This window comes from Hetaerina americana, unplaced genomic scaffold (assembly GCF_022747635.1).
Source record: "Hetaerina americana unplaced genomic scaffold, ioHetAmer1.1.p SCAF_11, whole genome shotgun sequence".
In the NCBI taxonomy this organism is placed as follows: domain Eukaryota; kingdom Metazoa; phylum Arthropoda; class Insecta; order Odonata; family Calopterygidae; genus Hetaerina; species Hetaerina americana.
In genome coordinates this window covers 37,924,366-37,996,454 of record NW_027286181.1, presented here as the reverse complement: position 1 = coordinate 37,996,454, position 72,089 = coordinate 37,924,366, and positions in this window count along the sequence as shown.

Genomic DNA, 72,089 nt, shown 5'->3' with positions numbered 1-72,089 from the left:
TGTATTACATCATCTTCAGGTAAGATGATGTAATATACAGACCTGAAGATGATGCAATAAATCGAAACCGGGTCGTGCTATTAAAAGTATACAGTGTCAAATTGATACTGTCTTTTCTTTATTATAGTTTTGACTCTTTCTTTCGTCAAAATCAGAAAATAATTTATAAAACACACCGCTGAATGCATCATAGTTAGCAACCTCTAAAATTTCGGCTGTTATGCACCCATTCAATATGGTTAATGTAAATTACGTTATCATTCATACTCAGGACAACCATTTTCATTAGAATCCCTGAAGAAATGTATTCCCCTTAAAATTGAGGTTGATGATTTTAGTCGACCAGCGTTAAAGGGAAGGGCTTTTAGCGTTCAGTGCGTCGTTGAGCAAAGGCCAACCTTCCAAATGTACCTTCCCTTGAAAAGGTGTTGTAAATTTAAATAAATAGAATTTCAGTGATATAAGTGTGTATATTCGGCATAAATTATAGAGCTCAATGTTAGGTGGGCATAAAATTATGCAGCTGTAAATAAGAAAGCCGAAAGATATCCAAGGGTATAAAACGTTTATTGTGAATATTTTTTAGGTACAACATTCTATATCGTTCATTAATTTACAGCATATTGGAATAGAGAAAAAATTTCAGGTGGAAAAGTTACACATTAACTGGCAAATAAACATTATTAGACAGGTAAAAAGATGCCAAGGGTATTTTTTCTTCAATTATTACTGCTGGAATCAAAGCGACTATTTTAAGAAGATGGCTCAATATGTATCGAAATACCTCTAGAATAATGATTCAATATATCTTGCATCAATTCATATTCTTATAAACTGCCATCTATTTATTCGTCTCCTAATTTTAGTCAGTTGAAATCCTGAAACCCGGAGAGACATAAAGACAATTCAATTTATAAAGAATCCGATTTATTAATATAAATTGGAACGGAGCAGAGTTGTGGAAAAATTTTACTATGGAGCTTATGTATATTCAGATTGTATACCCATTTACAGAAAATAACAGATAAGTTGTGAAGGATAATAAATCTAGACGTTTAAAAATATTTGAAATTGTCAAACAGATGCTCCCGCTGTGTTAATACGGGTGTGAATTTGATGAATTTCAGGGTCCCGAATGCAGAATACTTTTCATATATTTACTGACCGTGTAGTTTACATATTTATTCCACGTAATTTATTTGAATGTAAATTTATTCCTGATGAGGGAGTTTATTTGAGTAGAGCCAGTTGGTCGAAAACTTATTGTAGCTTAGGGCTTTCGAGAAACTAAAATCATTTCTAGATTCAGTCAGATAGAATTTCTGAAATCTAATAAAATTTTATTTCTTAAAAAGCGCATATTCTAATGTTTATTACAGGTCTCAACCATTTTGAAACCTATATTTGGAAGATATTATCTAACATATTTTTAATCAGCATTTATTTTGGTTACCCGATGATGTCTGCCATATTGGCTCAATGCAACTCATGATGTTGTTAGACCTTTTGTTATTGCTTCATATCACTTGGCGTAAAATGATTTTCTGTGAGGGAATGATGAAAAAAGCATAAGAAAAATTATAGTTTCCGAGGCACAGCAAGGGTTTGAGTTGTCATATTCAGAACATTAAATGAACACTAGCTAAAATGATCTCTGGCATTCTACATTTGACGCGGACTCAATCCAGTGCCGGAGGACGGTGTGGCCACCTGAGAATAAAATTTAGAGGCGAATTCTATTGAAATAAATCGCATTTGCGGAACGATGGGTAACGACTATGGGTAATGCCTGTAAACAATATACAAATACTCCGTACTTAATGCTACCCTATATGCTCAGAATCTGTAGCCAAGCCTATGGCATATCATCACTCCTCGTGCTTCCCTATATCAATACCGACCCTCGTTTATAAATTGTGTGGTGGGCCTCCATCCAAGATTAAATCCCAAATTCCTTCATATGTTTAGCTCACCACCTCTCTCGACAAATCTGATGCCAAATTATCCTGTTAAAACTTATTTATTTTAAATGGTTGATACAGTCAAACATTTATAATGAAATTTTTAACTAGAAAACACATTATGATTGATAGTTGGATACAATTAATTCATCTGCTCTCACACTGAAATCTATTATACGCGTATAAAACGTAAAAGGGGCATCGGTAATTAATGTGTTTGGTTTCTTCAACACTTATTTGATTTCCTTAGGAAACTCAGCAGTGACCTTAATTTTAAAATTTGTATCGAAACGCTGAACAATTTCAAATATTGAAACTTACCCTGTACTCGTCAGTTTGAATAATCCATTTTGTAGTATTTATGTGTAATAGCATTTAATTTCGTACATGTTTTCAGACATATTGAATATTTAAAATAACGTTATACAATAAGACTTTAGATGGGTGAGCACCTATCTTTCAAGCGAATTCTACGACGTCATCTAAAGACTTTTTTCCAATCTTTGTCCATAGAGTATGGAACTAATGCTTTTACGAGTTAAATAGCTGAGTTATGTGACGTGAGGTGGTGTTGGGCCAGGTTCACCTCTCGTGTTTCCACCAAGTTAAGTAGGTGGCTGAGTTAAGACCTCTTCTTCGGTAGACCAAGAGAATCCAGAATATTCCTTCCTTCGAGTGTGGACCCCATACTGTGCGTGCTTAATCGAAAGAAATATCGCTGAAGAACTTTATGGACTTCGTTGAGGATCAGAAAATGTGCTGGTTTGATGGTTAAGTCTTAGGAATATCATCGCCGTTAGAGCATCTATAAAAGCAATTATTTTTACTAAAACAGCTTCTGTACTTACCATCGAATATCTGATTGGTGTATAATGCGTAAAGTAAACGTAAAGATCGCCTCCTTACGTGTAAATTACGAGGGTTTCCTTTAAATAGATGTGCAGCGTTTTTCTTTCAGCTTGTAACGAAAATCAATTTGATCCATTTTTTATATTAGGATAGCTACGAAGAGTATGAAGAAATACTTAGCCTCTCTGACATGTTTTAATATTATTCTCCTCATTAATGCACTCTGCAACATGTAGTACTTCTTTTGAAAAGTCTATAAGAAAACACGGGATCATTATCCTGAGGAGCAGCAGGACATCACATCGTCATTTTCGCTTTTATTGACTCTCTAACAGACGTGATGGAACATGTTCGACGGCAATATTTCCGAGGTCAAGTAGGAATGGACGATATCCATCCTTATAAATCCATATCGATGATTTTAATTCGAAAATAGTTTAATAATTATCGATCGCATTTTTCCTATTCTCAGTAATTTCGTTATATGTTATCGATATTTCATTTCATAGGCAAGGCTTTCAAAATTTTTAAATGCACATGCAGTCATTTTATTAAAATAAATCAAAAGAGAGATGGTACTTTTTTCCACACTTTATTTTACAAGTCGACCGGTTTCGTCGCATAGGCGACATCATCACCTGATGATGTCGCCTATGCGACGAAACCGGTCGACTTGTAAAATAAAGTGTGGAAAAAAGTACCATCTCTCTTTTGATTTATTAGAATGGATTTCCACAAAGTGAAGCCTGAAACCATCGAGTTTAGTCATTTTATTGCTTATGATTCCTTCACAGGCTTTAAGTTATGATTATATCACACTGCAAATTTCATGCGGCATATATGAGTGAAAACCACATATGATATTCATTTTGGAATTAAGGACTTGTCAGGCTTCTCATTGTTTATTTAGGACGTTGGACATGTTTCACCAGACTATAACATATTTTTGAACAATTTAGGGAGGTTAGTGTTGACAGTCGATATAGACTGGAGAGGAGTTTGGGAAATGAATGGGAAAGTGCAAAAAGATAAGGAGAGGGTACGGAGGTGGGCTACCAGACCTCTAGGGCTCTTTACAAAGAACAAAAGATAGTATCCCAACGGGTACAAGTAAGATAAGAGCGATAGGTTTCGGAAATCGTATTGTTTCGTATACTTTCATTTGAATCCTGAGAATTTTTAGAATTTCCATTGATATCCAGAACGTCCATTTTAAGACCTTTGTTCCATTTGTGTAGTACACGAAATGTAATGGCAATAATGCGCGCGATTTTATTCTGAGAGGAAGCTTGGGCATCACAGTGTAACTGACAAGAGTGTTATCCCAGCTGTAATGCAGAACCATTCGCTCGCTGCTATGTGAAATCCTGACTTGACCTTTCAAATTTTGCTTGTATTCAATATCATCAACCTCCCATTTCAAATGATGCTTGACTGGTGTTGACTGGAAAGTGTCCTTTTCCCCGAGGCGTCCCAAAATGTCGCGAATTCCACGTTTTTCTCCCAACTCTCTCATTCACTTTTCTCTTCCCCCTAAAGATTTACATCTTCCATCTCCTCTCGCATCATGAATTCCGCACATTTACCCTCGTGATTTCCATCCTTCACTCACGGGCTTTGATAAAATATTTGAAACCTGAGTTTGGAAGTAAAGAGTTGCGTAGACATGCACTAACTCTCTTTTTATTCTGAAATGAAGTTCCACAACCCTTATCCTGACGATATTTCGAAAAAAATATTATCATCTCTAAATCTAACCAGTTAATTTCATTCCTACCTCAAACTCGTCTCATAGTCCTATTGTATTTTCTTGATTGAATAATTTTACAACCCTGGCAATGGATAACGGCCGACCCTCATCTCTACAGTGTATGCTGATCTTTCCGATTCTTCATCTGGTAACTTAATTTTTGTGTGTTTAGATGCGTATCTGCAGTTCTCGAATAAAGCACTTATAGGGTCCAATATAAAAGTAATGAGCATGCTGTTGAAAAAATAGATTTATTGATCGTACTTGTATAAATCCATAACATTCTTTAAAATACTCTCCCCCTGCCTCAATTCACTTTCGGAGACGTGCCTGCCACGCCTAGAAGGTATCCTCAAACTCCTCGATGGGTATGTTTCTCAGGAACGATGTAACATGCTTTTGGATGTTTTCCACAGCATCCCAATACTTTCCTTTCAGTTCTCTCTTCAGTCAGGGAAACAAAAAAAAGTCGCACGGAGCCAAGTCGAGACTGTAAGGGGGCTTGAGGTGCTCCGGGCCAGGAAGTTGGGAATAATGAAGGACGTGTGGCTAGGGACATGTGGCGTGTGGCTGGGCGCTCCATCGCGCTGTGTTACAAAGTTGAAAAACATTTCACGCAGAGGCTCGTCTCTCTGCTCAGGCTGCTCGGAGCAAACTGGCGACCGGTAAGGTTGGAAGGGCAGACCCTCCATCACGTTTCCCAACCGGTTTTATCGCACTGACATGGATAGTCGCGTCACAATAAAATCATACGCATTAGTTTCATGATGGACCATGTATTCCTCCATCCCACGCCTATCTACTGCAATGTATTCGGTAACGATGTCAATTTACTCCGCAGAATGCCTCCAATAAACACACCCGATAAAAAAATATCGTATTGACGAGTAAGAGCGTGAAATTATTAAATTCAACAGCAATTGGCAATTAAAGCTCATCTTTGACAGTGGTGTTTCTCTCAATCGGTCTCCATTTTCCGTATTTTACATCCCACCTTGACCCGGTGGGTTTGTCTCTCTTCTCTTCCTATCTAATTACTCGAAACTTTTGAATTTCACCCCCGGTCACCGTGTTACATGCCACATACTAACCCCATTATACTGTAAAAATTCCTCCAACTAATGTAAAATGTATTCCTTTATTATCTTTTTTATATGGCCCTGTTCAAATTTTGTAAACTGGTGATAAGAATAATTCAACAAACCCGTAGACGAATATCTCAAGTATCTCCGTAGATGACAGAAGACACTGCTTAACCACAATGAATTTTTACGACCTAGTTTTCGTTACATCTTAATATCATCAAGTAAAAAAAGCCATGTGGAAAAGTATTCTTCCATCATGAAGGATTTCCATCATGTTACGCCAGAAACTGTGTCATTTATCTCTGTAGACTTGGAAGTACGTTACAGGACGTCGTAGAAGTGGTGACAATAATATGCACATGAGAGTCGTCACTTCTTTTGAAAATACCAAGATTTGGAAGTTTGAATTTATAGTCACGCCCTTTGGTCTCAGTGGTAAAAATATAAAATGCTGTGTTCAACTGACAGAAGTCAAAAGTGAACAGGGATGTGGTCCGCCAAATGTTACGAAATGAATCTATGTTACATATTTTCTGGAAAAAAATACATATTTACATTTGTTGAATTTTAGGAAGACATAAATTAATCCACCGTAAACAATTAAATATCCGAAAATCCTTCTTTAAAATAAAATGCAGGCAGTGCTGCAATTACGGTGTCCATTTGTGTAATACTTTTAATAGACGATTAAAGTTTCCTCCACTGCCCTAAAGGATTTAATGCACTGAAGCGTAGAACAATGATTTTTTAATTTTTTTACCATAGCTGGAGAGTTATTCTTAATTCTTGTATTTAAGCCCATTTAAGATGGCATAAATGAACGCGCGTCACAGATGGTTTTTATCAGACATTTTGCAGGAATACTACTATTGATTTAGAATATTACCAATTGTGTCATTCGGATGGGGCCTATCGGGATAAATAGTTAATTTACTCTGATATTATGTTTACGCTCAATTTTGCAGTTTTCATGTATCATTTCATTGGAGATCATGAGCAGATTTTGGGGATCTCCATTAACGCCTGAGAACTGCCAAGTAGATCAATTCATTATTTAACATTGGGATCTCCATTGAATTATATAAAACACGACGTTCTGTGTCCGAGTTTCATGTTTAAGGTTCTTCCAGAGCTTTGTTCGGGCATTTATGAGGATTTTTTTCATTTCATGAGCAATCGCAGAACATTTGATGTAGCATTACGGTAACCTAAAATAGTATGAAATCTTTATCTTTAAAAATTTTGATATCCAGTTATGCGTGGGATAAATGTCTATTTCATGACGCAGTATCTGATATGCGTATTTGCTTTCTATCGTTACCACTTTCAGTGCTACCAACTTTAAATTATTTTGTTCATACATTTTTAACTGTATTTTTATTTGTGATAGCTGGAATTTAAGACAGAATTATTATCCTTATAATATTTATTTCTGGTTATTTGTAAAAAGATGTCAATTAAGATTTATAGGTCGAAGCTACTGATAACGTGTCAAACTGAGAACAGCAGCACTTTAAAAGATAAATAAAATTTACTATAAAATATTAAATGCTGTACTTTCGTGCATCATAGAAATCATTTAAAAATTTCCGGAGATTTTGAAAATATTCACCTATTCAGTCCCTTCAATTTTAAAAATAGCATAATATATATGTTGCCATTAATTTCGCCATTAATGTCATGTTGCCATTAATGTCGAACTAGGTACCACATTAGCATGGATGGTTGCATAATAACCTGATTTCTACTTTGAAAGCTAGAAAATAATTACCATAATGCCATGAAATACTGCCTCTGCTTCTCTATTAGGATATATCCGTGTGTGATTGAGGACGGGTTTTTCTAGCCATTCACCAGTTTCGGGCCTCAAAAGAAAATTAAAAAATTGAGGAAACTCATATATATATAAGTATACTATATACCTGCTCTTTCATCCATGCCTTTAAAGCATAAAATATCACTAAGTGCAACGTTAAGGATGAAATATCGATCTAAAATATATAGAAAACGTTGAAATCGTAGGTACTTGTTATATGTATATTTATCAACGGCTAGCTCGTTAAATGTAATTTATTCTTTTACACAATAATTTTCACTTTGAGAGCCTGTGAATAACTGCTTGTATTCACACTTTGGCATGACACGTTTGTCTTAGGGGCAAGTGTGTTCGTGAACGTGTTTTGAAGCCAATCAACTTTTCAGCGCCTCGGCGTAGAAAATGACGCCGGCATACGGAAACCAAGTTCCATTCCCCCATGTAAATTATTCAGGAATATGACTACTCTGAAATGTGACAGATGCTGCATTGTTTTGGATATTGTTTTTTTGTTATTTTATGAAGCATAAATCAGATCGACCGAAAGCTAATCTACATGAAGAACTTTTAATTACACGATTTGTATTACATTGCAAAAATAATTATTTCCTTTCCCGCAGGGAAATCAATGACGCGTTGAGTTTATGATGAAACTTTTGCTAGCCTTGCAGCCAAGCAGTTGATTTATAAGAGAGACCTTGTTTGACGTGACGCATCATCCCCCTTGCGATTGATATTCTAAAATATTTCCTCTTATTATAAATTAATCCAATTCATTTGTGTATATGCATCTTCTAGTGTCAGCGCTTCGGTTCTTTGTGTTGTTTATTGGATTATTTTTCGTTGAAATCTTGCCGATCTTCTTTCCCAAAATGCGTACATCAACATTTTCGATTTTTTAAAAACATTTGTAGAAAATATATTATAAAAATTCATAGAATTATCTGAAATTTGTGCTTGTTATTAAGACTTCCTAAAAAGATTATGAACATTTTGTTCGGAACGTTGATACTGGCTAAAGATGTGTTTTAAATTGTCTTTTTTAGTACATATTCTGTTTGACTCAAATCAATGTGCAATTGATGGACACTGATTAAACCACTCGAAAGTCGTTCACGGGTTAAAAGCTCTTCATTTTCAATTCCCTGTGTGACACCAAAAGCTGCTTGGCTTGTGGTAAGAACTCAAATTTTAGATGATTACCCTTTGTTTGGAATTGTAAAGTAATCCCAATTACCCAGATCCTGGTCCGCTTTCTTTTTTTATGTCGCGCTCTTGTAAATTAATTTGTCACATTTAACTCTATCAAAAAAATATGCAAACAAATGAATCCAAAAAATCTCATTTAATTTTTTTTTCTCTGAGTCTTTATTGTCACCCACAAATAGGTCCACTATTTTTTTTCAAAATGAATTTATTTTCCATGAGCTGTGCTGATTCCAAATTTTTTATGCTACAAGGTGATGATGCAGTCGTTCTGTCGAAGGTATTCGTGGCGGTGTTGCTGATATTTATATATTCTAGGACTTCAGAGGAAAGAAAAGTTATTCACTTTGATTGGTGATTACTATGTGTTACTGTTTATTTACAGCCTTCAGCCTACACTGAAAATATATTCGGCGAATTGCTGTTGTCACTTCCCTTTTGGCCATTGTGCATCATATCTGTATCAACTGGCGTAGTCTCCATCGATTGCGTCGTGAATAGATGGTAAAAATATTGTATCTACGGAGTAATTTGTTATACAAGTATATTTTAATGTGCGTTCTGACAACAGAGAATATTTAGAATTTTCTCGAGAACTCCATGGTGCTTTTGTTCTGATTCTGTAGGCTTAAATATAATGTTTTCGGAACCATGAGTTCTCTATTAGTGAGCTTAAATTTTACGTGGCTCTGATATATTTCTACTCTTCCAAATTCTCTCGTAAACCTTCACGGGAGATCCCGTCCTGTTACCGGATACTTAGCCGGCGACGCTACTTTCCTCGTTTCCCATGCGTCAGGTGGGATTATCATTTAGGAGCGTGCGATTCGAAATTTCTTGGCCTTGAACGCCAAGCAACACGAATGTACTCCGAGGACCTTCTTTTTACTGAAGTCAAAGAGTATTTGCTCCCCATGCATCAAAACACTTTTTATGATGGCTCCTATCCAGCCGCGAAGGTAATAAAAGCACCAAAAATATACCGCACTCGACCTATTTTATGTCGCCCGCTCATTCCCGTCGCGACCTTGCCCTTTTCAGGGGCGGCCTTCCATTGAAATCCGCATGTGTCCTCTTTTTTACATCTTTCAAGAAATTCCATTTTTGTCGGCCTTAAAACGTCATTACGCGGAGATTCCTCGATTTAGATTGTGGGCGGGAGGCACACCGGGCAGGCGACCCTTCCTTCTCTCCGCCAGAGAGACCTTTCCTCCTCGCGGAGATTTATCTTTGACGGGCGACTTCCCTCACTCTTTTTTCATCGCTCGACATTTGAGAGAAATAGTTCCAAGGTTTATTTCCCATCCTGGCGTTCACTTTTTTTGTCCCTTCTTCATTATTACTTTCCGCTCTTAATCTGTTTTAATTTTATTATTCCTATGCATTATACTTCAACCGGATGAGAGGCTGAGTCCATGTACGCCTTACGCAGTGTCCCGAAGGTCTTCGCGAGATCGTAGGTCAGATGTCTATCCAGAGAAGCCGTGAAAAGATAAGAGGAAAAAGTCCTTAAGTTGGTAGTATCATTGAGTTGTAATGTATATATATTAATAGTACTCTTAGCTTCTCATTGTTCCTCTCTATGTGATAAGCGGTAGTTAAGCGGTCATAGGTAGGTCTTTGGGCCTGGCCTAAGTACGAAACGTTGTGGAAATAATGATCCCCACCTAATAGAAAAAGTACTGCTCTAAACGCGCTACCCTTATGGAATAAAATATATTGTTTTAATATCCTAATATTTGATACCTCCGCAATACCTTCTAGATGATTAGGTCCCTAGCACCCAATCTTTTCCTCTCTCTTTGTAATGTGATCATTATTTATGCGAAGAAAAATTGTGTCACGGAATACCGATCTTCTTATTTCCTCATTTTGTTAGTATTGCCTATCATACCAAATTGATGAGGGATTTATATCATTTCCACTTTGCCATAACTAAAAAGTCACCATTTTTTGGTGCCAATTGGGTTTTTTCATTGTCATATGCTGGACATAAGTACCATATTTTGGGCTAAATCTTATGATATCAAAAGTTTGAACTATTTTTGATTTCATTATTTTTTAATTCAATAAACTGCACTAGCGACAGCTTATTTTGGAACTGTGTATATAAATACGTCATTCTCTTTTGTGTCCTAAGGAAAAACAGAAAAATTATCAGCATAGACACGTTTACCACCCTCTAAAGCTTTCAAGTTCTGCTGAAAAATTGGAATAAACTGTAGAAGTTATAAACAATCAATATTTTTTATTGGATTCCATAAAGTAAATTCTATAATAGGACTCAAAGGAATTGGATGAACTCGTGTAGGACTCTTTTTTTCTTACTTTTTCCTTCATGTCAACAGTATCATGCGTGGGACTGCGTCACTTTGTGAATAAATAACAGAAATTATATCATAATAAATGCACAAGGCTAAGGTAACAATTCAAGGGATTCTTTATTAAAAAATAAGATATATGAATAGAAAATTGTCAATAGAAAAAAGTAAAATAAACATATTTGAATGTGAAACTCAGACTAGGCAACAGCTAAAACTAACAAACCCTGAATGGAGCACGCATGTTAAGATTAGAACGTCCAGAAGTAAGACATAACTCCCTAATATTCTCAGAGCCTGTCCTAAATAGATGAGCCTCAAAACATACGAGTACATATATTTACGCTTGGAAATATTATTTTCACAAAAAAAATGAAGGCTTTGTACCCCTGGAATTGCAGCCACTTTTTTCCTGGGCCTTGATGAAATAATTGCCGACTCACATACTTTTCTGTCACATGTAAATCTCTGAATCTGTAAATTACCTAAAAGACAAATTCAACCAAAACTTTAGCCGGCTGAATCTTTCAATCTCATTCTTGGTCAACAAATTCTTGTGAAACCTATCTTTTAAGGTTACCCGCGACTCCATTAGTCACCAATTTGCATCGAGAAGAGGCTAATTCTTCAAAGTGGTCTTTCTTGGTTTTCTGAAAAATTTTCCGCAATATTTTTCAGGAATTAATATTTTTTAATACTTATGACAGCCCATCATTCCGTACGGGTTGTATTTTGGATGAGAACCAGCCAATTTACAAAAATTATTAAAAAGGTAGCTAAGTACACACACAATATTGTTTTTTTTTATTTTTCGTAAGGAAGATAGTGAAGCTCAGACATTTTTCCATTTCCGTTTATTGAAAATAGTTATGATTTTTTTCTCCTTAAAAAAGCATAAATAAGTAAAAGAACAATTAAACGTGATCAAAGAGCAGTATTTATGTCGTTTTGATGTTCAAAGCTATCATTATCCTGAGTTATGAATCCTGGGATTGGTTTGAAGGACCTATCCAATTCTATTGCTTGCTTATTTTTGTTCATTAGTGCCCTTCCTCTTTAATTATTTACCTCTACGTTCCTGCATTTATAGTCTTCAGTAAGCTATCCTGCCTTAGGCTATGCCCATTTAGTTTTTCTCTTTCCTTGTGAATATTTTCTCTTCGCCAGCTCTTTGTAATACTTCATTTTTTTATTTTTCTAATCATTTTAAGTCGCAGTCAAAGATGTAAGGCATTTAAAATTTATCTGAAAGTATGCATATATTATGCTTTTTAAATAATATCAGTGGACCTTTGTCTTTTGTTGGTGAAATTTAAAGTTATTATTTAATTATTAATCATTCACATGCTATTTATTTAGTAAATAGGGTTTCGTTTACCAAATAAGATTTGGATAATGTTAACACAATCAGTTTTTCGATTGTTTTTTTAAGTTTAGTCTCCCGGATTGTTGTAGCATGCATATGGATGTTAAGCGATGCGTGTACTTTGGTATCAGGATGCATAAATTTCATGGAACGGTGAGTCTCAGAATCTACTAATTTGTTGAGTCTTGTACTTTCTTATCCCGTGTTTTTGTAATCATGTCACGTTTTGCGACCTTGCATGGCATATTTTCGTGAATCGTGCTGTTTTCCTCAATATTTTGAGGGATAGCAACTTCTTTACAAACTTTTCCTAGGTTAAATATAGAACATGACTAGAGAGCGTCAATAAAAAGTCTTGTGACTTTTTTATGGAATTAATTAAAAATATCTTTGTAAATGTTCATAAATGGGTTCAATTGATTCCCACAGGCGAAAGTTTTAAAAGTACATCATTTTGACCTCCATCGACCTTTTTTGAATGAATGGAAATTTTTTAAAACCTTTTCGAGATGACAGAAATTTATGACATAATTTGATTTTTCCTAATCTTCTTTTGGTACCACATTGCACAGATAACGTTAAAAATTAGTTGCATTTTGTTCTAAATGCCTGCGACGTAATGGAATATAAATATCCTCTCATTTTCATAAGGGGACTTGCAGAAAAAGTTGCTCACAGTTGAAGTACATTTTAAAAGTTGAAGTACAGTTATATGTGTACAGTGGGTGGAGAAATCTAGGGAACCCCTACTCTATGAAAACATACCGACAGACTTGGTGGTTATATCAATTAACTATAGGATTCTCGGCCAACTTGCTTAAGAATGTGAAGGACTCAATGTCGTATTTTGTGATAGCTTTTGCGATATTACCAACTAACCTCTCAATAATGTGCAAACCTTACTACATTTTGGAATTAACATTAACCAGGGGCTCACTTGGTTATGGACTGTTTTCTAAATTTGTAAATCTATTTGCAATTTACAGATCAAGGTAGATAAATATGATAATTTATCTCTGTTGTTGAATTTCATCTAAATATGTTGCTCTTCATTTGAAAACGAAGGACATTTGTTTTAAAGACCGAGGTCAAGCTGAGCGTCTGAAGGATATGTATTGATATACGATGATCACCTTCCCTCCTTTGAATTTGGCAAACAGCATCAAATTTTCCCCGTTTGGCGACTCGAAGATATTCCATTGAATTTCATCATCTTTCCCATGAAAAACCATCTTTAAATGTAATTTCGTTGTCGCCTTTGATGAAATCTAAATACCCAAGTGCCAAGCCGTGTTAGCGTAAGTCATGATTTTGATCTTTGCACGTTTTTTTTATGTTTTAGGTAGTACTAATAAAATATTTAAATTTCCCTTGTGAAGTAACCATGCTAAATTAACAATTAAAAGATAATAAAAATCACCGATGTTTTGTAATGAAAACAAATCCACATCATTGGCAGTAAGGGCAAAATGATTTAAAGACGGCACACTAAATATCGTTAAATCACGCTTGATGAATGGGCCTTAAAGTCTAAAGAGGACTTCCTTGTTAACTGTTTTCTGTTCATTCTTCTCGCTTTAGGATGTGACTTGAGACTCGTTAAACAATAATATGGTTACCAAGTTAATGGCAACTCAACTAAGCTCATCTACTCCGTACCCTCACGCCACTTTACTTATTGCAACTGCTTATCCTTATCTACATTTTCCTTCTGGGGCTCAAAACAGGACACGCAAAATCGGCATTTATGTATGTTTTCCATTTGATTCTTGTATGATTCCTTTCCTATTTGAATGAAAATGATAATTTTAATTTCATACCCAAATTTTCCACAAATATTCACCATAAAGCATAAAAGATTACGTATTAACGTGGCAATCAAGATGAATACGGTATACAGGATATTACTTTCTCTTCGGTGATCTCAATGAGGGGCGCTGTTTATAGAGATATCGATGTGTTGTGGCATTGTTTATAGGAACAAACAGATCGATCCCTACCTCTACTGAAGTGACATGCCTACAGAATAATCTACAATATTGGGTAGATTCATCAGATGGTAAACCGCTGCCAGATGCCGTTGATCCCAAGACAGGTTCAAGCAAACAATTGATCGTAGGCTTATTGGACATCGTTAAAACTAAAAATCGGGGATGAAATACAATTTAGTTTCTGTTTTTGCCATAGCATTATTATTCGCAGTTTTTCAGTACATTTTATTCTCAAATACCTCCTATGCGTGCTCGGCATTCCCTTGTACCATTTGCAGTATTTTGTTAGCGCTGTATGCTACACAACAATCGCGTTGCTAAGGTGACCGTTCATTCACTTGAGCTTCAAACAAATGATTTATTTTTTGGGTATTCATGAGCAACGAATAGAATCTTTGTCTCTACTGAAAGCCGCTGACATCTCATTTCATGTAAGAGAATGTTTTCCTCTTTATGCTGAATTAGAATTCCAGTGTAGCAGTTAATGCGTCGTGGGCTTGTTCGTTCCAAATGCGTTGCTACGGATGTGTCCCAAATGAAACTGGATTTAAGTATGGAACTAATAGAAATTAAATATCGCGTCGCGTATTTCTCGTTTCCACCGACCCGCATATTTTCGTTTCATTCTATAGAGGTAGTATTTGGGGTGCAATCGAATTTTGCGAGTCTGATGGACATGTGGAAATTTCTCCACCGCCAATTATGTGAACGTTTTGATGAAGATAAACTTTCAATATTCTGAATCAAAAATATTAAATGTATGCTAATATATAAAAATATACATATGCCAATATATTATAATATAATATACCTGTATGCCCATCTATTATTAATATATACCAGGGCATGGATCACTCATGGCACGTGGATAGAGTGCTACATCTTTGACACACGTAGTTTAGGTGGCTTCAAAAATGAATGATTTTACGTTCTGTGCCGTCTAAGGTTGAATCTAGTATCATCAATTGAAATCCAGTTGCTAATGACATATACTATTGTTTTTGAGATATATTGAATCCGGTGCCACGGACGGATAATGTTTGCTCAAAAACATGTTGACTTCTTTTGTCAGGTGACTTGAGATACATAAGACCCAAGATATTTATGGTTACTGGTTCATAAAGACTGTCTTTATGGGCGTACGGCGAAATTTCTACACGGCAACCCGTTCGTATACGAATTTTACCGGTTTTTCTTGAACGTTTCCTCCACACTGGCGAGTTTTTCAGCAGGAAATCTGATTTTGCACAACCGAGAACTTAATTTCGCAATATTTTCTTTGCCCCTGCAAGAGCCCCGCTAATACTCGTATAAGCCCTGGTGTAAAATAACTGATGCGACATCAATTTCCCGTACGTGTCGATTCAGGAATCGCGACTTGATAAGCAATATGGCGGGTAACACCTCGCAATCCACCACTAGAAGGGATTCCAACAAACCATACGCTGACCACTGCCGCTGCCAATCGTGCAGCGATGTCCGCCAGCGTCTCTCTGCCGCACCGGATCCTTCTCCACCTTTGGTGCCGACACAGCCTTTCTTGGCAGGCGACGACGACGGCCGCCGGTACCTCTCGCCAGCCGGTGACCTGTGGCGCGAAGAGGATGAACTCGACACGGACGACCAGGTGCAAGACTTGCTGGACGAGACGGAGGAAGAGGAGGAGTCGGAGGAGGAAGAGGAGCTAAGGTATGCGTAACAGCCTGCCTGCATTTCTCACTTGAAGACGTTCGTTTCCGCTCCGTCTTTCATGCATGCGAGCCTCGTGCATAAAGGAGTGGAGCTCAACCGAAGTGCTCCAAGCCCTGAGCCCCTTATCTGATCTGTTTTTTGAGAAATTAAGAGTAATCTCTGTTTAAATCTGACCCCCATTCATAAATTTCAAGGATCATGACTTGATAAACAATTTAGCCATACGTGACCTAAGCGAGGTTCAATAAACGTAGTCAAATGTACCCCTGCGGACCATCGAAGGGCAGAAAATTATAGCATGTATTTTTAAAAAATTGTTAAAACAAAAGATAATAACACAACCACTGATAGATGAAAGTAGGTGCTTGTTTTTTCCTCGCATTATCATATCAAAATCAAACGTAACTACTCGTACTTCTTCAAAATACTTTTTTTTTTCCTCACACCTACTATCACCTGATTCCGATGGGCATTATTGTGTGTATATGTACGTGTTCTTATGTATTTACGTAAATATGTATCTTTATTTATGTATAAGTGCATACTTTTACATAACACCCCCCCCCCCCCCACACGCCCTTGCGGAGGTGTTAGGTAGATGTAGAAACGCAGCCGAGGCAGGATTAAAGTTTGATTGTGAACAAACAAATATTTGTTTAACAAAGTGTTTAATTTTATATTAATTCGTCAAATATTAAAAACAATCATATTCTGTCATTGATCATGCTTTAACGGTTTTGGGATGGCGGACCTATTAAATGATTAACTTCAATTATTTAAGAGTACAAGGAAATTAACATCCTAATCATATCTTTCTCCGCAACGACTTTCCTTGGAAAAGATGAGTTGAGATGGGTGTATGTATGTTGGAGATCACTGCATCAACTTTTAAGGGCATTGAAATTAAAGATATTAATATATTTTAGCGCGTGCGAACAAGCATAATGTTCTCACCATTCAAAAGCCAGTTTTATAGCAGGATGCAACTGTGTCATATTTGAGGCAATTCTGAGCGCCACTTTGCCATGCGAGTAATATTTTGTGTATTTAAATACCTACTCGAAATAAAACTGGGATATCTTCAGGCGATTAAACGCAAATAATTTACTGATAAATTTCTTGTGTTTCATAGAGAAGCTGAGCCTAGTTGGTGGGGATGGTCAGGAAAGGAATTCCCTTCCTAAATATGAGATTCAAAGCACTATTGGAATTAGTAGTTGAAGGAGATTTTGTTGCAATTTGCTATTTTTAATTGCATTCATTATTATTTTATAAAATACACAATTTTTAATGGACCATCTTTTGCAGTAAATATGGCTATTTTTTTAATTTTTCGGTGGAGTACTTACCGCTGCTTTTATTTAGTCATAGTCTCTATATTTTTCGCTGGTGTTCCCAACGTATTTTAACTCAACCTTGGTCTTTCTAGAAGTTCGAAGAATGATATTTTCAAAGGTGTGTAAATTGTGCTTACCTTCCGCAAACGCGTTAGTTATTTCAGTTACCGAAAGTAAAATATCTTGGATTACTCCGAATCCTTATGCACTTAGTAAAAATAATCACGATGTTATCCCTATCGCATTGAGTCTGATATCCAAAATTGGCGTTTCTTCTCGTTTGTAAGCTCGCAAAGGAATTCCTGAGAAGAACTGCTACACATTGAAATAATTTTACTTATGTCCCATAATGAGAACCCTGAAGGAACGATCCGATTACTTCAGCGCTCTCGGTTCTGCCGCCGTCTAAACTGAAATTCTACTGCCTGGAATTATGTTGCGATAAAAACATCCTTGTGACTTAAATTGCTAAATCCAGGGTTCAATAAAAAGATATTTTAAGATCACTCCCTTTCCCTGTATCTTCATCTCAATGAGTCCAAGTTGTAGTATCCAGATAATTACGTTTTGGGGTTGTTCATAAGTGCATATCAAATGCATTTGGGTACAAGACCAGCAGCCGAGCGCTTCACCCTTTCTTACTAACCCAAAACGTACAGTCACTAGTGCCTGAAACTGATTAATTTTTTCTCGCTTAAATAAGTGAATTAAAATAAAATTAACCGAAAGGGGAATTTTTACAAAATGCCCATATATGGAGATAACTATTGTACGTCTAATAGACGATGAAACAGATTAAAAGAAGAGACAATAGAAAAAATATGAGAAACTATGAAAATGTAGTAGTCCTGAAGTATGGTTTAAATAAAATGAACCGACCAGATGATTATCAAAGAGGTCCTCCGAAGAGCGAATAAAGTGAACAGACTCAGGAAAAGATAGTGACGAAACGCGGTGGGAAACCAACCACCGGAAATAAGAACAACTGAGGAAGGCCAAATTGCGAGGAAGAGATGGAAGAGGTCAGAGCCATTAGAACGATGATGTATGAAGATTTTGGCAGGGAGCAGGCAACCTTTTGGGGCTGTTCTCAAGCTTGTCCTATGATACGATACCTGGGGTGATAGGAAATCCTCATTTGTTCCCAAAAACTGAAGAAAGAGTTTTCTTACACCAGAAGACGTAATACGGTTATCATTCCGCAGCCTAATTCCTATCTAACTATAACAGCCACTCAATTTTACTATCGCAGCTGATCTCAGCAGCAACTTGCCTTTCACCGAGCAGGTGTACCATTACCGCTTAATATTCTCAATGTTATCTTTGATTTTTACGCCGTATGGATGTGTATTTTATGGGTAAATCGAATTCCGATTTCATTTCTTTATACCACATATATGTGTATTTTATGGGTAAATCGACTTCCGATTTCATTTCTTTATACCACATATATAAAATATTTCATTCCCATAAATTTGAACTTCCCCATGTCTAGTTCTCGTAGATTATATCCACTTCCTGTGTGGAATTAGACCTGAAATGGTTACATTTACTTTTTCCAGTTTGCGCGTCGTTTTGGTTACGTAGAGTAGGTACTTGAGTAATTTTTTGAGCGGTCGCATGACGCGATTATTGGTCACATATATCGTCGTAGAAAGTGGAATTGCGTTAATTATATTGGTAGAATGGGGACCGAGGTTGGGTATCGGATTTGAGCACGTCTGAAACCGCTGTCCACTTATTCCATCCACATCCCATCGACTGTCTTATTCAATGGTACGCATACAAAATTTATGTCCATCGGGTAGCCAGCAGCGCAGCTAGTGGCGGCAACTCCAAGGACGTCGGTTCGGATCCCGCCTCGGGCAAGGACGTTGTGTTGTCATACATTGGTATGTATGCTATCTAGTTCACGGCGGCAATGACCAGAAGAATCAATTTATAAACCCAGTAAATTTAAAGTTTCGCTAATTGCTTCAGTTCACCGCGTGAAAAGTGAATTACGTAGTGTGATATTCCTATTTATTTTTCTTAGAAATCACGCAATAAGGAAAGTACAATTGCCATTAATATATTTTTAAAGGTTTCCTCTTATTTGAATCGATGAGTATCAAAATGTTCCGTTTCCATTTCATGAAGTATTGAGAGGCATACGAAACAGATGCACACAACGCAAGATAAGGAATGGGTAGTTCCAATCTTTGGAAATCCATTTAACCTCTTTCGTCATGAGTTTATGATTGCTAGGTTTAGTTAGTATTAACTTCTGTGAAATGGATTCGGTACATTTTGATTTGCAAAACTGAACCAGTAAGTTTGGAAAGTTCAAGTTCCTTGGCCTTTAGTTGATGGGAGTCCAGACACAATCCTTGTATAGAGTTAGCATTTTTCTCCTAACAGCTCATTCATTTGGCGTCATTTGATACTCATATCACATGGACAAGCCATAATGTGAAGTTAGAATGGCCTTGGTAGGTATGTGATTTGAAGCAAAAATTGGAGGAGGCATTTCCATTCCAAAACCTTTTTTTCAAGCTCAGAAATATTTTACACGCAACCACTCATTTCAGCACGTTTGGCATTTTGCTCTTCCCTTAAAGGAGGCTCGATCGTGACTGCAAGAGTAAATGTGTCACCTTAGTTCATATATTAATGGCGAGAGATGAAATTAATGCAGTCCCATTCGTACATATTTTGTAAACAGATTTGGTACAAAATTTCAGCACTTTCTTATCATTCGCCTTGACCGGGTTTGAACTCTAATCCCTCGATTTTCGGCCCTATTCTTTTATCTACTAAGTTACTGATGTTTCCCACTGCACGGTGAATTTGTAGGGGCTTTTAAGAAACAAAATATTATGACGAAATACCATGCATATAATGTCACAACCCAGTCAAAAAGAAATGGTATTGTTTATAATTTTTAAAACGCGGTCTAGAGTTTATTTCGGGCCAGTTTCAAGACGCCGATATTTGAAAATATGCGATTTCGGCTGTTTTTCCCACAGATTAATTAAAATCATTTAAATAAAGGCAAGTAGGTGCTGTTATGTAAACACAATTAGAACTAATATAATAATAATAATAAATTGGCTCTATTCGGGCAAGATGTAGACTGTAGCAGCCCCTTCTTCCATCTAACCCATCGTCAAATACATTCAATGAAAATATAATTACATTTCAGTGATAAATAATCTAAAATAGAACTAGATATTGACAATCTATTTACAATGAAAGTGCATGAGTACGAAGAGTGTAGAAAGATATGCAAAATTGTGGGGAAAACGTAAGGAATTAGGTTTTATCCTTGACGAAAAAATCCACTTCAGGAAAAAACCCACACATGAAGGACAGTGTGAGAAACCTGCGAAAACCAACAAATAGATAATGTTAATGATATACTTTACTAAATATAAAAAATAGAATAAAAATTAAGCAAAGGAGGAAAAATAAGAGAAGAAACACAAGGGGAACTGATATGCACAGATAAATGGGGAGAAAAATCAATTAAAATGAAATTACTGATTAATAATATAGAAGTAAAATATCAAAGAAAATAATACTAAAATGCAATTGAATGATAAATAATTTTAAAAATTTTTAGCTATAACCGATCAACAGAAGTGAGATTTTAACTGTAAGATTAATATGTGAAGAGGATATTCCTGGCGAATAATTGTGTGAATATAATATGACCGTGAGCTTCTGGAGTGTTTTACTTGCAATTCTGTTGCGATTTTAGGAGTGTCTTAAATAAGGTTCTTTTAAATGATGCAATTGAAGGAGCTTCCTTCGAGGCTAGACTGAGTTTGTTCCACTCGCGAATATACGTATAATTAAGCATATAAGTTTTTCGTGAGAACCACTTGTATTTCTGCACAATTAATCCATAATTCTTCTGAAAGTCTTCTATAAGACCTTGTAAAAAATCTTGAATTTTCTATATCAATTTCTGCGAAAACTAACTTGGTATGACTTTATTCGATCACCATCATTTGATGAAGTGCAGTTAGGACTACAAATACAGGAAATGTTATCAAAATGGATTACACATGACATCTTGAAGTGACCTCCTTCACTGGTGTTGCCGAGAGTTTAACTGTTTCAGCGGAAAGCAACGATTGTTATTCATTATTCAATATTTGCATTAGTGATGTTCGTTTACCTGATTCATTATTCAGATATGTTTACTTCGGTAATAATCATGACGCGTCTACATGTTTTTTACAAAAGTATAGTTCGATATAATTTAATTTTTCCCCACATAAGAGATAGCTATTAGCAATAAAAATGTACGGGTCCCTTCACAGCACAGAGAAACAGTGCAAAGCATCGTTCACATGTACTCGTATGTAAATTAATAAAATAGTAGTCGTGGATCACATATTTGATTGACGGCTGGGAAATAATTAACATTTCCAAAGACGCTAAATTAAGTTTAGTGCGTAATTAAAACAATTCGCATAATATTGATTGAAATAGGGTTAATAATTCTTGAATATGATTTATACTAATGAGTATCGCTTCTTATTATTGTCTCAAAATAAGGGCAAAACTTACTGGATTTAGCGTAAAATTCGCTTGAAAAATAAACAAATTTAAACTTTAGATTAGTGAATCCATTAGGTTCGTTTATGTTGAGGTTTCAATGAAATAGTTGTCTTGGAGTCCAGGTCTTGCCAAGTCCAGTTTTCTAACAAGTCACCTAATGAGATTAATTACAATCGACCAAGAAGACAGAGATTCCGATATAACTTGGTAGAATGCAGCCATATTTTTTAATATAATGCACAGGGCGGCATTCGGCGTTCGACACAGGACGAAATGCAGACGGAGAGGGGTGACGTACTGCAGAAAACCTGAAAGCTATCACTTCCAAATAAACCCTGTCTTTGGTCTGCACATTTCGTTCAATTAGGGTCGTTCCCAGCAACTATTCCCTCCTGGCCTTCGACCCAGCGGTGTCCCGACGTCCCATCGTGTGCCCCGTGAAGCCCTGCGCCCGCCATATAGCCGTTCACACTCTCGACTGGCACTTCCGATTCGAGCACCCGGAGGTGCCCAAGGTTGCCCTCTCGCCCGACTGCCCCTCCGCCACCTTTCCAGTCACTCCGCTCCATTGCCTATCGCCACTGACCACGGAATGTGCTGCCATCCTGCTGGTCTCGTGGAAGGACGAAGAAGACAAGATTCACCCGGACGCCTGGAAGCTGGTGCTGGCGTACACCGCTATGCCGGACGGCGGGTTCGCTGCGTGGGTGTTCGGAGCGCTGGAGGGCGATCAGGAGATCTCTGCCAGGATCGAAATGGTAAGGAGAGCATCACTCCAGCGCGACGGTTTTATTTATGACCGACGGTGCAGCAGATTTTACATGTCAGACATTAATAGAGCAAAATCTCACCGATTTTAAAAGATGTAATTATTTCGATAAAATATCATTTTTGAACGCCTAACATGTGAATTTAATTTTTATTGAGTTTTGATCCTTTTGAACATGTAAATCTTTAGGAAATGGCTCAAATTCTCCAAGTTATTAGTTATCTTCTTTCTCAAATGCCTACTTAAAACGATGACCTGCACGAGTCCTCACGCTATTGTTTCAATTAATTCATCCATCTCGATTCCATTTCTTTTCTGATACCTCGCCTTACTCGCATCACCCTAACACCTTCTCTCTAAGCATTTCGAAATGTTTTCCTGGGTCAAAACCTTTAGCCTGCGTTCTTCCAAGAAAGAGTTGCGGCTGTAGTACCTTTGAGTAATGCCTTTGTTGGTATAAGGCTCATTGCTAACTTAAAGAGGTATGGTTCTAATTTTGTCTTAATTGAATCACCTAGGGTAGATGCAATAGGTAAACCAGATTTAGTAATGGGCCGCCAATAATCTTTTCATTTCCTCCCCGAGCCCCAGAGAAGAGTTTAAGAGTCTATTTGGTTTTTGATTAGTACTGTGCGCCTCCGAGTTCAAGTCTAAGTAGAAAAATCTTGATCCCTCAGCCAATATATAACCCAAACGTCTTATTCTTGATCAGTTTTTTAATGTTAGACTAGCAAAGATTATGTGGTTCAGCTCTACGCTTAAGTCTTCAGGAGATACACTTGTCACGAAGTTTTAAGTTTCATTGAATGACGCTCTAAAAATCTCTCTTTGTTCAGTTATCCTTTTATTTTCAATGTGTCTTTATTGAGTGATTCATGCTTGTATACATTTCGTAACTAGCTTTCTCTCATTTCCTTATCCCCATTTCATGTTTGAAGTTTGAGTTTTTGTCCGAAAAGTGTACTTCGACATACGCTCGAAGGATATTTTTCCCATACTCACTACAGTCGTGTCTTTTTTGCACTTCGCTAAGCTTGTTGTGGATCAAAGTATGAGATAGTAGGGTGGGCTCAAAACCTGGGTTCTGTTTTCCTTTCCTTCATAGTCACCGCAGGGAACGAAATAGGCGGTCGAGATTAATGCAGCCGCTATTGGTCTTGTGCCATTGGGTCTGGTTCGACTCCCGGAAGTTTCGATTTCTCCACTCTCCTTCCTCTCTTTCTTATTTCTATGCCCTAATTAATTCCAGTCCTTTGGCGGTGAAGCTTCAGCTTACCCCCCCAGAGTTACGAAGTGCCGAAGGAAACAATGAGGTTTTCCCACTAGAGTTCTCAATTGTAAAATGACTGAAATTAGGACTTTAAGAATACATTTAAAGTATCATAAAATTTGCGATAGATTTCGTCATAGGAACTAAGTTAATCAAGTAGCATTTCTGATGTGGCCATGTAATTGAAAAATTACTTTGGCCGCCTTGGAAATAAATCTGCCCCTTTTATTGGACACGTTCAACCAACATAGCGGTATGAAGCGAACGGTAACTACGGCCGTATGAATATTATGAGAAGAGAAGACTCTACCCATAATCAACATAGAATTGTTTGGTACTCTAGAGCCATAATTTTAATTCGCACGCAAAATGCGAATAATTAACCCGTTGGTGGTACAAAATGAATTGGTTGGTGGTATAAAGAATTGAATGATAAAATGATATGCCGCTATATTAAACTCTCATTAAGTTGTGGCTTCTTCGTAACCATATTTCTGGAAGTGGGACTGTTTAAAAATAGACCTTTAACTTAATTTAAACATCCTTAGGTTTGTGGAATAACTCCATGAATAATTCGACGAGTCTTTGTATTTTAATCTAACGGTTACTCGGAAATGGAGGTGAATTTTCTAAATGCTTTGCTTAAGCGAACGTCAAGAAGGTAGCACTTACGGTCAAATGACTTCACTCGAGAAACTGCATGAACACACTGGATTAATAAGCTTTTCACTCCAGAATGGGGCATAGTTGCTTTGACTAAATAAGTGCTCATATCTGACGGATGACATTGTCAAAGTAAGACATTCAGCTGAGGGTCATTGAATATGAATACTTTTTGTCTGACGGTAAGAAATCCGTTTGCTCTGTCAAGTGAATGCACCAAGCGGCGAAATCGACTACCCTTCCCCTTCTTTTGCACATCTGGTTATGGTTACAAATTACCTTCAAATAATCGTCAAATCACTCCGCTCCGACGAATGAACAGATAAAAAAACATATCCTCTGAAAAAATACAAACTCGACCTACTAAGAACGGTTCCTTTCCTCGTGAAAAAGTAAAAGGGGCCAATCTGAATTATATTTGGCGAACCACTGTCCATGTTTTCGGAGAACAACTGTATTCCTTTATTTGAATTGGACAATCTTCATGACATTTCTAAAGAAAATGCAACAAGAAAAGGTGAGGCGAATTCTCGATAAATCATTGTTGGTATATACTGCACTGCTTGTCAGCCTAAGTTTTTGAAATGTTTCTCTTGGAAACGATGCCATAAAAACGGAGTGACATGGTAACCCGTTAATGCTTTTCCTCTTCCGTGAATCCGAATGCTTTCCATGATTTCCATTCGCAAAAGAAACCGGTCTGTGAAATGTTCTGATTGAAATTTGACGTAGTAGTTGGAATTTTATATGTGGAAAGTAATAAATATTTGTTGGTATTATTGTAATCATAAAAAATTGATTAATGCGTGTAGATTGATTATTCGTGTTCCATGTACACTTAAGAATAGTGGGTTGGTTTTCACCACTACCCATCACAAAAGGGATCCACTAGGTAAATATGATATTGCCTACGCTTTCTGCTCATGATCTACCATAATCTACTCGAGCATGGTCATCCTCTACGCTATTTTGGCTCAAATTCGATGTTGATAATTAAAAAATGAATGATTTCGTTGCAGTAACGTCGGCAGCGCATCTGTGAAGTGTCTCAAATTTCCTCGTGCCCTATTTGCTGAAATCGATATCATTCGCAATTAAAAGGACTCAAAAAATAACTCGGCGAACGAGTGTGTGGAAAGGTTGAATTTGTAAATGTCAATTTGATACATTTCCCCCACAAAATCATGACCCGAAAATGGTTTATTAGCTTTCAAAATTTGTTATCTCGTTGAACACAGGCGAATAAGCAGGTGAATACTGCTTGTTTTGTCTTTGAATTATGGGCATCGATTCTCGAGGAAGTATTTAATATTTACATGAACATCTATGTAACTAAACTTTAACTTGACACATTTAGATATTGGTATAACCAACATTTCGATCTTACTTATATTTATAAAGTCGTGTGCACAACGGTTTATCACTTTTTCCGGTTCTACATCAGTGTTTCCATGGAGACAATTTATTTACCGAATTCTTGATCGGCCCAAAAATGTTTTCTATACTGAGTTGCGTGTTTGTATGTGTGGGCGGTTGTGTGTCTTCTGGGAACTTATTCGACGACCTATTCGGGGTCTCCTTTTCGTCCTCGTGTCTCAGCCGGTGCCTACTTGGTCACCCCTAGGCATCTAACCCCTCGCTTTACCCCTCCGCCTCGTCCCCACCCGTTCAAAGGAGTGAAACTTGTGAAAATCTTTGAAAACGAGTCCGAAAACGACACGGGGGGGAGCTTCGCCCGCTGCCACCGCCCCTATTCCGTCCTTCCCTTCACCAACACACAAAACACACGAGAGCAACACGCTTCCCCCAGGGTGCCCCAGTTTTCACTCTCGATCCACTCTTACCCTTCCTCCTCCTGACCGAACCCCCTCCTCTCCTCCCCCCCCCCCACGCCCTTCTGCCACTCCGGCTCGGCGGCAGCACTTTTCCTTTCCCCGAGCACGATACCACGAGGCAGCTTTCACTCTCGTCGATCTCCGGTCCGGCGATCCAGTTATTACGTTTCCCACTCTCCCTACCGCTCTGCCCAACCTTCCGCACTTCCCACTCCTCCGCGTCCCCCGTCCCCCTTCTCCCTCGACCCCTCCCTTCTTCTCTAACCTCGCTTCACCACACCACCTCACACGCACTCGTTCTGCACCTCTTCCAAAAAAAAAGAAAAACACACTCACGAGACCGTGTTAATTTATGCTCCACGGGCGACGGTATGTATCATGGTTGACGAATTCGCAAAGTAATCCGATGGGAGGTAAAATTAAACGAGGATAAGGGAGTGAAGGAAGACAGGCAGGGAGTAAAGGCCCTTATTGACAGTCAAATTCCAGCTCCATGAGTCTAAAATTTCTGTTGTTTTTGGCGTAATGAACTCTTAAGAAACTTCCGGAGACGGAAGACGAATGTCAGCACGGCCCCGATGATCGTATTCTTCGTCCAAATTAAATAAATATTTAAGGCTAAGAATCCAAAAGGGGAGTAAAGGAGTAAATCTTGAATTGGGGAAGACTTGAGAGGGCTGACCACTGGATTGGAAAAGTAAAGAATTAAGGGTCCACTGCTTCTGCCCACAGTAGGCTGATGGCAGTCTCCGGCATTAAAGAATTATTTAACGATGGCTGGTGGTGGGAAGTGAATGGCTTTGCTCACTATGAAGTCCTTTCCTTCCAATTGTGGAAAATTGGATTGCGGAATTATTTTTGGAACATTAGGTGCAACACAAATTTTACTTTACAGAATGTAAACTATATTAGAATTACTAAGACATACATTAATTCTTTTTTATGGGATACAGAAATCTAATACGTATTTCATTAGTCTTTCTTATACTCTCTCTACCTAATTGAATGAATTACGTCGCTATTCATGTTTCTTATTTTGTGAGCCCAAATGGATAGTTTCTTTCAGCTTCACATTCGAAACAAAATACTCAAAGCTGTGATAATAGAAAGCTCGGAAAGTAATCCCACCGCAAACTAATTGACAAAAGTATTTTTACTTAGGAAAGGTTCAACTTTTGGATTAATTGATAACAGGGAAGTATATAAATAAAAATTGAAAAAGAATGGCATCAGCATTTTTTCATGATGAACTGATCTTTGCATTGGATCTTGTCATTAAAGTGCCTCACTCTGTTAGATATTTTAGTCCTTGAGTTCGTTCACTAAAAAAAATGTTTGTAGGGTAATTTTTACTGCAATTCATATACCATTTCGATTTGAGAAGTCATGAAGTTGCTCAATTTTATGTCTTCCTTACTAAAATAAAATTTCAATTTGCCATAAATTTCAAAAAAAAACTTTGTTTTTTTAAACATTCCTGGCCAATTTAATGAATTATCTTATTCATGAATATTAAATTTGGTAGTGAATGCCTAAATTGGGATTATCAAGAGACCCAAGTATGGTATTTCATTTAATTATTCGCAACTCTGGTGAAAAGATGAAGTTTCCGAAATTTTTCCAAAAATCATGTATTTTTTATTCCAAAATCAAATGCTATAGTTGTTTAAAAAGATAAGGTTTTTTATCCACTCAACGCTCACTCCCAACTCTCCCTCATCTTCCAAAACTGCCTAAAACTCATTTTTTTCTATAAAATGTCATCTTCCTCCATCATTATATCCATATTTTTTTTCACTTGAGCGAATAATGCTTTAAATATCTACAATGAACTACAACATGGCGCATAATATACTGTATCCATAATGAACTAATTCTTGATTACTTTATTCATTCTTGTTTTTCCCTACCCTCTTTGGACTTCCAAGATATTTTGTCCAATATTCTCAGTGGTTTCAATTAACCCAGTTGATTGGGTTGTAGGGATGGCTAGTGTATTAGTTTCCCATCCTGAAGGCCCAAGTTCAAATCCCAAGGAGAGGGCAAAACTGCTCACAGGAGTGCTGATTCCTACTTGAGGTGACATGTGGACAGAACTTTAAGAATAGTATCCCATCTCTTGTATGGACACAAAATTGTAAACTCAATATGATAATATGAATAACAATATTAATCACTCTAAGCTAACACCAATTGCATGAAACATTATCAATATTAACCCTACAGAACATGCAATTTATCAGGTACAATCCTGCTTAGCATGAGCAGTCATTGGAATTTTTTGTAAATATTAGTACACCATGCCTAGCAGGCTCAATACCAGTTCTGCAGGGTTAATACTCATTAAATTTTATGCAGTCAATGATATTTTAGTATTATTGACATTACTTTAAATTCAATCATCCTATTAGGAATGTAATTTCATAACTTTTGTACTCACCATGGGAAACTTATAGAATAAAGTAGGTTATCTTAAGCCTTAAACCTTTTTTAGAAAAAGATATATCATGTTAATTTTAGAGTTCCATACTTGACATTATTTTACATAAAATATTCATTTTTCGCAAATACTTTTCCTGGGCAATTTTTGGTAACCTCCTAAATGGCTTTGATGTCAACAGGGGATGGTTACAGTTTAAATTTCAAACTTCATTGGATTTCTTTAAAGTCAACCCTTTGGATCAATCTGCTCAGTTTTATCTCTTTCCAACCAAAAAATTAGAAATTTCAAAAAGTAAAAATCATTAGTTTTGACTAGGACTTGAACCAAGGTCGTACAATTTCCAACTGGGGGCTTTAACCAATTAAGCTACCAGGGATCCCTCTTATGATGTGCATTCTAGTGGTTTTAAAGAAAAAATATGCTATGATGAATCACTCAATATTCAACTTCACTGGTAATTGCAGTCTTGTGCATTGCCCCACAGTCCAAGGGGTTTAAAGTCAATGTTTAAACTCCCAGATTTTTGCTCTTATGAATTTAAAGGACTGTGGCAAATGATAGGGTGTAACCCGGGTGAATATTCTTGCATGTATGTACCTCCTTTCGTGTAATTAGCTTTCTTTCAGTGAATAATCAAACCAATATTTCTGTAGAGGTTTCATTGTTGTGATTGTGCATGCACAACTGGTGATCTAAACCCCACGTCACATGTTCTTGTGGTGGCTTGCAGGGTATTATGTAGATGAAGAACCTCTCCTGAAGTTCTCTGAATTTTTTATTCTAGCCCTTCTAAATCCCATCCCAAATTATTACTCTGAGCTTTCCCGAGAGCTTTCGCCTCTTCCCAAGTAGTTAATATGTATTATAATATACATATTAATTACTTGAAATTCTTGCTTCCCCTTACTCTTGTCATATTTGACACTATTGATTTAACACTTTGACACTATTTTTGGCAGCTTGGTTGAATTATTAATGCTGAAACAGTTAACATTCAAAATAATTGCTATTGAGCACATTAGTAATAGTGAAGGCATCTTGGATTAAAGTAATGGCACTTACTGATCAAAATAGGTAAGATATGCAAAGTTAACTAAAAATTTGGTTATCTGTAACCTTATCCTCCAGTTTCCCATCCTGCCCCCATTCACTAATGTTGACTAATAGCATTGAAATGATATAATGAGCACTTTATCCAGATTTTTTGCAGGCATACTATGAAAAAGCATATGTTGCTCAATAATTATTACATTTGAAGGAGTAAATTTTATAAATTTATATGCATAATGACACTGAACACATAACTTTTTAATTTTGAAAATATTTAATTGTCAAATGAACATTTCATTTCTTCAAAGTAAAAGAGCCAAAATAATAAGCCATTAATTACTAAATGCTGAATGAGCATTATTTATTAATAATATACATATGTCTACAGTTTAAAACACCCATTCGTATAAAATCATATGCACACTGGCCTTTCTATCCTACCAGTCTTTGGGGACTAAATGCAAATTTGATTTTCACCTGGAAGCTTTACCGCCAGTCTAATTGAGTTTATACTTCTTGATCTACTGATTTTATTTTACTCCCTCTCTTATATCATATAGTTTAAGAGGCCCTAGAATACAAATAATGATTCTCATTTCAGCATAGTCACTTGTTGAAAATTGTAAATTCTTACAAAGTTAAAATCAGATTTATTCATAAGTGTTCCACCTAGTTGTAGATTTGGAGTCCATTTATCAGGACTGTTTCAACCATATTAACACACGGTAGTAATTAAATAAATTTAACATTTTATCAGTTATTCAGCCAACTGATGCTAATATTTCCTATTGCCACTTGATATCCTTAGGGGTTAGGTGGTAGAAGAAACCCTATTGCCTCATTCGAGCCCCAAAATAAAGATGACTATCTATTTATCTATAACTATACGCCTTCCCTTTTGTTCCAATAGAGCCTTCTACCTTCTAGTTCCTTAAAAAATTTCCCTATTTTCCTGAATTTCCTCTTGAATCTGAAATTACACTTCATTAATACTTAAATATGATCTGAATATACATTGGTTCTTGGGAATTTGTGAATCAATCATTCTTTTCCTAACTCTGTGCCTAGCCATAACATAAGGTAACTGTTATCTTTCTGAATGCCCAGGCATTATCCATATGTATCTATGCCTATTCTGGTATTTGCTCTGTCTCCTGCAGAACTGTCCCTGTAGTCATTCCATGCTCCTAAACCATAGTCCCCTACTTTTCTACCATTTCTTCCTTTGCATACCGTTGCATTCCAACCCCCTACTTTCAAAGGTTTCTTTCCAGGAAAACCTGAAATCATCTCCTGTTTGATGGTTTATTCTATTTATTTTGGCCTCCCCATAGTTACTTGTGGGCATGTAGACCTCTTATAATGAATAAATTCATTGTTTTGGCTTTTATTTAAGCTACCAATATTCTTCTGGGTGCAGCATCTCTTAGCATGACAATGATGACCAAGGGGCCTTGTTCTCTGTGCATCAAAATGTTCAACAGGCTTCCCTTTAGTTTAAACAATGAGAAATTACTCTCTATTTTTTAAAAAAAATTGTGTATGTACTCAATTGGAAAATGATTTTAACGCGTGAATGACTACATCAATTCTGGTTAATATTGAATTTTATATTGTGCACATAATTATGCACGTAGGTGTAATTTTATTTTTATGGCTAGTAATTATTGAGTTACTGTACTTCTCAACATATCCTATATGAGTATATAATGTGTGATATTCTATACAATGCTATATTATGTATTTGTAAATGGGGTAAATAAATTATAATTATTATTTATATCATCTGATTTATGTTTATCATGCTTCTTTACCTTTTGTTGCAATGCTACTACAAAACATTGTTAACTCTCTGCTCCTCTGCTGTCCTCTATATATACTCTATTGCTATTACTCCAATATTCCCCAGTATCATTTCACCTCACCTTACACAGTCCTAAAATTTCCCTATTCCCTCTCTCCTTCTACTTCACATTCTCTTTTGCATCTTTTTCTCTGTTCATATTGTGGATTTTGTTTTGCAAGAATTCCATGTTAGAGAAGATCATAGATGGCTTGCCTCTGCCTCGACCATGCATCACATATTGTTCATTGAGCTGAGTTTCATAGCTGCCATGACTCATTCCTATACTTGTGTCCATCGTAATTCAAAGGGCATTGCATCATGATGGTTTCCCATTACCTTCTCAAGTGTGTTTTAAAATGAGTCATTCATTCAAAAGCTGCCCCAATGTGGTCAAATGTCTCAGCAGCCACCTCATTGAAGAACAGACACTGTGCAGACTACCTTTTGTCTCGCTCCTACCCTTTGATCTATCTGGCATGAGTGACCACCAAGAGTAATTATCCTATTAGCACAGATTCAAGAGTCATCAGAGCACACAAACCCTTCCACCAAGATAAGTTTGTAGTCCATGGGTAGGGCCCGAGCAAACATTATACGTATTTTTAATTTTCCTCTTACAATTAATGAAAGTTCTTACATCAGCTTATCAATTTATTTCTGCTCACATCCACAATGTTATTGAAGCATTATAAAAGCTAACTTTAATTGTATTCATTTACATAGAGAATTAAATTTAATTTCAACTATTAAGGATTTGGAGCATGTGATAATTATGGCCACTAATTTCAAAATTCATACTCACCTTCTATGAAATACAAAATGATTACCCCCTCTATTGCCCTAAGTAGTTTGATGATAATTTTATTGGTAGCAAACAGAGTTAAGAACTATTGCCAGTAATATGTTGTTGTTGCAGTGGTTTAAAATTGAGTGCCCAACAGTGATATTCAAATAATAAAGTAGAATATATATACTTGGCATTTACAATGCTTTATTAGGAAAAACAGGACATTTCTGTCAGCCAATGTTGACATTTCTGTTTGTAAACACTTCTTAATTAGTCCTTGATCTGAGAACCTCATTTTAAAATGTGCTTTGATTGACTAACTACTTCTGAGAAATAATTTAAAAATTTCCTAAGCTATAGTTAAAAGATCAATAATCTGGTCACCATGGAGTGTATTTGGTGTGTAGCTTTGTTTAAGTTGTTTCATTAATTGCGTGTCTGTAATTTTGGTAATACAAGCATTAATAAATGTAGAGAAATTACGGTATGGACCCTTGATTAGAGGAGAAAATGTAACTTCAATCAAAGTTTTGGAGTAGAGCATACAATCACATAGTCTATTGACTTTGTGTTTGAGAAAGGAGTGTAGATGGACCCTTGGTGACGTGAGGATACAAATAGAAAGATGGAAATAATAACAAAAAAGACAGGAATACAGAGAAGTAGCAACAGTGGTAATTCCTCCTGAGGTAGAGGGATTTGTGGAAGGAAATTAGAATGAGGTAGAAAAAGAGAATGGATTAAAAATTGAATAGTATAGCATGTAATCGAAGGAAGATTCTTGTCTGAATTTGGGAAGAGAGTCAGAATTTTGGATAAGAAGAACATTTATTAAAAAAATGAATAGTTGGCAGTATATTAGGGCAAAAGGTGTTTACATTGTGTGTGACTATTCCAGAAGAACAAAATTATAAATGTTAGTTTTTGAAGATCATGCAAAGTATACTTTAGGTGATAGACTAATTAAAATAAGAATCTCTCAACCAAGCAATGTTTATTGGGATAAAAAAACCAACTTATGGGGTTATTTCCATTTCTATTAGTCCACATGGATTTCCAGTGAATCCAGGTACATTGGTGATGGCAGAAGCATGGATGCATGTAATCTCTATTGCAAGGGAGGCAATGATGACCTCTCATCATACTTAATGCGATCCATTTCATACTTGGGACCAGTGGTGCCCCTGCGTGAGCCTCAAGAAGTGAATAACATTCTTGAACGTGGTGATTGTCTCTATCTGACCCCAGGATTGATGACTCTACTCACCTCAGCTCCCCAAGGAGCATTCATACAAGTAACCATTGAATTCTGAAACATGCATAGTGCACCCCTACAATCAAAATTGAAGGATAATTGCCAGCATTTTTAATCCAAAGATTGAAGAAAATTCAATTAAGGAGAAATGATTATCCAAATGTATCATGAAATTAAAAATGAGTAGATGGAGTACCCAGGTTCAATTTATTATCAACATATTAATAATTTCTTTTCTGAATTATAAATTATTTTGCTTAGCATGAAACTTTAATCATTGTACTCAGTAGTTTATTGTGTCATTTATAACAGCATTTTACATGAAATTGTGATTATGCCTCAAAAAAGAAGTTTTTGGTAAACATAAAATTACAGTCATTGTACGTGTTAATAAACTTAAAATTTGTGGAATTACGATAGTTTTATTTTTTACTCCCTCCCACAACCTTTACATTCAGGAAGGGCTAGTGCATTCTGATGGTCCCTAGAGCTGTACTCGCAGGTTAATGATAATAATGCCTGGTGGGGTCACCCATGCCAGGAGTGTGTAAAGCAGTAATAATGGCTGATAGTGGCAACTACTCCTGAGGTGGAGGAATTTGTGGAAGGAAAGTCAAAGGGTAGGGGCCAGATGAAATGTAATCTATTCAGTGTCTATTCCTAAGTGAGGTGACTTCAAAGGCATCTCATCCCTATGGGGCAACCATTTGAATGATCGTGTCACATTAAAAATAGTAATGAGGAAGAGAACAGGAAACCATCTCAATTGTTATCCTGTTTAATGATAATTGACCAAATTTAGATGAGCCCTGGCAACTATGGGATTTAACCTAATGGACTGAGAGTTGTCCCTGGTAGAGAAAGAGATACAGTTTCCTCGGTTATCATTTCCTGCAGTCCTTCACAGTGAAATCAATAACAGTAGTCATAGGGAATACCTAGAAGAGGATCAAAACAGTTGGAACAGAAACATGAAATGTTAGGACAGGAAAATTGGAAAATATAAAGGGGGAATGAAGGGAGGTAATATGGATATTTTAGGGCAGTGCAAGGTGAGATAGAATGATAGCAGAGATTTTTGAAGTGATAATTATAGAGTAATATACAGCAAAGGGACAGAGAGCCAGTAAAGGGTGACAGGAGCATTGGTAAAAAAGGTGGGGAGAAGCACAGTAAACATAAAGCAGGTGGATGATAGAATATCATCAGGAGAAGTTACAGTTGAAGCAGCAAACTTAGTCATTAATCAGGTCTACTTGCCAAATTGCAACCATAGGGAGGAATAAATCGATGATACATGTGATATATTAGAGGAAATAATTGCATGTGTTCTTGGAGGGAAATATTTGATGGTGATGTGAGATTGAAAAGTAAATGTGGAGATATTATAGTGAGGTAGGGATAATGGCATACGGACAAGAAATGACTGAGGGGAGAAACCATTGAGTTCTGCAGGAGATAGGGTTTAATCATAATGGACACTTGTACAAACAAAAGAGTAGGCATAGGTATATTTGGAAAATGCCCAGGGAGTCTGATAGATAACAGCTACACCATGGTTAGGCACAGATCCAGGGACAGCATTATTGATTTACACAATTTCTCTAGAGCATATGAATATTCACATCGTATCTAAGTATTAATGAGTATAACATCGGACTCAAGAGAATAAAACAGGGAATATGGTTGAGATAATTGGGGTATTCATAAGGACAAAGAGACAGGTACAGCAGAAGAAAAATGGAAATATTTCAAGAGAGAAATATTAAAAGCAGCAAATGAAACTAAAGGAACAGTTAATTGGAGACGGACAAGGAAATTATTACAGGCAAGATGGTAAGGAAGATAGATGAGAAAAGAAATGAAAGAATGTGAAACAGAATTAGGAAGAATAAAGTACAAAAAGAAAACTAATAAACTGAAACAAGTGTCTAAAGGAATGAAATAAGTGTGGTGGAAGATGCAGTAAGGGTAAATGGAGATTTTTCAAAGGAACTGTGCAATGGGTGTGTTTTACTGAAAGATTTAAGAACCATCAGGAAGAAAGAAGAGGGAAATTTGGCACACCATTACAAATATGGTGGGGAGATTATTAATTGAACCAAGAAAGATTCAGGAGGGATGAAAATAATACATAGAGGATCCATATGTTAAGGATAATAAGCTAGTAAGTTTAGATATAGAAAGAGGATATGACATAGATGGGGATAGCTTGGTCCCGGTCATACTTGATTATGAAATAGACAGCATTAAGAAATTTGAACTTCCGAAATGATCATGGGGATAGATGCCAGTGGAATGGTTTAACGGTTAAAAAAAACAGCTAGAAGAATTTTTAGTGGTTATTTTGTTTTATTTTTGAGGGAGGTATTCCTTGAGAAAACTTTGTTTCATCAGGGTTTGGTTTCATCTCAAAAAAGGGAAAGGTGGCCAGATATGAGAACTATGGAACAATTTTTTATTTTGCATGCAGTCAAAATGTCAGGATCATTGATAAGAAAATGGAGAGGAGGGAAAATGATTACTTAAGGTATGATAAATTCGGATTCAGAAAGAGGGGAGGCACCTGTGATGCCTTTCTGAGGAAGATTGAGATTGCTAATAAACAAACAAAAATAAGATAACTAATAGATAAGATCATAAAATACAATCAGGATGTGTATGCTTCACTTGTAGATATCAAGAAGACATTTGATAGATGAAACTGGGTAAAACTATAGAATGTATTTATTCCAGAAAATAGATTTGATTGGAGGGATAGGTGACTTTCCTGCAACTTGTACATCTCTCAGACTAAAAAGAGACATTTCAGGCATGATATGGTGGAATATTATTTTGTGGAAAATCGCCAATTTTTAATCAATCTCTCAAACTGCTTAGATGTGAACAGAGGATGGAGAGTCACAATTGGCAGTGTGGGAAGATATAGAAGTAGATAGTAAGACAGGAGTGTCAATTATGACCCATGCTTTTGGATGTATTTGTGAAGGAAATGGTAAATGAGGCATGGAAATAATTGGAGATGGAAATTCAAGTCAGAGGACTTGAATCTCAGTCTCAGATCTCAGTTGGTTTACTAATGATCAAACTTTGGTTAGCCAGTCAGCCCAGGGTTTACAATTATTGCTAAGTGTATTAGAAAATGAGTGTAATAGGTATGGGTTGAGATACAAAGTAAAGATTATGAAGTTGTTGAGAAAGGGGAGGGCTATGTAAAAAATTAAAATCTACTAGGGCAGGTGCAACACTTAATCTAACTTGGCAGTGTTTTGGATAATAATGGTCAAAGTAGCAGGAACACTAAGAGAATAATTGTGTTATGAAGTAACTTTCACAGGTGGGATGAAATTTATGACAGGAACTTTGAATGATGATGTTCAGAAAAAACTCATTAGAACTTTAGTATGATCATAATTTTGTAGTGCAGAAACGTGATCATTTAATGATGATAGGTATACATTTCAGACTTTTTGACATGGTGTGGAGAAGGATTGAAAAGGTGAATAGACAGAAAGGAAAACAAATGCAGAAGTACTAGGTATGATGGAGGAGTACAGAGGATTGTTGATGGAAATTAAAAGGCAACAGGAAAGTTGGATCCTGAGCACTTTAAGTGATAAAGACTCTGATAGAGGGGAGAAGATTAGGGAAATATTGAAGGGGTAGCAAAAGGATAGGCATGTTGAACATAATGAAGGAAGGGTGTGGAATTGAAGAAGAATCTACTGTAGTGTTGGAGGTCATATATTTTTGTTAGTTGCGGCAAACAATTTGATGGTTGTTCAGGCTGTGTCCATTCAAAACCTACCTTTAGACTACCTAATAATAATCATCATTTCAAACTAATTATGTAGGTATAGCTAATGAATTATAGATTTTTTGAGCATATGGTGATCAAATAAGAACTTTCTGTTAGTTAAGTTGATACCCAGCTCATCAATCACAACCTAAAAAATATTATGACTCAAGTTTTGAGTGAAATTGTTATTTGATGCTCATAAGATGCTCATAAAAAATATATATACTATATGTATTTTTTTCTTTAAAAAATAGGCCTGAAAAAGAGCAATTTATAGATGTGTATAATGCAAAGGTTTTTTCTCTAGATACTTTACGTGTTCCATTAGAATAAATATCTATTTCTGTAGAGATTTTTTCTATTTTGTTTTTTTTTTAATTATGAATGTTAATTTAATGAAATAAATAATATTTAAGTACATTATAAATCAATACATTTTGTAATAACCAGTTGGTTCTAGAAAGGAATAGTGAGGGCTATAGGTAGGCACCAAATAGTAGTTGGTTGGTGAAGGCTGATTATAATAATTGTGACCACTCTGTGGTGTTGCCTGAGGGTGGAATAAAACTGGACCATATTGCAAGTCATTTTGAGTCTGATGCACCAATTCAGTTGGAGGTCTGGTATTTACAGCTGTTGGTGAAACCTGAAGTACAAAGGAGAGAGAATTATTAATCTCAGAGGGAGACAATTTTAAATATGCATAGGTTTAATTATTATATATCAAAAGTGAAAAATATTTTACTGAAAGTGAAGTTTTTGTAAGTGAATATTTACAAGTTTGTTAATACTAATCCTTTACTTTGATATTTTTATGCATTCATAAAAGTGAATCATTTTGACTTAAACTCTGTAAAATATGAGTGATTTGAAAATTTGCTATGAAACAGTATGTAGTTACATATTTCTACTTTTTTACATAAGGCATGGAAAATAAATGTCACGACTTTGAAATTTTACTAAAGTGAGGTTTATTACGATATTACTAGGCCCTTTAGCCACCACCTTTAGAAAACATTAGTGAAAAATTTGATATAAAGTACACTTTTGTACAAGAGAGAAGCCTGGTATCTGATTCAAGATGACAGACTTTTGAGATATGGACATCGAGAAAAATAGAAAAATTAGTATGGAAGGGAATATTATATCTCAGTTTTATCATAGCCATGAACCATCATCTTTTTTCATGGTGTTCTTTAAAATATTTTCATCAGGTATCATTTACATTAACAAGCACTTCCAGACAAACTTCAAAACTGATGTCTTTCTGATCATCAATCCTCAGACAGGACAAATTATGTATGTAATTCAATGTATCCAAAACTTTTCAGTCAATATTTGATCATAACATCCTTTGCTAATGCTCACTACTTGAGCAACTTCTTGGACAATTACAGAATGATTTTCATAAAAAATGGTGTAAATTCTGTTGCCATGGTCATCAACTCTTGCTGTGGAAGATCATCTAGGTCAAGGGTTTTCTATAACCAAAATCAGTCAGGAGCACTGGAATACACAGAATTTCCTGGTTTCTAGTTATAAACAAACACTACGAGTTTCTTGTCAATGTCTCCAGTGTAGTAACTAAAGCCGTCCATTATTTTAGGATGGTTTACCCAAGTCTTAGTTAAAGGGTTCTATGTATCACCACTCACTATATGATGAGTTTGGGTTACTAATAAGCTGTAACAATATTAAAATAATATGTCATGTATTTCATCTGAAAGATTTTTTAAAAGATATCATTAGTAATTAGGATAGGTGGTAAGGTGAGATAACTATTTTATAAAGAAGAAATATGCATAAATATTTTGTATTTACGTATTCATGGAAGATAACCATTTGTTGCAAATGTCGGGAGAATTTCAGCTAGGGTTTATGAGTATTCATAAAACAAGCAACACAATATCTTCAAGAAAGAAACAAACAGAAATTTATTGCTCATCACATGCTACTGTCATTGTTTCCATCGGTAAACTAAGCATTTCTTGCAAATTCGTGGCCTTTAATCTACCATATTTCCTGGTCCATAAGATGCACTTTTTATTGTTCTAAAATGTACTCTAAAATCAGCCTGTGGCTTTTGGGCTGATGGTATACTGGTATAACTTTGATCTATGAGACACAAGCCAATAAGGGACCAATTCATTATGCTACACCAATGGGAAGAATGAAACACCCATTGATTTGTATTGTTTGTGATCACTTGAAAAAGTCTTGGCAGGGAGTTAAAAGTGAGGCTATCATAATGTCTTTTTAAAGTTGTAAAATCATTGCGCTAGATGGAAATGAAGATGAAATTATGCATGAGGAAAGTGAAATTCCAGTGAAAATAACTGTGGAAATAATTCAACAGCAGTCATGAATTTCTGGGATTCTACAACACAGTGATATAGCTGCTAATTTACTAATGTAATTATTCCAATTTTGCCCATTAAGTGTTGACATTAAAATACTTTGATCTTTTTATATCTGTTCACATTATATTTTGTAAATTCTAACCCTAAAAATTGCGATGTGTCTTGTGCATCATGTGGGCCAGGAAATACGGTATGTTTTCCAGAAGATTTAGAATTTTTGTAAACTAATTTAGGAATTTCCATTTCCCTTTGCCTTTAAAATGGCTAGTTGTCTCGATTCATATCTGCCCTTAGGGCTTATGTGCCTAAATTGCAATATTGTCCTAAAGTGTTCTTGCAATTCTCTAACTTTTTTGGCCCACTTGCGATTACTCTTTTAGAAACTTTCTATGGTATAATTTTGTTGCAAAGTTGTGTTTAATTATGTTAATCTAAGAGTTTAAAAAACTATTCATACTGTTCCTTGATGTATTGTGGAACTCAAAAGTTATTTGAACATTCAAATTTCAGCACCTCTATGGGAAATTTTTATGATTCCATTCTTTGATTTTTGTTTTGTAGTGCATACCTTGGTGCTTTTGTAATAATGACGTGGTTCACCAAATCACAGATCTACAGTTCAAAATTTTATCAAAGAAATTCACATTAATTTCCTGCATTTATAAGAAAAGTTTATAGTTTTGAGATTATGTATATTGAGCTTCTTTATGGGGAATATTAGTGTGGCAGGTGATGGAACTCTCTGAAAGTTTTCACTCACTATTCGTCTGTAGTGATTGATTTCAATTCAACTCTGCTCATTTACCGGACTCTTAGAATTGTTCTGCATTATAATATTTACTTGCATAGTTATTGGTTTATTAGTCAAGCAATGCACTAAAGAATTAGTTACAAATAATTTTGTTTAGATTCTCCCATTTATTTTTATGAAATTTGTTGCAGTTCATTATTATTAACTCCAGCATTATTTTAACTCCTATCTTTAGCATCTGAAAAATTTCATCTTCAAAATTTTTTCCTGCTGGTGAATCTTTTGGATTTCTAGTATTTCATTCTTTGTCCAATCCTTTTACATTTTTTATTTTTACTATTATTTTTTACATTTTTATTTCACATTCACTAAAAGTTGTTTGAGTACTGCAAGCTCTTTAAATTTTTGATTTTGAACTTTTTCAAAATTTTGAACCCCATAGATACTTTTTCTTTTCATTGCATCTTCAGAAAAAAACACTTTCTGGCATTATTATCTGGGGTCCCTATAAGATAGTTGAAAATCAGGGGCAAATATTCTGCTGTGGATCAATGAATGAATTTTAATCATACCCCTCCAATTTGCTAAATTGTGGTTGCCATACATTTATAAATTCATTCTTAGGATACAAACGAAATATTTTTACCTTAGATTAAAAATGTTGTGTAAATGGATATCACATTGGCTTGCATTTCAGTGGAATTAATCTTGAAAATGTGCATCAGCTGTTTGTTCTTTTCAAAGGAGCACTCATCTTGAGAGTGCACTTTATTTCCAAAGGACCTTCTTTGCATTGCCTGAAGCATAGTTCATTCCAGTGAAAAAATATTTCTCCTTCAGCCTCAAGATTAAGAATAACGTTCAAGTAAACCTTATGTGTGAATGCTTCCTAATTTCTGGACTTGAAGGATGTACCATACACAATTCAATAATTCTGAATCTGTTATTTGTATATGTCTCTTACATTTTTCAACTTTCTTAAAGCTTTCCCCAAGCAAGTTGGTTAAATAGCAACAGTTCTCCTGAGAATATGTATAAATACTGAATGATTCATGACCATATTCAGTTGATTTACAGCAAGTATATCTTTGGTATTTTTACTTATTACCAAAAACCTCCCTATGTGCATGTTTTCTCAAATTTTGCCCTATGTGCATGTTTTCACGACTTTGATAGTGAATGTTGGACTTTGGACTGCTAGGCAGCTATGTTGCCCACTTAACTGAGCCAGTTATCTACCAGAACCAATGTCTTCACCCTGACAAATACCAGGATTAGCCACAATGATGGAACAGAGTGAAATATAAAGGCAAAGAACAAAGAGAGGGGCAAGAATCTATCATGAGAGAATGAAAAAAAGTTCAAGACAAAATTTAGCATCTGCCAGGAGGAAAAAAGAAAGCAATATTCAAATTACAAGTAAAGCATCAACAGAGAAAAAATCAGGAAGACTAATGGATATGAAAAACAAACTACCAATTAGGAGATCCAAATAACAGGCCCTCAGATGACTGTTTAAGATGTCAACAGTCTGCCAAATTCGATACACTCCAGATGTAGTATTAAGCCGTATGAACATTTTGTACGGTTTCTGAGGTATTAAACATGATTTTCCCTAGACATAAAGAACCTCTACCCAAAAACATTTTCTGTGTAAAGGAGAAAATGGCTGTCAAATTTATGAGAGGTATTTAGTTCTATTTCTCTGATTTTTTTGTTCACCACAATAAATTCATTCTCAGAGGATTTTTCATTTTCCAGTGGCATTAAAACTCTGACTTCAGCATGGTATAAGGATATGTCAAGAGCTATGCTGTTTACTAGTTGGATATAAAGTTACAGCTTCTCCAAAAGTGTTCTTTAAAATAAGACAAAGTAAATTGGCCATTGACAATTTTCCTCATCACCATCATTTCTGAATTGAGCTAATTAGTTCTGGACTTAATAGTGAAATTGGTAAAACCACTTGTTAATCCTGTGCCACAGATTTCAATACTTGTAATTCGCGGGTGGTTCTAAATCTCCTGGGCTTGATTGAATGGTTCATTGCCCAAATTTCTATTTCTTGATCATTGATTAGATACTATAGAACACCACTTTGAAAAATTATTCCTACCAAAGATTCTTTAATGATTAAATGATGATCTTTTATCGTAGGTTTGCCTACTCATTTGTGAAGAAAAGTAGTATAGTAGTAATTAAAATAAGTATATAAGTAAATACAGAAAGTAAAAAATTAGTGTAGTATTAAGTAAAGTATCAAGAGACTCAATGGGTTAGTGGGTGTATATACCACCCACCTATCTCTGACAACAGTTATAATTAACTATTTGGTAAAATGAAATGTATTATGGTTTATAATTTATTATTTTTCATCTTAAGTTAAATGTAGCTGAAATTAACAAGTTTTAATGTATCTTTAAGAAGTTCTAAATAAATATGCACTTCCAGCAGTATGCAGTACACTCCAATTTTATCATTTTGATGTTATAAACTTTAAGCATATGCCTCTGTGGGCGACCACTTAATTTTACTTATAATTAATCGAATCAAGACTTGAACCCCCAAGTAGTTACAACTATAAAATAAATTAACTATCGTAAATGCCGGACCACTTCCAACTGATCCTTGTAAGGGTCAATACAGCAGCAATGTGCATGCTCACCTCGTTGTAGGTGACTTTGTTGTATGCACTAACGAAGTTTCCGTCATCCTCCGGGTCGTCCGGCGGTATCTCGATGACGAACCCTCCAGGGATGACGATAGTGTTGGGTGGGGTCGCGGGAGGGGTAGGCGGGGAGTCTGGAATGGCCGCCACCACCGCGCTATCCCCGACTCCCAAGGCGTTCTCCTCGTCCGGGGATTCTGCAGGGGGTTGCTGGGATGGTCGCGGCGGGAGGTCGTAGTTTTCGTCCAACAGCTCCGTTTCCTGTTCTGGTTGCTCCAAGGCTTCTCCATCCGGCAGTCCTCCAGGACGCTGACTCTCGCCTTCAGAGGCGGCGACCAGCGGTGCGGTTGGAGCGGGAAATTGAGCGTTCGGTTTCTCGCTATTGACGATGTGAACCCTTCCGATGGAAATACGGCCACTCAGTTCAGATGCAGAAATTGATTTCAATTGGGTTATTGGGTCGTGATGAATTGCTGCTTCCCATTTTGCGGGGGAACCGAAATCCAAAACAACTTCGATCGTCAAATCAACCGGCGGCGTTAGAAATTTTGGCGCCTGAGCTTGACCTTAATTGCCAGTCATTTCACGTCTTTCCCTTTCTCTCTTAACCATCTGTCCGTGATTTTTAAGAATAGGCAGTGAAGTTACCCGTGGGCAAAACATTTAAAAAGAAAAGCCTCGTAAAACTTCAAAAGGAGAATGACCAGTTTATACATTTATTCGAATAACCTGTATATATACGACACACATTGATGCACTTTGAAATTCTGACCTTCATAGATTTAACGATTCTCTATTTCTCTTCGTTTATCAAGTTTTGAAAATCGTTTAGCATGCATGCTTCTATATGTTCGTACTAATCAATGGTTAAACTTTTAAATATGAACTAACTCTCAGTAATTAAGGTTTCGGCTGGGAAATTGAAAGATTTTACTCAGTTAGACAGCGCGTCACCACTATCATAAGTCAGATTGTATTTTGCGTAGTTTCATGTTTGCGTACTCACCTTCCTCTATTTATTATTCACCAAATAATTAATACTGAACCTGTATGCAACTTTCTGATATCAATGCTCCTTGCACTAAGTATGGTAAACTGTTCTTCAATTCTGCATAATTCTATTTCCTATCCCATATCCCTTTCCTACCCCTTCCTCGTTTGCTAAACGTTCTCCCCTCTATTACAGTCTTCAACATCCCACTGCCGATCAATAGACTTGTCATCAATTTTTCCCTGTCATCCCTTGTCATCCCCGCCTTCTTATGATTTCTCCCAACAATCACTTTTCCTCGCCCACCATACCTAGCACTTCCTCATTTGTTTTCTTTTCTATCCACTTCACCATCTCCATCCTTCTCCACACCCACATTTTAAAAGCCTCCAAACATCTACGTCTATCCTGCTTCATTTACCATGTTTCCACGCCGTACATTATTACGCTCCATATCAAAGTTTTAACGAGCCTTTTCTTAGCATGCTTATTCTACATAACTGTCATCAATTCTCTCCTTGTGAAAGTCTCTTTGCCTAGTATAATGTTTTGCCTATTTTCCCAAAAACTTTGACCATTTAGGTCCAAAACACTTCCGAGGTACGTGAACATATCCACCTGCTCTAGTTTTTGCCCTCCTATTTTAGTGTTAAGCTTAGCCTTTCTATTTCTGGAAAATAATGTTCTAACATTTCTGTAGAACTTTTATACAGAAAAGTGCCGATGGCTGTGACTGATAGCTTCCTGGACCATTAATGCCACGTTATTTATTCATTGTAAGAGTAATAAATCACTTACATTTCTTATCAAACGACACTAAAATAATTCCACGTAAATACTTCGCGTCAAGTTCAATGTTTCTAAACATGTCAAATCCTTTACAGAAAAATTTCTATATACATTTTTGAATTTTTCTATTTACTTTATCGAAATCACACGTATAATTTGCCTAGAATTTCAGAGTACTTTGAAAGAGGAGAAAAATTATTTCATCTAATTACATATCTAACTCAGATCCCCTGATTTCAACCTGCTAATGTCAAGTAGGAATACGTTTGTAGGATCAATTTTAATAATTGGCACCATTTTTCCTGCATTTTGAATGTATTTTAGCACATGAAAATGAATTGTTTTAGCGAAAAATTGTCCATCTAATTTACTCATAATATCAAGAGTCTGTGAGATTCCCAAAGGAGAATAGTATCAAACATCTAACGTAAATTTTGCCGTTTTCTTGAAAGAATTCTATTTGTTTTGGGCCATCAAAATGATTTTGAGTAGCAGTGCTTTCATTAAAGGTACGAGTGGTATTTCGCATTAAAACGAAATAACCACGTTCATCTTTTCTCAGTCAGTCCATCTCTTGTTTGATGCAAAAAATGTTTGATATATCAAGTGCACTGAAATCTAAAGAAGCATTGTTTAAGCCTACTAATTAGGTTTAAGTCTACCAATATGTTCTGTATGAAACATTCCATACCACTGTTTTAAGAAGCTTAATTTTGGATAAGAGCTGTACTGTTTGAAGGCATTCATGTTAATTAAATAGCATAACTAACATGAATAAATCGTCCTTGAATAGAAAGCTTTCATATTTTTTGGGTCATTAACTGGAATTGAATTCTCTCGTACTCTTGACGGATAAAAGTGATAATGTTAAATCTCCTTCGGTTTTATCTTCTCCCTCTTTTTAACAATGCAATCACACAATATCGCAAACTTGTATCTGCATATTTATATGATTTACCTGAATCCATTTTCATCGGCAATGTAATGGACTACTCTGACGTTTCCGTCCGGTTCCAGGAGACCGTAGGACCCGGTCACCGAGCCATTGGCGTGCCTCTCTTCGTCCCGGAATTGAGTGTTTCCTGTCTCTGGATCGTCGACATCGTAGCCGAAGGCGTAAGTACCATGGCCCTGTAGATGAAATAACCAAATCAGGTCAGGCATATAAAAACATTATGCCCCAATATTTACGTTCACTTTTTGGTGCCAGTACTCAGAAAGTGTTCGTGAAAAAGTGTGAAATGTGGATGGATTTGCAGTCAAAAATTTCCTAATGTTTCTCCGTCTTGAACTCGTTAAGTTCCGCAAATTATTACTATAAAACTGACATACGTTATTCAGAAAGTATTACAAATTTTCCAACCATTAATGATCATCATCATTATCTTCTACGGGCGAAGCTTTGTCGTTGCAGCCATTAGTCTATCTCCATTGCCGTTCTTTTCAGTTCATTATGGGTTGTTACTATCATAGTACTTTTTATATAATCTATAAATTTCATTCTTGGCCTTCCTCTTCCTTTTTTTCCTGTTATTTTCCCCGCCATTATATTTTCCAGGAAGTTATGTGTTAGAATATGTCCAAAAAATTTAATTTTCCTTTTCTCCATCTCTTTTAGTAAATTCCTTTCCTCTTTCATTTCTCTCGATACTTTTATATTGCTTTTCTTGTCCGTCCATCTTGTTCTTGTTATTCTTCTCCAAATCCACATTTCTATTGCTTCCAACCGAGCCTTTTCCCTCTTTCCCAATGTCCAAGTTTCGCATCCATATAGTAATGTACTCCAAATAAACGCTTTTTCAAAGGATTTTCCACTTTCCAATTTATTGTGTTTGTTTCCAAAAAGATTCTTTTTAAATTCCAAAGAAACTGCGGGAGATGCCGCAACAGTAACTTTTAACGGAGTCATCCGCTAATATGCATTTAAATGCATTAATCTCAGAGTGTAAAAATCATTCGCCTTGACCGGGATCCCGGTCAAGGCGAATGATTTTTACACTCTGAGAATATTGCATTGAGATAATTTTTATTTTTATATGCCATCTTTGCCAAGGCTATCCTTCTTTTCACTGCATAGGTACAGATGTTGTACCTTGTAATTACACTCCTAAGTTAGCATTATTATTAAGCTAGCGTTCCTACCAATGATACAATTATTAAATATATTAATTAAAAGTAAACCAATTTACAACAAAACAACTAATAACTTTCCAACTATTTATAAATAGCATGTTAATACTTTTCATTTGTTAATAATTACGTAAGAAAAATCGTTCAATTTAAGATGTGTCGCCATTATATTCACGTTACAAAGTACACTTTTTTTAACAATAATTAAAGTTAAAATTTACGGTAGATGTAAGATGATAACGAGAAACTGTGCATATGTTACCATTGCCTGTAGCCCTACTGCAGTTAAAAATCAAGAATCTCTTGGCGTTAGTCATTCACTCAAATGAATTTTATTCGTTTTCAGTATGTTTTAAATTGAATTCCTGAAACGTTTTTATAACTTTAGGTTGTTAATTATATGAAATTTTACAGGAAAATTTGAATAATATATTTTAAAGTCTAAAAATGAAAATTCATCTCTCAAAATTCTTTAATATGCACGTCCTCTACATTAGAAGTGATGTGGAAGAAGACCTTATATCAATCTCGACCTTGCTCCATTAAAAACGACGGAATATATTTTATTATTTTTCTTAGGTTTTAGGTTTAACAGCATCTTATAAATTTCTGCCATTCCTTGGAAATAATCCATGAGGTAATTCAGTAGAGGTACTTTAATTTGTGACTGAATGGTGCAGATTTTATTTAAATTTCGAGTCACAAAGGCATTTGCGATAGACTTCACAATAAGTATTTAGGTACTAATTTTCTAAACAGGCTGCAATTTTTAATGATGGTACGACTCTTTTAAATAACGGATGGATATCACTCTCCTCCCGCTCATGAATAATCCACATTTTTTTCTGAAGCCTCCGACCAAAATTTTTTTCAATATCACCTTTGAAAAATGAAAATAAGTTTACAATTCAGGTTTCTAAGACTTTTTGGTTTTCTGGAATCATGGATGCCGTAAAGGGCTCCGAGAGAAGTTCCCTATTTTAATGTCAGTCTCTGAGATACAATAAAAGATACTTAGGCGAAACCTCAGCTTAAGAAACCTGGAAAAAAATCAGGCGTAGTAAATTACTAAAATGACTGCATCGTATTGCCTAAATTTTAGGAAACAGAGTCAATAGAAAATACCCACAGGATTTTGTAGGATATTGGGTATTTGTAACAATGTAAATAAAAAATTCTGGAAGCGGCCCTGCATGAAGTGATGACTCCTAATTTTCTTAAGATTATGGCGCCATTCCACTTTGGTTTAAATGGTATATTTTAATAATTACTGAGTAATATTTTCGCAAAAAATGTGATCATCATCATGAAGTCTGGCTAACATGTCATCACTGGATGCCTGTTGCACGTAAATACTATGACGCGAACACATACATTTAAATTATTAATTCATTGTAAAGATAAATACAATACCAGTATCTATGATTTTTAGTATTAATTTCATATTGGTCGCAGGAGAAAACTATGGTGGGGGCATTTTCCCAGTAAACCTAGGTATAGAAAAGGAATTCAACGTAATAAGAATAACTTGGGTCCAGAGCACTTGATAGTGAGATAGAAAAATCACCGTGGGAAGTAAAAGAAGGCTGTCGAACTACTCCTAGGGATAATGACAAAGTGGAAGGGAGATCGTATTGTTTAAAATTGTATACAATGATCACGATTCAAAACCCCAAAAATCTCTCTGGCATGATTGAACCAATGAGTGACGAAAAAGTAAGGGAATAATTAAACGGTTGTGGTATATCAAAAATAGCGTATCAACAGGACCAGAAGGGATTCCAGGACGAGTAATGGTAGAGTTTGTTAAAGAAATTAGCGCCTTTTTATAAAGCATATTCAATAGTCCTTAGCCTAAAACAAATCGCCGCAAGACCGGAAAATAGCCCTCGTCACTCCAATTTGAAAGAATGAAAACGAGCAAGATCCCGGAAAATACCGATTTATATCATGAAAAGTCTTTACGATATCAGTCTTATCATACCCACAGACCTTTTAGATAGATTGAAATAGGTAGATAACGATGGCTTAGGTTCGAATCCTGGCGGAGGCAGAATTTTTCAGAGGCATCCTCCCCTACTTTGGTACCTTGAGGAAAGCGCTTAAATGGAGTATGATGGGAAGTTAACTGTGGAACCCTTGGTGCCTTTAATTAATTGTAGGCTAATGCCGACGCCGGGTTACTCTCCACTATTCCTTGAAAATCCTAACTTTACCAAATGGACCACCTGTAAATGACTCCTATTACTACCGTAAAGTTTATTGTATCCATTTCATCGATATTAGTCCTTGTCAGGATTGGGTGAAGTGATAAATATAAAAATGGGTAGTGATGTATTTATGGGAAAAACTATCGACCCATACAACTATTGCATTGCACCAGTCCTATGCTACGATTCAACTTCCTTAAGGCTCAGATAAAAGTGATATCACTACATCATCTTCTGTTAATTGTAAAAAAATTGCTATGATAAATAAGTAGCGTAACAAAAATATTAGAGGAGCTAGGATGGCAATCACTGATGGAGTGAAGGTTAAATTACAGATTAAATCTCTTGCATGAATTGGAAGCATGTCTCTTTACAATGATGTTGAAAACACGTTGTTAGACCATTCGTATTACGGTTGGAAATTTCAGGTTTATAAAAATAAGAGAGATTAAGTGCAGAACAGATAGATTTCAGATGTCATTTTTCCCACGAACAATATGGTATCAGAATGAAATGGACGTTTGTCCGACCGAGGCGGGGAGAAAAGGTGTTTTGGGTCAAGGTTAGTCTGGCGTGTAATCTCCCGCTGCCATACACCCCAAGCGATTTCTCGCAGGGTACTGAATAAAATTAAAACAATGTATTCGGAGAAGCTACCCTAGAGACTTCATCGTAGCTGTACTAGAGAAATCTAGCGTCATCGAAAGATTAGCAGGGAAAAAATTCGGTTTAAAGAGAAGGAAGGTGTTATTTCGAGTTGGTTGGACCTCATGTTTAATAAGCGATGAAAATTGGGGCTTAGGACATGGCCCCAATTTTTATCTGCCCATTCCGTATTAAAATCAGGGGGCATCTTGAGTGGGGAGCCCTGGAAGCATGAATAAAATGGAGACATAGACGGAATAATTCTGGTCCCGCATTACATGAGTCGGCGAGGCCAAAGCGAAAATATTATGGGACGTTGGCTGCCGAGCTGACCGATACAAGCAATCCTTTTTTCCTCGCATAATCTGTAATCACTACAGTAGAGGCCATTTACAATGGCAATTTGGACTACCATAAATATAAAATGACAGGGATTGCCAGCAATCACCAATTACTCTGATGGTTGGTGAACGAAAACCACCTTCCCGTCTCTCTCCCTCGGATTGCAGAGTAAGATGTGGGTGCATGTATCTGGTCTTCCAAAAAATTGAGAGATTATATTGGAGCAATTTTGAGATATTGATATGGAAAATGTTGATGAAATGGAGAAGGATGGACATGAAGTCCAACGAAGATTCGGCAGACATGGAAAAGTGGACTTCGTCTAGGGAATTTCAGAAAAATAATCATAAAAAATGGATTGAGGACACATTGTTGTTTTAAGAAATTTAGTAGATCGCACTAGAAGGGAGAATGTTTAGTCATTATGGAGATGTGGAAGGAGAGTTAACATGCATTTTCGTTTCGGGTTGGAAAGTGGGAGGAACTAAAAAAAGGAAAATTCTGGTTTACGCTTACGTATTGCGGAGGCAATATATAAGGGAACGACGAGCAATAATTTTTGTACTTCATCCAAAACCTATAAATAGCAAATAAACGACATTTGATGATTATGTAGATTTGGTAGCGTTTTTAAGGATTATGCGAGGAGCTTTGTGTAGTTTTTGGTGAGGCTTAGCGTGGCTAAGCGCCGAGGGTAGATAGTTATATATTTATCTATGTGTCTACACCTTACCTTAATCGCTACACTGCCATCAAAAATACTAATTATGAGTACATTTGGCATATTGAGTACTAAACAGACAACAGTTTCGCCAGCATTCCTGCTGGCGTCTTCAGGTTGAAGAAGTCCTCGGTCCGGTTCAGCAAGCACGGTGAAAACCCGAGAAGCATTTACGAGTATGCTCCACATCCGAAGGCAACCACCGAAAGAACAATAATAATAATAATAACCAAGGATCTTGATTTATCTTTTACGTGCCTAATCATATCGCATGAAATATGCCTGCCATGAACCCAACTGTTTGGATATACCGCGTTAAGCATTGCAATGGTACTTTCTTTGATTGGAAACACTGTTCAGCCGAAACTATTAAGACGTAGTGTGTCATTACAAATGTACATGAATTTCAATCACGATCTCAGAAAATATAACTTAGCATGGAAAATTAAGTTAATTTAAAATTTCGAAGTAAAATGTAAAAAATGATCCAATAATCACGATAAAGTTAAAAATAAGTGTATAATGGATATATTTTTGAGAAAACGTGTAATATTTCATTAAAATGTATATTTCGCTTTGATCTCTAGTATTTCGTTTAAATATATTTTTTGAATGCGTGCAGATACCTGACTCATTTAATTATCATAGTTTATTTACTCATCAGAGCAATGCAAATATTCCATTAAATTTTGGCTGCAGTGCCAACTTTTGGCTGTATCATTACTAACAATTTAAATTACGTTAAAATTGACAACACAAGCTTTAACTGCGACCGATATTTTCTCATTAATTAATTTAAAATCCTTGTCGCAAAAATGATGGCTATTGTATTTAAATTGAGGGTACGAATTCCTCATTGGCTAAGGAAATAGACGTCGGAATAGTCCTAAAGCACTTGGCCATAAATTGGAGTGTTTTTGTAAAAACTGGATTTAAAGCGTTTCCTTGGACTCCAATTCCTAAATTGTATAAGCTGATGGAAACAAATTCCAAGAAACTGCAGGAGATGCCGTGACAGTTACTCTTAACGGAATCATCCGCAATATGCCCATTACAATGCAGCAATTTCAGAGTGTAAAAATCATTCGCCTTAACCGGGATTCGAACCCGAATCTCGCGATGTCCCCAAAATTTCAGCGTGTAAGAGGGCGCCTTCGGTAGCTTAATTGGCTTAAGCACTTGACCGGATATCGTGGGATCTGGGTTCGAATCCCGGTCAATACGAATGATTTTTACTCTCTGAAATTGTTGCATTGTGATGGAAACAAATTCTCGCAGCCAGTTTACAGTTCATGAGCGATTGCCTTCAAAGTTGTGTGCCATTCTTAGCGTTCATACATAACAAAGAGGAAATACTTACTTCGTGTCCTTGCTCGTGGTACGCCTGACCCCAATCAACAATCGATAAGCGAGGTTTTCTTGGTGCTGAATTGATGTTATGCAGCAAAAATGTGAGTACGATGAAGTTCCTGGTGTAGGACCCCTGTAAATGAAAGCGCAATTAAAAGTTATTTACATATTAATCGTTTTGACAATTAATAAACGGCCATTTTTATTTGCATTTATTTCATGACAGAATTAAACAATCATGTAGTGATGTACAAATATTTGAATTATCTATTCAATACTCATTGCCTCCATTATTAAACATTTGCATTTTGTCATTTTCTTCGTACCCATTTATGCAGGAAATATTAGCAAATCAGGATACATGACTAACATAGAAATTTAGTCCAATGTTAAAGTCATACGTCTCTCTCTCTTTTAGTCGCTTTGTTCTTTGGCGATTTCATTTTAGTTTTGGTTGATATTTAGTTAAAATATACAGCATTGGCAGTCACAAACTCGATTATTTCATTTGCTATCCTAATAGCATTTTTTCTTTACATATTTTCTGAATTTTTTGTGGGGTTTCATTTGTCGCTCATCCCTTCCAGTTGCTCTCTCATTATTGTGTTTAACTCCATAAATCAAAAATGGCCAATTGTTCTATAGCTTTTTCAATAAGAAGTTGACAAAGGATTAAAGCTCAGTGAAAACATTCCGTTACGTAAAAATCTAATGCTTAGCAAATTGCCACACTTGATATCTTATCCCAGCAATCGCTGCGACAGTTTGCTGAACCATGGATTAAATATTAAGTCCGTAAAAGTGGAAGTCATTGTTTTTTTCATAATATATTTCTCTATTTAGAGTATTCCAAAAACATTTTCATACACATTCATTAAGGAACATCACAAGTTATTCAGCCCATCTATTTCTTTTTTTCACCTTCTCCTGCATCTCATTTCCGTCGTTTTCAATTTTCAGTCGTCAAATGCTTTACGTGCGTACAATACCCAGTATGAATATATTAATATTTTGAGACTTATTATTAATGTTCAGATCGGAATATTTCTTCATGGTAGAGAGTCTTCTTTCGTAATGCTTAATCCGTCTTAATATGTGGTTCTAGTTACTCCAATAACCACGCACATGAATTATTTCGTTCATTTTAGTTTTATTTTCTTAGTGTTATGCCTGTGTTTCCTTCGCCAGTAAAAACATTTCCCTAAAACATTACTCAATAAATAGTGGTAAGAATTTTTCAATTTAAATTCAAGAGTGTTTGGATGGAAGGAGACATGATTAAATAATTTCAGGATGCTGAATGTCACATTTAGGATCCATTTAGTCTATTTATCATGATTTTCCCGCTAGCAAACCCCCATATCATGTATTAATCAAAAATAAATCCCATATAAATCCTTCATAACCCATACGGGAATGATAAATGCTCTCTCAAAAAGATATTCAATAATATTTCACATAAAAAATCAAATGTTTCTCTTTCTCTTACACATCTGAATGCATACGACTTCATGCCGTTCCCTTTTGGGTAGTCAAACTCTAAACAGACTGCTTTAACAATATCACGGGAAACCTAAGCTCTTATACTAATTTCATCCAAACTGCCCTGCCCTTGATTTTTATGAATGGCGGATGTATCTTATCTATACGGAAGACTATGAAAGAGGAAAGAACGCTAGACAGACGTGGTAAGGGTAGGAAAAGGAAATGCATTTTGGACGGAATGAGGGGGTTAGAATATATGCGAAATTGAAGAAGTTATTGTAAGTATGATGTCAGGCTGCGTCTTTTTAGGTGAGTCTAAGAAATGTAATGATGTTCAATCTGTGTTCATCCAAAATCTATCTTAAACGGTATAACACCAAATTCAAAATTATTCTAAACTAACAAAAAAAGTCTCCTGTAGTGAAATGAATAGCATATTGCACTCTAACCACATCTATTACACATTCCAAAGTTTTATTCCGAATACAAATATCAAACACTATGTTGACACACGACTGAAATATAATTTATGATAATTTACTAACTTTTATTTTTAGCAAAAATATTAATGTGACGTTTCACCCCATCGAAGCTCCTCCTTGTCATGAGCATATCAAAGGTACACGTGTTCTACCTATTTGAAGTTAGGTTTCGGCTTAGTATACATTTAAAAAGGTCACGATTTTTATTGATCACCATTGTAAAAGGATCAATATCTCATCATTTTTCAATCGCGATATACAGAGTCACAATCAAATGTTCGAGCATTCTCATTGCTAGTTTTCTGTCTTTATATGTTATGGAGGTTGGTGAATTTCTTTCTGGCACTTTTCCAATCACAAGTTTGTGACCTCCATCCCGTTTTATGAAGGAACATTTTTATACTAAGTCAATGTAAATGTCTTTTACAACCCTCATGATTTCCACCGAAGAGTTTTTCTGAAATGTATCAGGCACGTGGGCCTCAGAAATGGCCGATATTATGACACCTTTGGCCTCTTGTCGCCATTAATCACAGCCCTCACGCATATGAGACCAATAAATATTCAAAGGTGATTTTCCGAATTTAATTTGATAAGTAACCGGATTTTATTTCTCGTCCTCGCATGCCGCATATAATTATTTTTTGGTTATGAAGTTTAAGAGCGGTTCTTTTTAGTCGGTAAGAAATATCGTTTTACTTTTCTTTTGGCCAAGGGCACCTGTTGCAAATTGGCACGTGAAATGTTTTTTTCACTTTTTTAATTACTTTCATTTCAATTTTTTCTTTGTTTTACCTACACGCCTAATTTGTGGACTTTTTATGCAACCGAAGGCTTTTCCAGTTAATTAGGATCTAAATGTGGAAAGACTATTTTTGTCGAGCCACATTTTTTTTTAAAAGGGGACACCGATAAATTACCACACCTACAAAATTCTCCCCCAATCGAGTCTTGATAATTTGTCAAGTACAAATTTGGATCGAAAAATGTGGGTGAATATACTCGTACATGCATATATATATATATTTATATATATATATATATATATATATATATATATATATATATATATATATATATATTTATATATATATATATTTATATATATATATATATATATATATATAAATATATATATATATATATTTATATATATATATTATATATATATTTATATTATATATATATATATATATATATATATTTATATATATATTAATATATTTATATATATATACTATAAATACATAAATATACACACACTGTATATATATTAATAGTTTTTATATTTTTTTTACATATTTATATATATATATATATAAATTTCTTCGAAATGGAACGTTCTTCGGAGACGCACAAATATATAAAAAACATGTAGATTTTTAAAACATTGAAACACAAAGAAAGGACACTCACATGTGTAGTTTTATGTTTTTATATATTTGTATCGTCACCAACACACCCTTTGTGTTTGTAACAAACAGGCGATTTTTTTTCAAAAATGCAATACCATATTTTTAAGAAAGTGAAAATTCATTATTACTTGTGTCATATATTGTTATCAAACACGTATAAATGTAAAGACACAGCCCTCATTTACAGTATATGGAATGAAATCCTTCAGAGCAATGCCTCCACAGCCATGGGAGCACATAAAACTACATCGCTCGTCTCTCTACTCTTACCGTTAGTACTTGGTAGCCATTCTTTGTGTGTTTGTTATTAGTATTGTCCTAAAATTTGTAAGTAACTGCTTTTTATAAAAATAAGTAAATTTTCGAGACATTTCTCGACTGGCTAGAAGCTACGAGTAACTTGCTCCAAAGCGAAAAGTTAAGTTTAAATATTTATATAACAAAAATGATTATTTATTTATTATTTCAATAAAAGCCGGAGTTGAAGGTGTTTTCAAATGTTAGCCCAAAAAACAATTTGAATAAGACAAAAGAGGCTCTTTTTTATCGTAAATTACAAAATAAATCGGCACTTCTAAATATATTTTAATAGAAATTTATGAATAATTTGTAGGTCAAGTTGAGAGGAGTTCCATTCAAAGAAAATTATTTGAGTATACAGAGATTATAGAGTTGAAATGTATTAAGAATTAGCCATTGTAGTCAGCCGCACTGCGGTTTAAGAAACTTCATTCTCGAGCGACTGAATCATTTATATGTACGAGAGGCACCTACTTAAGACGTCCACTATGTTTAGTTGATAACAATGTTTTTTTAGGAGTTACCCGTTAGAAGTAGAAAGTTTATCTCTTGGAAAGAAAAAATGGTGTCTTCATTTCTAACACGGGTACTTATTGACCCGCCCTCGTATTTAGCTTTTGCTATCACGTTATCGTTCTTACCTCAAACACATCCCTAACCACGTCGATCTCTGCTTTCCTGTTTATTTCCATTTCAACTTCGACTCCTCAATTCTCTCGTGGTATCTTCTTTTTTGCTCACTCCTTAACATCTTCATTTCTTCATCGATCTCTAAAAGTCATGTCAAACAAGTGTCTCACAAATCATATGTCCGCAGACTGCTCTCGTCCCTCTTTCTCATCGTCCACGTTTTAGCCCCATGCGTCAAAATGGGAATGAAGTTTTTTAAAAGTTAATCTACCGGTTAAGGTAGGTTTTTGGATGGATACAACTACCAAACAAACATTTTATTACTCCAAACAAAACACAAAATCCAGCATCCTACCCTATATCAGGTCCCTCTTCATCTCTGAGTACTTTCTTCCTCCCTTCATCCCGTCCAACATCCCTATCCTGTTCCTTCCCTTTCCTCTTTTGCCCAACATTCTACCCTCTATCACAGTCTTCAACATCCCACTGCCGGTCAACACTCCCTTCGTCCACTTTTCCTGCCTCCATAGGATTGCTCCCAAAAAACCCTTCTCTTCGCCCACCATACCAAGTACTTCCTCATTTGTTTTCTTCTCTGTCCATTTCACCTTCTCCATTCTTCTCCACACCCACATTTCAAAAGCAACCAGTCTACGTCTATCCTCCTGCTTCAATGACCACGTTTCCGCGCCGTACATAGCTACGCTCCATATCAAAGTTTTTACGAGTCTTTTCTTAACATCCTTACTCAAACTATTCTACCTGCTCTAGTTTTTGCCCTCCTATTTTAATGTTAAGCTTGGCTTTTTTCTTTCTAGAAAATCGCATAACCTTTGTTTTATTAATATTGATTTTCGTCCCATACCTGTCGCACTGAATTTCCAATTCACTCAGCAAATCTTGCAGCCCCTTGGCTGACTGACAAACTAAAGCTTGGTCATCAGCAAACCTAACTGATTTTACGAATTCCCCGCCCACTTTCATTCCTACCTCCAGTTCTTCCCATGCCTCATTGATCATTTCCTCTGCATACAGGTTGAACAGCAACGGTGATTATGGGCAACCCTGCCTTATACCCCTTCCTAACACTGCCCATCCGGACTCCCTGTTTCCCACCCGCACCTGAGCAGTCTGAGACATGTACAGGTTGCGGATTAGCCTCCTTTCCCTTCAATCTATTATTTTCTTCAATATACTCATTAGTTTTTCCCAGTTCACTCTATCAAAAGCTTTTTCGAAATCTACGAAACAGGCAAATACCTCCTGAGGGAATGAAGTATGTCTGGTAAATTCATTGGAACATACACCTATTAGTTCCAGATCAGTCCTTCCGCCTGATTGTTCTAAACTCCAAACTCTATTCTTCTGGTGATCCCTTTATCAATTATCCTCTCTACTGTCACTAAACTTCCGAAGCATTTGAACTGACTGTTTCATTGTCTGTTCGACCCCTGAAGAAGTACATCTCTCCCGGATTCCCAATCCATTTCCATCACTGCTATTTCGCTCTTTTCCTTATTTTACATCGATTTATATTTCGTAACCTCATCTGCTGAAGCCATCATCGGGTACTACGTATTCTGTCAGCTGTTCCCACATGTAAATAAATCATTTGCGAACACCATCAGTTCCATACTCTCTCCTCCTATCCTATCCTCTATTAAACTTAACTCGTTCATAATGAGAAGAAAGAGAAAGGGTGGTAAAACGCCTCCTTACCTTCATTCTGTTACAATTTATAATCTCTTTGTCAATCTAAATCTAGCCTTCACTCTATTCCCTGATGGTCAGTAAAAGTTCTTAACTACCACTTCAGCATCCAGTCGTACCTTATGGAGGGCACTCCACTTTTTCCATCGGTACACTACATCGAAGGTTTTCCTTTTACCCATATATCTAAACATACCTCTTTTACGCAAATTATTACATATTCGTCTTCAAAGCTGCACTAAACCATAAAAAACCATAAACACAGTAATCAACCCGAAGGTCGGTTTAGTAAGTGATGGTAGAGTTCACTCAGTACTAAGCCCTATACGGCGTGGTAAATTCACACATCAGGGTACGGGGGCCAGTTCCTTTCCCTGTGCCGATTATGGTTTCCCAGGGAGACCTGGTACCCGAAAAATCACATAGCTTGGGTGAAGCTGCAGGTGCCCAGAGTGCCTAGCCCGGGAATCGAACCCGGGTCCCTCAGCAGTGCAACGCTCTACCCCCTGGACTACCGCGAATGGGTCGCGGTAGTCCAGGGGGTCGCGGTCGCGCAGAACCATCCACCGCGACGCGCTAAATAAACTCTATTTCTTAAAACGAATTATTAGGGAGTACTAATAGAAAATTTTCCTTTCTTATCCATTAAAGACGACGATCAGTGATGACTTCCACTTCAATCCAATGTCTATACAAAAAGAGTGCTAACATTAGAATAGGCGAGAGTGTGCGATTACGAACTTGTGGATAGATAAATTAGGGTCCTTATACAATCTGCTGGTATCGAGGATTTTTTTCCTGATTTTGGAAGAAGGGCATAATAATCGTAATGTAATAGATAATTTTATTTTTAGGAATGAATATATTTGCAATTCCTGTACATATTTTCCTCTTACTTCTGTGGGTTCTCTTCTATTCTCCCTCGCAAATAGTCCTCCAGTAAAACGGCAGGCACATGGGGTCCCTGGGTATGGGGTAGTGTTAATTGATTACAAGTAAAAGAAGAAGATTCATTTCTATAGTTTAATTGATTTTCTTTTGACACAAATGACAAAACTGTTTAAGCAATGAAGAAATTATATACCTGGGCTCTACTATACATAATCTAGCTACTTAAGCCTGCATTTTTTTCTATACTCTTCATGACCGCTTACTAAAAAATCCTAAAGTTAAAATTCCTCTAAAGGGAGAGTAGTTAAGTCAGCAAAAGATAGATTAACAAACTATCGACGCGTAATACTGCTGATTTTTTGAGCATGTCTCCTGAGAGATGTTTAATTCGTTTGATATACATGAATTCATCGTGGGATTTTTTCCGGCCTAAGTGGTTGAGTGATGAAAGACTAGTAAATAATGGTTGCAACTTCATCGCACTTCTGTTTCAGCTATGTCTGAATGGGTTTTTATGAATCAATTTCCGAAATCAAACCGTCATTTATGCAGAGGGCGTGGTGCTGGAGGAGGGAGGGAGGGATTTGACGTTCTCACCTATCCCGTCGGCGGCAGATTTAAGGAAGAACATGAGTCGATGCCGTGCGAAGAGAAGCATTCTCGGCTGAGTGGCATTAGCCACGCTTCGGATGCGCAAACTCTCGTGCCAGCGTGCACTTACCATTCTCGGGGCGTGTCGCATCCTCAGCACGGAGACAAAGAGGCGTGCCGCCGCGAACAATGCCCGCCCGCCTCGCCGCCACCAGAAGGTTATTTGCATTCTTCGAGGTGCCATCGAATGTCGTGACGATCACGCGTCCGTCAAATGACACGTTATCCATTTCCAATCTCGATAAATTCACTTGAACTCGATCAAAGCGTCCTTTTAAAATGTTCAGGACGAGTCATGTCCAAGATTTTTTAGTACCCATCCGATCCGACAAACACTCACACTCTAATAATAAATTTCAGTAACACGAGTGATGGTAATAGCATGTTAAACCATTTAGAGTTAATGGGAATCGGTCACTATTCCTATTCTGGTGGAACGAAACCCGTATTAAGGAAGTATCAGTGAAAAAAAAAGTTATTTGAGGGATGCTAGCCGTAATAATTGAAATACTTTAGTGATATCGTAAGTTGATGTAATAAGTTACCTCAAATTAAGAAAATGTTCATCCCGACTAATCTTAGCTATTTCGAATTCTTAGATAATTGCGAAATTAGTTCTCCCTTCGCTCGCCTTTCCTCAATTTCCCTGAAGAATTTCTGCTCTGCCGTTTTTGAATGGGGTTCGATTGCGAATTCCTAGTAAACTATCAAGTTGAGTTCAAAAGAGGAATGATGCTTTTAAATCAAAACAGAAACTAGTGAGTGATGAAAAGTTTCTTAAATAAAATTTTACCTTTGCGTTTTTTCTATTTGTCCAATAGGTTTTCTCGGAGATAATAGGCACTGAAAGGGGCGTGTAAATAGCAAATCCAACACACCCTGATTGAAGTAGGTGGCTAAGAACTCATTACCTATTTAAAATTTATTAGAGCAAAAAAAATCACTCTTTTCACCCCTTAGATTGAGAATTTAATTACGTCGTTAATTGATGGGGTACATTCAACAATATTCCCTGTATGTATGTATTAATTTAATGCTTGCAATTTAATGGGGTAAAACAAAGGAAGTTGCCTATTTTAACGCTGTCAAGCAAATCACAGTTCTCGTACCGAAAGCAACCTTCTTATTCCCGCACTAGATACTATCTATTCACCTTTTTTGCTATTAATATTCACCTTTTATTTTCGTGGAAAAATAAAAATTTAACAGAAAATCGTCAATACGTTTCGTTTTTTTATTCATCAACAAACCCCTCTCTACATTTTCCTGAAACCTACGTCCGCCCAATTCATTCCACTCAGTTATTCAGTACTGGAAAGTGAAGTTCCCAATAGCAGTTTGCGCTTGGATAGGCAGGTGTTCCTTTGGATTCTCAATTTCTACGTGTCGTCTAAAGGCAATTGGGTCGCCGGGCGCCCATCGCGCTCACTACTAGCGCCGCCAAGCACTCGCTGCGAATTGCTTCCGCTCCACGGAGATGGGGGCGTTGCAGCAACATATATTGGGGTCGCTCTGAACCCAATTAAAAGTTTCACGCTCACACTAGAAACGATTAGGAACCGTCAATCAACTTTTAAAGTTATTTTCAGAGATTGAAAAAGCGGTAGAGCAACAAGAATGTTATCGCCGCTTCACACAATCAAGAAAAATAGGAGATGGCTTTGACTCCTCGGTTGGACTACCGATAATGTTTAAAGAGGATATATTTTCGTACTTATTCAATTCTATTCGTTGTTTGTTTGGAGGGTAGGGAAGGAGAGAATTTCGTTAGAATGAATTTGAAAGGGCGTCAAAAATGGGTGCATTGCATATTATATGTTTGTGAAATGCTGAGGGTTGTGATAGAGAATGTTGGATAAAGGACAAAAGGTAGGAAAAAAACATCTATGTTAGACGGGATAAAGGGCGGTAGTGAGTATATGGATTTCAATGATGATTCCGGGTCATCTAGGTTTTAGATTAAGGATTTAGTTTCTTGTTCGATGGAGCTTATAAATGTCTGATAAATTGCAGATATGCTCAGGTCCCATGCTCAGTGGACCCATCGAAAACATACCTTGACCGATGGACTAATCTTGATGCGAATATTTATAATTGACTCAAAATCAGAGAAATCACGCATGTAAATGAATCCTTAAATCCGTTTCATAAAAGAAGACAGTGGGATCAAATTTTATGCAGTTCACTGTCCATTTAAAGGTCGTGGGTCCGAATCCCACTGACAGAAATATTTATGTAACTGTAACTGTTGCGTATGAGTTTTTCGGCTTTTTAGAATTAATTGTGTGCACAGTTGTTGGTGCCATGCCCGTAGATACTTCGTAAAACGCAAGTAATACGCAAGTTACTTAGTTAAGATAAACACACTGAATAATTTTTAGCAGTCTATTTCAAGATGTTCATGGAACAATTCGTCTACGTAGAACAGTTCATCTATTTTGGAAGTGTTTTGGAGGACATGGACCAAGATGGGCATAGGGGAGATGATGGACATCAGAAGAAGAATTGCGTTTTGTGAAGAAGCTTTCACAAGGAGAAGGAATTCCATGTAAAGTACCTGGAGTAAGGATATTAAGAAACGCGAAAACTTTGATGCGGTGCGTGGTTTTGGATTGTGCGAAAATTTGGTCATTGAAATAAAATGATAAGCTTTGATTGTAGATTTTCGAGGCATGGGTGTGGAGAACGATAGAAAACGTAAAATGGACGGGAAGGAAATTAAACAAATAAGTACTTGGTACACCAGTAATACTAGTAACAGTGCTAGTACCAAATGCACTTTTTCTCACAGCGCGTAACTACAGGATTAAATTGGCCTTATTATTAGTTGGGTGAAATTTATTACTCATTTTCTAAAACTATTGACTTTTTTCGACTGTTATGGAGTTGAAAAGAAGGAGAATATTTATGAATTCAAATACGGAATAATAAGACAAGCGAACAATATTCATTTTTGTTTCCAATGTATGCGTAGTCGGGTATAATTTTTTCGACGGGAGAAACGTTTTCGTTGTGTACACCGATAGTCCGTCCAGGAAATGGTGTACCGAATGTAAATGCGATTACAAATTTTTTGCTGGAATCTTGCACTGGAATCCCATGGAGATAAGTACAGAATCACGAAAAACGTATCCTAAAAGTCATTGGTGTGATTAGTAAACAGATTTAAAGAATAACGGCTCAACTTAAAAGTTGGTCTGACACTTGGCTGTCCCGGCGAGCTACCCCAGAATGACCGCGCGCAATATTAAAATTTACGCTCGTATTTCATACTAACTAGTGACATAAAATTTGGGCCACTTCCATTTATGAAAATCATAGTGCAATTTCATCTTAGTGGTGACAGGTTTATTCAAAAATGTTTATATGAGTTGCCCCAAATTCTGAATTCGATTATATTTTATGAAGACTTAGGAAATAGTTTACATTCCAAACTTCCCATGCATACCTTATGCCAATATCTTGCATCACTTTTGCGCGACATGCAACCACAGCTTTTTACCATTTTTGTACTACTTCACTAACTTCTCTAAATAGTCAAAAACTTCACTGGTCAATTTTCGTCACCACTTTTCTCATTGTTCGCTGCTATAATTATGCAGACATTATCGGCAATAGAGTCGATTTTTCCGCTAAAAGATCCTGAACTTAATTTCATTCGCTAAAGTAAGCTGATTTCTCTTTTTATTTACATTTAGTGTGTAGCTCTTGTTGTAATTTCACTTAAACGGTTACTTTTTTGGTGTATGAAAATATGACTTGCAGAATCATCTGTGTACATTTATATTATATATTTCTATATCAAACTAAATGTTAGCAAATAGTGCTTTGCTGCAATTGTACGACAAAAATAAATAATTGTATATTTTATGCTGTTGACTACCGTGAGTTTTTAATTAATAAAATTTTGATTTTGAAAAATTTCGGGGGATGTGTAGTATAAGACCATTTTAACATACCAGGAATCAACATAATGAATAGCTGCTCTTATTTAAAGCTGCTCTGAAAAGTTCTCATTAGCGTTTAATATCCCCTTAATCCTTTTAAATGACTGCAATGCAATTTTTAGACCAAATCTCATTCACTAGACCTGTATTTTATTCCTTGTATTTAGGCATCTCTAGAACTAGTACTGTCATGATATTCTCTAGAGAAGAAGAGTAATGATGTTATATAATTCAGTCTTCCGGATTCCCAACACCAAAAATAATTATTTTTCAGTGGTGGCAATTGACTCGTATGTTGGATAATTTGAATTCTCATTTAAGTTACAATTTTGAAACAACTTCTGTTCAGTTTCCGATTTTCACTTGATAAGTAAATGAAAAAAGTTGCATTAAATCAAATCCTTTTTAGTCAGTCCCCTTCTAACGCAATTTTCGCTGAACGTCGATTAAGAAAACGATTTTATTGGTTCCTGCGACTCTGGCTGTTACTGTTAAGACAGCCCTGTGTTAACGACCAAGAGTAGGCAATATTAAGGTTGGAAACCTTTATTATAAAGATGAGGAAAGTTTTAATTCTCTTTAAATACCTAGATGGGCCTATGGAGTGTAGCCTTTGCAGCCAAGAGATCTAAATAATGTGCTCGTTTAGTATGTATCCAGAAGAAGCGGTAACTGTAATAGTATCATGACAATGCACTAAAGAAATGTTCTCATTTGGTTGTCCGTGAAGCTTTTTGTCCCAAAAGAATTATAATTGGGGGCCACTTCTGCCATCCTGAGTCCGCATGGTAGTTTACCGCCAGATACAGACAGAAAATGCTTCATGTGAAAACAATTTTGTCACCCTAACTTGGATTTGTGACTGATGGTATACGCAACCCGTTTTCGAACGCCGCTTGTCGGCGACAAGGCGATCGGATGAATGTGGGCGGACGGTCAGTCTTTTGACGCTTCCCTGGGTCACTGTCCGACTTAAAAGATATTTTCCCCTGTACACAAGTATGCATAAGAACAGCATCGTTCAACTAAGTCTGATATCTATTGCCTCCCGTGAGAACTTTTCTTGAGTACCTAAATATTTTGGGACAGCATTGTAACACTCATGTACGTTCGCTGAATTTTCAAAATTGTAATTATTGGTATATATTGCAATAGGCTGAAATTATTTCCTCCTTGTTTTGAAATTTGAACAAATTTGTTGAAGACTATAAAAATTCCTGCGGATATCCAGTGTTTATGGGTATCTATTAGTTAAACAATAACATTTGTTTATTTGAGCTAAACTTCCTGAGCATTGTTTTTTCGCGAAGATGAGATATTTCACAAATATTATTCTTTTTGATATTATTCATGAAAAATACGTTCCTTGAATTCTCACCCTCAATCTGATCTTTTGAATATTCAGCCTAATTCCTTTTGTAATGATTAAGGAAGCACAACTTTTCAACGATCGTTTCATGTTTCCGTTTAAATTATTTCAATATTTCCATTATTATTTTACTTTTTTGACAAACGAAGTATTGAGCAAAAATGTTAATTCGGATATTTTCTTTCATATTTCCTGCAAATGGAAGTTGTCGACGTTTTATCACTACTGAGTATATTACTTGAAATACTGAAGGGAGGTTAATTTTTGGTCGAAGTGTATTGAGTTTTCTATCTCTCTCTCTACTGACTACTTTAGGCAGAGGGAATTACCCCCAAAGAGGGTAATACCCTAGTTGTGTCAACTTGTTACTTTTCGAACTATTCATATTCTGTTCAAAATGTTATTACTTTAACTTCAAATATGTACGAAAAATAATGGTACAAAAGGAATACGATGCTTTAGTTACTTGAAAAATAAGATGAGATCAAATTTTTCTTCGAAACAATAAAATTAATTACTCTTTCTGTGCATTTTTAATTTTTTTTAGACACCTTAAAGTTAAATATGAGGTCTGACAATTGCTACCTACCTACCTTGCCTCAAAAACATACTTCATGCAATCAAGTTTCAAACAGTGGCAATTGATTACTTTTACAGGAAAAAATTCTTTTGGATTTTATAGGTTTAATTGGAATTTCCTTTTCGGTTTAGTCTGTAACTTATTGGTAAGAGTTGATGCAGTATAGAGCGCATTAGGCGCGATTCTATATAATCAACATTTGCAAATATGGACCAGAACATGCAGCAGGAAGAACATGCTGTTCTCTGCATAAGCTCTTAGTCGCAATGCAGTTATGAGTTGTGTCCTGGTGAAAAAAACTGGAGGTGTAAAAGCGTTTTCAAATAAACCGAAGATTTACGGTTCCCAAAGAAATTTCTCTGCCTCAAAAATGTGACCCCGCCTTCTTCGCTTCCTAAGTTTATCATTCTCTTCACGGCCATCGAAGGGCACTACGAGTTTTCTGCGTGGCGGCCCAACGTGGAGTTATCGCTGCTTAGTATTTTGCGTGACCTTTTTCTTTCGATTTTTCCTCGGCCTTTCACAGGAAGTGAACTCCTTAAGAGGAGGCGAGGCCTTTGTGGGACCGTCTGTTCCAATGCGCGAGGTCTTAAAAATTTCCTGCAGACGCGGCATTTCTTTTTATTTTCGGATGCAAAGCCTATCTGGTCGTGGAAACAAAAGTTGTCTTTCTTTCGAAGTCACTATAACTGATTGAATGTACTAGAAGATTAAGTTTTCCAATGATGATGGGCGTAGAAATTTTTTAATTATGAATCTCATAATATAATAAATTTGATAGAAGAATAGTGAAAATATCGAAGAAAAATTAACAGGAGCAAGTCTCAAGGGATATTTTTATGTACATTAAGACACAGCATGTAAGAATATGTAGTTGTATCAAAAAAACTAATTAATTATCAAGGAACAGGGTAGAATGAAGGGCAAAAGTCATCGATCTTTGAATTGAAAAACAATTAGTGAAATAGATTTGAAAAAAAACTTGAGTTCCTGAAGGAGTATCATATATTACTTCATTGTGACATTTTTTGCAAAAGCTGCAACAGAAATATTAAGTTATTTTAATCTACAATAGGGTTTATAATAGGGTAACTTTCCAAAAATAGTCAACATCGATTTGTTGTCAAAAAGAAATGCAAATGCGGTATTTTTCAAAATTTACCTTATGGTTCCATGTAGTCGCTAATGAAAGTGAGTGACAATTTCCTATTTTACGGAGCTAAATCTAATATTAGTATCTGAATTTTAATTATCCCTTACTTACTGTTATATCAACAATTTTAACACCTGCAGTCAAATTTTGAGCTAAGAAAACAATGGGGTAGGAATTAATGCTACATTCGTTCACTGGGCTAAAGCAAATATAAAATATATATTTCTTGGTTGGCTTTAGTAGAACCTTGTGGAGTATATGTACAAGTATTAACGGTACACATTTTCCGCAAAGATAAGCTTGGAGAAAGGAGTAAATGCATGTAGGTTTCGCTCAATAATGAAGCGTGGGAGTTACTCGAAAGGAAAGAGTTTTCAAGATGAAAGCTCATAAAATATAAATGTTTCTATGCCTATTTTCATGTGCGTTAAGCATAAATGTTTGCCTTTAATATCGCGGTGCGGACTCAAAAAAGGTAATTACTTTATTTTTTTAATAAATGAACTTATCGGATGGTCATAACTGATTTTTTCCTACTGTTGCCCCCTGAAAATGCCTCGAATAACTAACTTTTCAGAGTAAGTTTTGGATTAATTCGCGAGATAGACATAGCCGTATGAACGAATGAATTTGAGCTGAATACGCAATCTTGTTAGGATAGTCGAACGCGAGTCGTATCAATTACCATCGAAAAAATGTCACAGATGGTCTTTTATTCCTCAACAACGCTGCACAGGGCCTATGATTCTCTAATAGAGTTTCTATTGGGAAATCAATTTTCGTTGTGTTTTATTTATTATATGGTCCCAAATTCATAAGTTTTCATATCAATAAAACGAAAGTCTTCGATTCTCAATGTCCTCGATTGTGTAGTATTGAGATATATTTGAGGAGATATCTCATGATTCAAATTTCCTATGGGCATTCGTTTTCCAAAGTATATTATCTTGCCACTATCTCGTTTTTTGATACCCTTTTCAGCGTCTAAAGTAAATTAATGATCCCGTAATTTCATTAATTAGCATGAGCAACATTTCGCCCACGGAAATGTGAAAAATTAATCAGTACTTTTCAGAAAGACGGCTGGTCGTTTCGGACACACTTCGATTTTGCTCAAATTAATTTAAGAGTTAAGGCTCCTTCGGTGGTTTTTACCGCGCAAATAGGCGCTTAACGAACTTGTTTTTCCCGAATCCTATGCGCGAACTTTTCAACGGCTCCCATTCCGTCGGCTCGATTTTCAGCTCACAGGTGTTTTTGCACCAGGTTCATTATCCCCGCGCCCACATTTGGGACGCTCCCGCCTCCACCATTCTCTGCTCACAAACCCGATCGGAAAATATATATTTTTTAATTTAATTTTTTTTATTTTAATTTTTTTTCGGAAAATTATTTGTTCATTTTTCGCAAATGGATCTCGGCAGCGCTCTTAATGATCCAACGAATCGGTTCTTTTACTCTGGAAAGAGTCCTAAATCAAAGTCCACGTACAAATCAATGTAAATAAATTACTCCGAGGCAGCACTTTCCTCCCAACTCGTTGCAACCGTGAAACCGAAATGAAATCACTACAACGGGAATGCCCACGTTTTTTGGATGGCATTGGGCCGCCCATATAGATCCTGTTGGCTAAATATTGTTTTTCGAGGCATGAGAATGAAGAAAATGAATTATAGCAGTGATAATTTATTAATCATATTCATTTTAAGTGAGACAAATTTTTATTTAACGCTCGATGATCGGATATAAATCTTCAACGCCTTCTCTGATAAATGTATCCATAAACCTTATTGAGATTAAAATCCGATCTCATGCCATTGTCGCGTTTAATGCTGTTTTAAAAAAATCGATTTTACAGTACATTAAATTTATTTTGTCCATAGTATTGAATTTGATTTCTAGCTATCAAATTACTCAACCGTCTAAAAAATTTGAAATAAAGGTCATCAGATATCCTTGCTACAAACACGTTAATGAAGCACCCATCAGCAACTCGAGGTGGATAAAACATGTATATCTTTCCATGATTGGCGTTGATATTAGTCGTCCCCTAACTTGCGCTCATCGAGATTGATGGAATATAAAATGAGATCGATACCATGTTTACTTGTTTGTATCTCGCGCGAAAATACTTTTTTTCATAAGACTAACGCCCTTTAAGATGGGTAAGGAATATTAAACTGTCTCTATGAAATGATACAGTTTCTGTAATAAGCATCACATAAAAAATCATGCTATATGCATACTTTTATGGGCCATTTAATTTTCTTCCACCCACTTCAGCATAACTGTCATAACCTACATCGTATTCATTAGACCTTTCAAAATACGAAATGCAAAATGAAACTCGACCGTTTCAAATTGACACGCTTTGCCAAAAGTCTATTAGAATGAAAATAAGAAGTCTCATGACTATTCTTGTGCTCATTTAGCAATGAAATGATTCACGATTAATCAGAAAATTTGTTATTAACACTGCCCACGCATTTCATAGAGATGGATTAAAAAAGCTTGAATGATCAACTTTTGCAATATCTTTGAAAACTAATTAACAAGTAGGAATCTGTCTTGAGATGGAAATCTGTTAATGTGAATTCCGTATTCAGGTGTTAAAACAGCAATACTGTTTTTTTTATCGCAAGTTCAACCTCAGGGCAATTTGTGTGGCAAAGATTAAATCAAGTGACATTTTCTGGCGGATTATGTTCAAACTAACAAAAGGGTATGCTACTTTTATGAAGTCTTATTGTGAGGATAAGGAATTCCATGTTGGGGCAAATTCTTGTAGAAGTGCGTAAATTGAATTTTACGAATTCATCAAGGTATCTTTTGTGTTAGCTCTTGAGCCAAAATATTAAGTTTGGCAAGTCTGCGAAATTGAAATAAACTTTACTGCGAATACATGCTCTAAAATGTCTGCCGTGATAAATTTTTCAATCTTACTGATTAGATAACCGAGCTGAACCTGAAGTTGAATACCTTCTAAGGTAAAAATTGAAATCATTGTTTTGACCTGGCGAGAATAACTTTTGAGTAAATGCAAATCTAAAAACAAATTTTAAATGAAGGCCATACAGCATGTTATGCGACTACGTCGTTTATTTGCGAAACTAATAATTAAAATTCGGTAGTTAAACAAAAAAATCTATCCTATCTGCTTAGTATTTTCTTTTATCTATTTTCCAACAAATGAAAGCGAACAAATATATAATGTTTTTACTATTGCCCCATAGCCTGAAATACTCTGTGCTATTGTTCATTCCCAAATAATAGTGTCTTTCCTGCATGTGAATGTAATGCACAGAAACTTTGTTCATTTTACTAGAAACATTGCATTAAGCAATTACTTTTAAACATTAACAAATGCAGTGTTAATTATAAGTAAAAATGAGAAGAGATAAGGTAAGGTCTTTATAATAAAAATATGCAAAACTATAGCGTTAGCCATGGTTAGTGCACGTAACTTTTAAACGACAAAGTAATCCCAAAAACTAGATTTATAATGGTCATCGAGAGTAATGTTTTCTCTGAGAACATAAAAAGACTCTTTATCCTTCGGAGGAGTAAAATATCCCAGACATGAGTCCCTGCATTGAAACCGAGAGAAGAGTCAAACTGGACACGGGATCTTTCGAATCGTTGGCCTCATGACGTGTTTTTAGTCTCTCCATAACCTCGGAAGCTGTTAAAAGAGCAATTTAGATAATTTGTTAAAGGAAGAATTCACAAAGGCCCCGCCAAGCACAATAAATTGTATACGAAATACAAATCATTAGTCAAAAATACGTGCGCACATCCTACCAGCGAACATGATCCAGGTCAGGGAGCAGCGTTGGGGCGAGTTATGTGTGGAGAGTGTGGATAGATAAAGAATGCCTAGGGTATCCTGTGACCCTAGTAGGACTCACCTTGGAAAACTGCATGGCGGGGTGGTCGGCGATAGACTGCCCGTGTGAGCCGCTGAGCGGTGAGGTTAGGAGTAGGCCCCGCTGAGGAGTCGATGGGCGTGGGTGGGCGGGGCGGCGGCGGTGGACTGTGGGGTGGGAAGGAGTTGTGAGGATGGGACTGTTGTTGTGAGGGCAAGGCATGGTGGGGAGGAGGTCCTCCACATCGCCGGAGAGGGGGAAGAGGCAGGACAGTGGGATGGTGAATGTTCCAATCCCCGTCCACCCCAACCACCCACTTGAACTCACATCTCCCCATCCCATATAGATATACAAACTCTTATCCGGCCCGCCTATGTGCAGGAGCCCATCTCCCCACTCGAGTGCCTCAGTGTCCCCCTTCCTCCTCCTCCTCCCTACCCGCGCTCTTCCCGCCCCTTTTCACTCACCATCCCGTCCCTTCGGAATCACCCTCTCCACTCTCGTTCTCGCGCTGGTCTCAACGTATATTTCCATTTTCTGAGGCATACCGCTCCTTCTTCATCGCCTTATAGCGTGTCTCTCTCCCTCTTCGAATTTCTCCTCCTCTTCTCTAAACACCGCTCCTTCTCCGGCCCAATCTCACCTTCAGGTCTCACCCCTTTCTCTCTTTATCCCTATCTTTGTCTCAATCCTTTATTCCCCTTGTCCGTCTGCCTCTCACACTACCGAATGGCGGAGATGTCCACTTCCTCCTTTCTATTTCTCTATAATCCATTTCCCCAACATGCGTGATCTATTTGCTATTTTCTTATGGTGAATTCCATTGATTCTCCGCCCACAGGCCTGGGTGTTTAACCTTTTTGAATGACTGATTCGGAAATCTTCAACTTTCTGCTGGCCAGGAATAAGTTTAAGAAGTTAACGTACACTTTCAGCGATTTTAAGTTCACTCTTACTTATCGCACTAAAATCTTTTTAATACTCAAACATTTAATGAATTACTGTTAGGGT